At 37.2% G+C, this 71729-nt stretch overlaps 4 protein-coding genes across 9 annotated transcripts; 3 read left to right on the forward strand and 1 right to left on the reverse strand.

Moving 5' to 3' along the window:
• The first annotated feature begins 11657 nt into the window (after positions 1-11657).
• Positions 11658-22936, forward strand: LOC140870726 (telomerase reverse transcriptase). 4 transcript variants are annotated; one of them, XM_073273116.1, is made up of 14 exons: positions 11658-12026; positions 13330-13407; positions 13602-13667; positions 13753-13921; positions 14874-14987; positions 15072-15322; positions 16703-16829; positions 17137-17281; positions 17885-18023; positions 18584-19855; positions 20008-20109; positions 20203-20564; positions 21827-22099; positions 22375-22936. In XM_073273116.1, the coding sequence occupies exons 1-14, from the start codon at positions 11739-11741 to the stop codon at positions 22646-22648; spliced, it is 3660 nt and encodes a 1219-aa protein (XP_073129217.1). In that variant the 5' UTR covers positions 11658-11738; the 3' UTR covers positions 22649-22936. The 4 variants fall into 4 exon arrangements, with proteins under 4 accessions (XP_073129217.1, XP_073129216.1, XP_073129218.1 ...); XM_073273115.1 differs by having other exon boundaries at positions 20008-20564; XM_073273117.1 differs by lacking the exon at positions 14874-14987 and having other exon boundaries at positions 20008-20564.
• Positions 22937-25388: 2452 nt separating this feature from the next.
• Positions 25389-29148, forward strand: LOC140870729 (ATP synthase subunit O, mitochondrial). Its single transcript, XM_073273122.1, has 6 exons — positions 25389-25573; positions 25759-25809; positions 26504-26747; positions 27923-28035; positions 28652-28738; positions 28847-29148. Exons 1-6 carry the CDS (start codon positions 25475-25477, stop codon positions 28973-28975), a joined length of 723 nt encoding a protein of 240 aa, XP_073129223.1. The 5' UTR covers positions 25389-25474; the 3' UTR covers positions 28976-29148.
• A 696-nt stretch (positions 29149-29844) lies between these two features.
• On the reverse strand, positions 29845-42623 carry LOC140870728 (uncharacterized). Of its 3 annotated transcripts, none has more exons than XM_073273119.1 (13): positions 42556-42623; positions 41289-41534; positions 41071-41197; positions 39377-39504; positions 39224-39293; positions 39035-39137; positions 33378-33495; positions 33140-33221; positions 31886-31947; positions 30898-30970; positions 30741-30821; positions 30439-30519; positions 29845-30159 (listed from the first exon to the last, which is right to left on the reverse strand). In XM_073273119.1, exons 2-13 carry the CDS (start codon positions 41321-41323, stop codon positions 29998-30000), a joined length of 1122 nt encoding a protein of 373 aa, XP_073129220.1. In that variant the 5' UTR covers positions 41324-41534; positions 42556-42623; the 3' UTR covers positions 29845-29997. The 3 variants fall into 3 exon arrangements, with proteins under 3 accessions (XP_073129220.1, XP_073129221.1, XP_073129222.1); XM_073273120.1 differs by lacking the exon at positions 42556-42623 and adding an exon at positions 42288-42511; XM_073273121.1 differs by having other exon boundaries at positions 29918-30159; positions 30439-30535.
• Positions 42624-43703: 1080 nt separating this feature from the next.
• On the forward strand, positions 43704-45479 carry LOC140870751 (protein TAB2 homolog, chloroplastic). Its single transcript, XM_073273147.1, has 5 exons — positions 43704-44262; positions 44348-44417; positions 44584-44755; positions 44847-44990; positions 45072-45479. The coding sequence occupies exons 1-5, from the start codon at positions 43772-43774 to the stop codon at positions 45329-45331; spliced, it is 1137 nt and encodes a 378-aa protein (XP_073129248.1). The 5' UTR covers positions 43704-43771; the 3' UTR covers positions 45332-45479.
• Positions 45480-71729: the final 26250 nt, after the last annotated feature.

Raw genomic sequence — 71729 nt, forward strand, 5'->3', positions numbered from 1 at the left:
TAAAAGCCTTAACTAAGCTATTGCATACTCCTAAATATTTATAGGAAGCAAAAGCTATACCTTCGTCCGTCGTTAGCCCTTTGATGTCGATGCCTCCAGAACTTGGGCACAACTCCGCTACGACTATCGAACGCCTTGCCAACCCCCGAGTCAAGCCTAGGAAGACTAGAATTACTCCAATAGGACTAGAATGGAAAGGAAAACTCGGAATTGGCAAATTAAAGTGAAGCCTCGACCTTCTATTTATAGACATCAATCGGAACCTCCGATCCTCAATCGGAATTTCCGATCTTCGATCGGAATGTCTGATCCTGCCATCGGAGCTTTCGAACATCGTTATCTGCCACGTGTCAAACTATCACTGGTTGACTTCGGATAGGGGCAATCGGAGCTTCCGATCCTGCCACACTTCATGCCTGACGTAATACCATCGGAGCTTTCGATCCTGCATCGGAGCTTCCGATCTCGATCGGAACGTTCGATCCTGCATCGGAGCTTTCGATCCGTCCGGTACCCAATCTATTTAATTAGCGTTGATTAATCCTTAATCACTGATTTTGGGTACGGGCTACTACATATAGCTACAGGTATTATAAAAAGTTACAGCCATAGGCCAATCTTCTTCTTTAATGCATGAAAATTGAAAAGACCGGGTTGACATGTAACTCTATACTTCATTTTTTCAGAGTATAAAGGACAAATTGAACCAGGTGGTGCGCTCAAATGGATAATCCTTATCCAATGGTAGAAAGCAAGGGGCAGCGTCTCCGTGCGCCGCGTGCAAGCTTCTTCGGCGGAGATGTACGCAGGATTGCGTATTTTCACCGTATTTTCCTGCCGACGAGCCCCATAAATTTGTTAGCTTTCACAAAATGTTTGGTGCCAGCAATGTCAACAAGATGTTCCAGGTTGGTTTTTGTTTCATTCCCAAAATAAATCGAATTTTTTTCAAGTTTTATTGCAAAATATAATGTCGAGTGATACAGGTGGTTATTTTGGGATCATTTGGGTCCTTGTAACTTTTTGGTTTTTATTTATATTACTATTAACTTTTATTATTCATGATATATTAATTTTAAAAAGAAAAGACGTAGTATTATGAATAATATTAAAATCTTTGTGAAATAAAACTGAATTATCTAAATTTTCCGGATATATAATAAATATGGTGGAAGCAAAATTTACTTTCAACATTTAATTTCCACGCTGCCACATTGCTTTATTACAACTTTTTCACATTTTAATTTTCTCATAAAATCAACCTTGATAATGGATGGCAACTAATTAGAAAATGCACTTATAGGTTGTTTTAAAAAAAGAATAATGTGTAGATCATACCTAATAAAGTTTCTTGATTTCATGCAAAGATTGGTTCTATATTATGCATTTTGTTTCTCCGTCTCTTTATTAATTTTCTTGGAAATCATATTTCAGGGTTATCTGGTACCTAAGAAATCCACATTTCCTTCTGGGATGAACGCTTTGGATGACCATGTTCATAGAAAGGGACTCTAAGTTGGGAATATACTCGGATGCTGGGTAACTTTGGCTGCTTACATGCACACATACATGCATTGTTTTGATGTGCTGAATTATAAATAATTTTGTTATTGTGTTGTGGTGTACACTGGTTTGCAGCTATTGCACTTGCATCTCCAGTTGTCTTTATAAATTCAGGGTCTTTTGAGCTCATCAAGGATTCCATCAAGTATCTAACCGAATCCATTGTCATTCGTTTCAGCATTTAGTATGATTATTAGTTACTGTTTCATGTTCACTTAGCATCTCATGGCTTCATGTGCAGGATATTGGAGGGTCACAAAGATACCTTCACTCATATTAAGCATAAGAAGGTACAAATAATAAAGTTGACCAGATTTTCAATCACTTAAAATCTTGTTTTGTATATATTCTCATGCTTTTGTATTGTTAGGAACCTGCACATTTAGATCATTTTTTTGAAGTTGTATTTGTTTGTGGCGGATATGATCTAAAATATGTTGATTCCATAGGTTGATCCCACTGTTTGGTATCATATTATCTTTGTTTGGGAAATTGTAGATTTGTGAGTTCACTAAGCAAAGAATGAGCTGTTTTTTAGTTCCTCTGTTTTCTGGTTGTGGTTCTTTCTTGTTTTTCTTTTAATTTTGGCTATTGATTTGGTTTCTAGATTAGTTTTGGGGAGTTCTGACCACTGGCCACGAAAATGCATGTTATGAGGAAATAAAAATTTTCCGTTTTCAACACGGGATTAAATTTCTAAAAATTGAAGCACTACTACTATTTATAACTGAAAGAGGTGAATATGTTATATTTATATGGATCTGCACACTGATATTTTAGTTGATTTTACTGTTGGCCTTTACTCCGCAGCCATTGGATTTGGAGGAATAAAAGCTGCATTGCCATCACATGGTGCTGACCAATTCGAAGATAAAGATCCGAAGGAGGAGGGATAGAGGTCGAGTTTCTTTAGCTGGTTGCTATTGGCGAGATGATTAGGAGGTGCTATTAGTCTCACTGTTTTTGTTTGGATCCAAGATAATAAAGGGTGGGATTGGGGTTTCTTCACGAGCATGATGTCTATGTTCTGTGGCTTACGAATATTCGCTTCTAGGATTCCACGGTATCATATCCATGTAACAAATGGGAGTAGTCCCTCTTTGAAATAGTACAGGTGAACATAGTAAAAGAAAAATTAATCTTTGTTTTATATTCTTACATGGACTAAAGTTGATTAATTTATTTTATGTTTGTCCGAAAAAGGTATGTGTCGCAGCCATCCGGAACAGAAGGCTTAAACTTCCTGATGACTTTAATGACTTGTATGAGATCAATAACGACAGGGAAGCAGCGAATCAATCAGAAGTTTTACCACACACCAATGCTTTCAGGTTCCCTCATTTTCAAATGAATTTAAATTTTTACTTTAAAAAGGTCTGTTCAACAATATAACCTTAAGAATTGTTTAATCCTGAATTCCCTAGGACATGTCTAGAACAAATAGGAGCTCCAAGCTATGGCCCGAGAACTCAGTGAAATAAATAAAGGTCAGCCCATTCTGTTAAATCTTTTGCTAACTGGAACTAGATAAACTTGCTAGAGGAGAACTACAAGCTCATAAAATATCCTGCGTATGTGTTCATTTGTTAACATGGTAATCTGTTCAAGAGAAACATGGCTTATTTATTCCTTCTCACAGTGAATAGACGTGACTCTTTCCTTCAGATTATTTTCTTCATTTAATGTTTTTACAAAACTTACGAACTTCTGCTTGGTTTTTGTGATTTCATTGGGTTTCTCTTTTTTCTCTTCTCGTTGTGCAGGTATTTTTCTTTTGCTTCCGAAATGTTTTTGTTGCGTTACACTGCTATTAAATGTGAAATTTACAAATTTTTTGTTGCCAACTGTTACAGATCTATCGTTGTTCATTGTTGTTTCAACTTAGGTTGTGTTTGGGTTTCTGTAAAACCTGATTTGTGCTTTGTTTTGTATACTGCCACATGATGTGGGTTCTTCAACAACCCCCCCCCCCCCTCCCTCCCTCTTAATTTGTTCATTAGATTTAGCTGCAGCACAGGTGATTCCATAGGGATGAACATGGTTTTGAAAGGTGTTCAGAATGTATTAGACTGACTTGAAAATGATTTTCCTGAGATGGATGAACATTAATGTCTGGATGGTGGTGTAATAGCTATACTTCAGTCCTAAATCGATGACGATGTAAGAGATTTTCTTTCCAATGGAATTACGAGTCAGCAAATTTAGTTTTTTTATAAGATGTATGTGCTGAATTTATTTTGAAAAATACATATTCTGAAAAAGAATTTGGTGTCCCGTGTATTGTGAAAGATGAATTTTTTTATACGGCAAGCTGGGCATGTAATATTGATGGAACTCCATTTTTGGTGGCTGGAGGACTTAATGGAATTATCTGTGTTATTGATACTGGCAGTGAGAAGATATACAAGGTACTATTTTTTTATGTAGTTAATTGTTTGTCATCCATACTTGTTGATTGCTTCCTATAGAGCATAGACTATATTGTTGGAAACAGGATAATAATAGGTAAAATAAAGAAAAGTTAGATCCATTTCTGGTTTTCAGGTGGATACATTAAGCTTAGATTTAGTAAAAAGGTAGTTGAGAAACATTAAGAAATATTGGTTATGTTAATGTGATGCCACAGTTTCGATTTTACATGTTCATGTACTAGTGTCATGCGAATGAATGCAAACCAGTTAACATGAGGTGTATTTTTTGAAATAAAGTAATTAATAACCTTTGCTGATCTCAAAACATCTTTTACGGTGACACTATTTGGAATCTAAATTTACTTGAAAACAAAGGTTGTTTATACCTCCCCATCCAAGTAGTATAAGAATATTACATTTCTTTTCCTTTTTCTCTGTCCACTGACTGATGTTTGGTATAGGTCACGATTGTTGTTGTTGCGGTTCTTGGAGGGCTTCCATTGGCAGTAACCTTGACGTAAGTGTGTCATTAAGTTGTCTGTTATCAGCCACCTACCATTTTCCCATCTCCAATCTTGTTATTCATAAGCTTGATTTCTCTTTAATTTCCTACAGTCTAGCGTACTCAATGAAGAAAATGATGGTTGACAAGGCCTTGGTATGTCATTAATTATGGTTCTCTGTCAGGCTTTGTTCAGTGTTAATATTGTATTCTTCAAGAAATTGCTGATACAAATTGATCTACAAGTGCGTAGGATTTCAGCTTGTGAAACTATGGGATCAGTAACTACCAATTGCAGTGATAAGACAGGAACTTTGACATGGCCGAGATGAACATGAAGAATTCGATTATTTGTTATATTTGAATGATTTTTGTTATATTTGAATGATTTATAATATTTAAATATTGTATATTAGATTTAATTTTCAAAAATTTTGAATATTGAAAGATAATATTGAAAATTTGTGAATTAATATTTTTTTTTTTAGAAAAAACAACGCTTTTTAAACGTTGTCGTAGGTAGAAAAAGCGTTGTCGTTACTAAAAAAGACAACGCTTAAAAAGCGTTGTCTTTTTAAAATATCACAACGCTTTTTATGCGTTGTCTTTGCTCAAAACGACAACGCTTTTTTAAGCGTTGTCTTTGATCGCGGTCTTTCACAACAATGCTACGACAACGCTTTTTTGTGACAAAGACAACGCGGAAAAAGTGTTGTCGTTTTTAGATACGACAACGCTTAAAAAAGCTTTGTCTTTTCCAGAAACGACAACGCTTTTTCCGCGTTGTCTTTGAGCATGGTCTTTTACAACACTGACTACGACAACGCTTTTTCGGGGACAATAACAACGCGGAAAAAGCGTTGTCTTTGGCCGTTTTTCTTGTAGTGTTATTAGAATTATCCTCCATGTTTAAAATATTTTCAGATACTCGAACAAGTCTACCACTTTGTTTACGACTCCAAATAATCATACAATTAAAAACAACATACTATTTACATAAGTAACATAAATAACAAAAATTAAACTTAATTTATACCTCCCCGGCAACGGCGCCAAAAACTTGCTACAACTTAAATTGTAATTCACCCAAGTGTAGGTTGTCTGCAAGTAATATACTCGTGAGTACGAGATCGATCCACGGAGAGGATGTTGTAAGTTTAATTTTAGCAATGATATATTATAGATGAAAATATTATTATAAAACTTCAAATACACAAATTATAAATTTGTCAAGGCTTCAAAGGTTCATTTTTGGTTTATTTAAGATTGCTTAACAAAAAAATAAATAAAATAAACTAAAATAAGAATAAACATAAAAGAACAATGAAATATGTAAACAAATATATCATATAATATAGTTCCCACTATATTAATATCAGATTAACTGATATTTAATACATGGTACCCATAATATATATATAGATGCATAAATATAAACATAAAAGAACAATTAAATATTTAAACAAATATATCATATAATATAGTTTTCACTATATTAATATCAGATTAACCGATAATTAATATATGGTACCCATAATATATATATATATAAGTGCATAAATATAAATTGACATAAAATTAAGTGCTAGATCAAATCACCATATTTTATTTAGAACAACCGGCAGAGCCACGCTATCGTCTAAATAAAATATATGACTTTTGTTTTATGTTAGATGCGAGAAAGTAAATGTTAGTTGCGATAAAGTAAATGTTAGATGCGGTAAAATAAATGTTAGTTGCGGAAAAGTAAATGTTAGATGCGAGAAAGTAAATGTTAGATCAAATCACAATATATTATTTAGAACAACCAGCAGAGCCACGCTATTGTCTAAATAATATATATGACTTTATTATAAATTGATACATATATTTATAGTATATAATTATTTTAGTATTTATTGTATCATATTAGACAACAAATCAAGGTTGCCACATTTAAGGTACCAAGTATTTGATGTAAATAGATAACAATAAATCATCCAAATTATACCTACAAATAAAGATCAATTAGTAAAACAAAATAAAAATAGAAAAGGAAAGAATATACAAAATATAAACAATCTTACTTGACCAACAATGAAACATTTTTACCTTGACATAAAAGGATTTAGCTTGCCATGAACATAAGACTCAAGAGTAAGGATAAAAGAAATTTCATACTTAAACTTGGAGAAATATGCACACTCAAACTTTTATTCTTACACACATAATATTTATTTTATAAGTGAGGAATTTCTCTACACTTTTGCACATTCAAACTCTTATACAACACATCTATTTATAGGCCAAATGAGAGCAAGAGTACAAGACTTATTAAATGTGGAATAGTAAAGTTGGTGGGTACTTGTCTCCTTGAATGTTAATATCATGACCCAACTTTAATTAGCATGTTTGATGCCTTAGACTTCCGATTTGGCTTTTGCACAAAACATATAACACGTAGCTCTTTGTCTGTACATGTGTTTTGACATATAATTCACCCCTTTTGGATAAAAGGGGAAATACTTATGTTATTTTTACTCCAAGCTGGTCATAGTAAAAGTAAATTTGTCTCCATTTTGATGTTTTATTATTTTGATCATCTTAATGAGGTTTTTGGAATTTTTTGTCTTCTAAAAAGTTGAAGATGGCTCTTTTGTGATTCTATAGGATTTGAGATTACTCCAATATAACCTTTGTAGCTTGAGTAATTTTATTTTTACCAAACCTGCGCAAAACATAAAATACAATATTTTTAGTAAAATATTTAAATATAAACACATAACACTAAAATAATACAACTTCATAATTTTAATGAAATTTTAATTTTAAAACACACTTTTTAACATATAAATAATTACAAATTTTATGTTTCATCAGTACGCAAGGTTTTAATCAAATCATTTGAAGTTGTTTGTTTTTGGGCAAATCCTTTTCGAGTTTTGAAGTTTTTTCATGTCCAAGATTAGCATTTATCAATGGTTAAATGTTGTCATGTGAAAGAGAGTCGAAAAATCCAAAAACGTCCGATGAAGTCGCGAGGAGCACTTGCGCATCGATGCTTGGTTTTCCAGGCAGCGTACCGCACGCTCGAGCGCCCCTTTTGTGCGCTCGAGCGCACGGGAGCGCACTAGGGTGCGCATAAATGCACGCCCGAGCGCACCCAATTCTGCCCAAGTTTGTGGATTTTGAACATTTTAAGTCCTAAATTCATTTTTATGATCCTTTAAGGTGTTTTAAATGTTTTAAGTGTTTCTATGCGAAAGGTTTCAAGTTTTGATGTCAAGAACGGAAAGAACGACTCACTTGGATCGGTTTAATTATGTAATACATTATATGCTAGTATGTTCTCAAGAAAGTTATGTTCATTATGAAAGCATGAAATGTTATGAAAGTTTATGAAGAAAATGCTTATGACAATGATATTTATGAAAAGAAAGTATGATGATGAATGTTATGATGATGCATGAAAATATTTTTGATGTTGTATGTGTTCTTGTTGTAGAAGTATGGGATTGGTCCGGGATGAGCTCCGGAGGGACCTTTCCAAAGAATGAAGGTGCGCATATTGGTCAAAGTCGGTATGGAAGGTATTCTGTGCGCATATTGGCCAAGACCGGTATGGACGACAAAGAGATGGTGCGCATATTAGCCAAGGCCGGTATGGACGGTATTCGGTGCGCATATTCACCAAGGCTAGTATGGACGGTATAGAGATGGTGTGCCTTTTAGCTAAGGCTATTATGGACGATATTCGATGCGCATATCGGCCAAGGCTAGTAGGGATGGTACATTTATATGTTTGTTGTACAAAGACCGTGATCACGGGAACCCATGTGCTCATATGATATATTATGTTTACCATAATTACATGTATCTCATCACCCTTAAATGACAAGTTTTTACGATATGTTTATATTATGTCTTTGCATTAAGTTTTATGTTTCATATACGATACATGTATGAATATTCTTGTTGAGTCTTCAGACTCACTATGTTGATTGGTGCAATTAGATTTGAGATATAAATGAATTAAAGCTTTGGTGGAAAGGCTGAAGAGTCCAAGAGATGAAGACATTGCATGGCACGATTGTTTTGAAGCTCTAACATTTTAAAGCGAGGACAATTTGCATATATTTATTGTTCTTTTGTTATTACACTAGTTTGATGCACGACCTTTAAAAGTCAATGTTAAAAGAAAAGTTTAGATTTAAGTATTTTCAATGACGGTCTCACAACGATGAGTTTTAATTATTTAAAGGTTTTATCCTTTATGTTGTTTATTTCATTAAGATAGTTTTTGTTAGGTTTCACGAATGTTTTAAAAAGTATATTTCCGTACTTAGTATATTTTATTGAAACTCATGTTTCGTTTACGTTTTAATATTTTAAATTGTCGTTTCAAGTTTGCTTTGTTAGTAGTAGATTTTGGCGTGCCCGTATAAGAGCCGGTCATTGTCTGCAGGGTTGAATCCTTTTTTCAAATATTTTATGCACGTTAGAGTCATGGGAATTTTTAAGTTTTATTCATAGATTTTAATTTCAATCGATTTCTTGAACTTGCAAACGCGATGCATGCCCTGAAATTTTATATTTGAAACACGCTTTTCCACATATACATTTTGTAAATGTTTAAAAATACAAGACGTCATAGTGGATGATTGGGTATCGAGAGCTACAGTATAGGAAGAGACCTACGAGCTTTGATGATCTTGGACATTGTAGGTCTATGCCTTGTTGATGATTGTGGGAGCCAACAAATTCATAGGACAGATCAGAGACTACACACTCAGGCGTCTCTGGACTGAGCATCAGATTCTAGACTTGATCCTTTATATCTGAGCATATTGCATTCGCATGCATATCGGTTTGTAAACTCGTACATTCTCGTATTGGGAGATTTTTGCTCACATCCTTATTTTCATCTTGGACAACCCATTCCACGGGACAGGTCTTAGGTTGGATGGATCGGAGGGCCACGATAGTGGCTAGAGCAGTTGAGTTCTCGGTGGTAATCCAGTTGAAGTTGTTTGGATTCTCGTATTCTCGTGAAGGGTTGTGATTAATGCTGTGATTTTATTAATGTTTAAGACTAAAATTATCATTTGTGTTTTATTTTGGGTTTGTAAAATCACTTGAGATGTTTTCGTTATTTATTTGTTGTTGTTAACTTTAATTATGCATGATTATTAGTCTGTTTAGTAATGGCTCGGGTAAGGGCGCTACATTCAAGGGCAAAGTCGTGAAGGATTTGTTTATAGTATTAAAGGATGTCAATTCCATGTTTATCAGTCTAGAAAAGATAAAGTAAAATACCGCTTTTCAATCTCAATTGGCTAGCTCCCATGACACATTTTTAAGAAAATAAACTCGATTCATGAAAAATCTTGCCATCAAAGTCAATTCAATTCATGAATCACTTTCCAACAAGATCAATACCATGTCAACCCAACTATCTACTCTTCTCCACATGTTCAAACGATATGTAGATACCCCTGGTGTTGACAAAAAAGGGGAAGATCAGAAGAAGCCTGAAGAACAGAAGGGAAACTGAGAAACCAGATGAGAAGATTTAGTGTTTTATATTCTACCTATATCAGTTTCACAATGAACTTTAGATTATCAGTCTGTTTTATCGATATTGTTCTATGAATATTGGTTTCTCAGTTTATCAATTTTTTGGTTTACAAGAATTTCAATTTATCAGTTCTACATACGAAGTACAAAACTGGGTATATACATAATTTTAGTCTATATATTATTAGTTTATCAAAAGCTTCATATTGTTGAGTTCAAATCAATTTGATAGTTATTTGCCTAAGATAATGAGTTAATATGCTTAATTTTATCAACACCAAAAAACAAAAAATTATTGGAGCAATTAAGGTTTTGGTGTTAACAAGTTTATAAGGCAAAACTGATTCAAGATTGAACTAGCTAAACCGAATTGGGTAACTAATGTCCACATTCTTACCAAGTTAACTAAACTAGAAAGATTATCTAAACTGGACAAGCCAGTCAAACTAAATTGAGACTCAAATACTAAAAGCGTGGATTTTAACAAGTCATCAATCAGAGTCCTAACCAACATTCTCTTAAGAAAAATCAGTTTACCTCAGAGTGTCAACTGAATACTGGATAAATTTTTCCGTACTCAATTTTTTGTGTAGAATATCCAAGAGCACTACTAATTGTATGAATGTCAAAGAATAACGACGTGGGTAATGGACAAAAGTAAAAACTTCCATTTTTAGCAACAGATCCTTTTTGAAGTTTGTGACCTTTGTAGTTTGGAGTCTATAAATACATATGAAGATCAGTTTGGAAGCACTTTTTGCTAATTCACGAACTCTACATTCTAAACTTTAAGTCTTCAAGCCTACCGACTAAACTGATCAAGCACTCAAAGCACACTCTACAAAGATTTATATATGATCATTTTGGATCACATCGTGTTAGGAATTTACTTTGTAAATCATTGTATTCGAAGCAGTTTGTATATTGTTCTTCACAGTTGAGTGTACTAGGAGTTTTAATTTTGGCAATGTTAAGCCCAAACTGAATCTGAATTTTTCAAATCACTTGTAAAGTTCAAATTCTTCTAGTGAATATTCTCTTGTGTGGAAGAAGGGGTGTAATAAGAGTTCTTAGATTCTCCGAACGTCCAAAAACAAACTTGTGTCTATTTTCATCTCATTTTACCTTTATGTTCTACATTTTTCAAGCCATTTTTGAATTGTTCTAATCTGTCAGCCAGGTTTTATTCCGAACTTTTGTTAGTTGAACTGATATTGACACTCGAGAATTTTAAGTTCAGTTGTTAATGCGACTAAATTTATTTTAAAGTAAGAAATTGTTGTTTGGATTTATATCCAAGCCACACTTATAAACACTTCAACTGATCTTATCAGAGAGGACTCTTTGCTCAACAAAGAGATATCACTTTTTCCAACAATATGTAGTGATCCGTGCACATATAAAAATTTAATACATCAATATAATTTGATCCCAAAAAAAATGCGTCATTATAATAAAATCTATACTATATAATTACCAAATTATTTATATAAAATTTCACACAGCATCCATACAAAATTACAATAATTACATCATTATTCTTTTTTAAAACAATCACACATTATTGTATTTATTTATAAATCTTTCCATATTATATTTAGCTCGATCACTGCATAGTTTCAGTACTCTCTAATGGCGATTACTGCACAGCACTGATACTCACACACCCCAAAACGACTGTTCAGTTCTCCATTGCTCCGCCGCCAATGGCCAGAAAAAGGAGAGTCCCGGAGGTCTTGTGGAGGCTGTTCCACAACCGTGCTCGCCCTCTAGCCGAAACTATCTTAGCTTTGATCCCTCCTCCGCCGGTGGGATGCAGGTGCCGTGGGCGGCGCTGCCTCTGTTGCAGCGGCGACCAAGCAATGTCCTTCATTCTTCGACCGGAAGATCCACCCGACTACCGGAAACTCTTGACTGGATGCTATGCTGTTGTTTCAGAAAACGCTCCTCCAATTCCCGTGCTTGACCCTCACTGCCGTTGGTCGCAACAAGAGGTATTGTTTTCTATGCCTTTCTTTGATTTTTTTTAGTGCATCCAAGTGATCCAACTGTAGAGCTGAGGAGACTGGAGAGCCAAGTGTCTGCTGTTTTGGCGGGAAAACGCAATGGGTTTCGTTTCGTTGATTTTTAGAGGGAGACTTCTGCTATGCCATGGCGTGATTCATATTTTTTTGCATTCTCTTGTGATATTTGACGTGCCCCCTGTCCGAATTTAGACATTCAGTGGATCACAATGAAGTTTCTTTGGCGTACATTTTTTTGTGTTCTCTTGTTATATTTGCCGTGCCTCCAGTTTACAAACACGACATACACATCTAGATCCTTGTGTACTTCGGAATTTCTTGGATGATCGAAAATTACTGATACACGCACCATGGTGGATGGCCTGGACGAACTTCTATGGGAGATTGATTAAGAAAACTAGAGGTGAACAAGATGAATGACCCTTGAAGTCGCCCTCTTCCCCCTCTTCCCTCTTCTAAGAAAATATTAAAACTGAGAAGGAAAGAGTGGAATCATGACTCCCTGTCCTTTTGAAATGTTTCCTTCACACCGTTCAGTGCTTGAGTTTACATGGTTTTAGCCGGAGTTTTATCTAACACCGAGGAGACATCAGAATGTACAAGTCACCAATTTGAACGCACGAGTGCACCTGATCGGCGATGTACTAATAATACATAAAAGAGGTTGAGCATGCCTGCAACAGAGAGAGACTGCATCGTGTAATTTGGATTTCCTCCATTGTATTCACATGATGATTAAAATATGTATGATGCTTAAACTTATCTGATTCTGAAGAACCCTTAAACTTGATTTTTCGGGCACCTTTGTTCATGAACAGTACAAGTTAGGTTTAGTGACAAAAGGTTCTTTCAGACTGGCTTCTTCATTTAATACATTATTTGCTTACAAGCTTTTGGTTCTTGATGCTTGCATCAATGGTTTAATATTACATTCATAAAGATTACTATCCACTTTCAATTTGTGGAACGTTCATGATTTGATCCAGACACATTTTTTTGTTTAGATTAGACATAACTGAATATTCTTTGTTTTCAAACACTTGGCTCTTATGTTACTGTTGTGAATATGGTTCTACTGTGGTGTTACTTTCAAGAGGGAAATGCACCAATGCTGCTTCTAAGAGTATAGACCCTACTTAAGCAACTGTTTTAATTTGCTTCTATGTGCAACTCTTGGCCTGACTAAAGCAATTATCTTAGTTCAAGATACCAATTGGAATGAAGTTTAAGATTTTGTTTGTATTATATTTTGCTATTGTACTTCATGAGTCAGATTGTGAGAAGATCCATTGAAATGATATTGTATGAACAACCATCTTCTTCAAATCTGCTCTGCTGCGGGTACAACAAAGTGAGTTTTTATAACTTTTACCAATTAGTCTATTCAAGTATACTATAACCGGTTGAAGTTTCATATGCCAAAATTCGTCAAAAGATCTTGGAGACCAACGTACTTAGCAAGTATACATATAAATCCCAACTTTATCATGCATAAGATAATTTGATGGTAGGTGAATTCCTATTGAGGAATTTCATGTCTAGCAGGCCAATCGCTCTAGTGCAATCATTGATACATTAATGTCCTCAGCATGGATTCTGCTCCTTACAAGAGTAAGTAATTATATGGTTTCTATTAGTATTTTGTTTAGCTGTGTATATTGGAATCATGGTGGTTTACCCATGACAATTTACATAGGTTGGAGATGCTCTGATGATGTATTTGCTGAAGTACACTTCACTATTTTTGCCCCTGCCTCGACATAAACATCATCAAATAATCGGTTTTCCTATCAGCGAGCTGAACTTAAAGTTGTCTAGATCCATGCCCGAGTCTAAATCTCATAATCATCCCCTCACCTATCGCGGTAATGCTTTAGAATTCAGCAGTGTCGTAAATGGCAGTGGCGGGGAGGTTAGTGACTGCCTACCGCCTTGGCCACCTAGGCGGTTGAATTTCTTTTACTATTTTTTATATAATCATGCAATATAATGCATAAATTAAATGTGCATGATTGAGTTGACTATTATGTTTTGAATAGAAAGCGTATAATGTATTGATAATTAGAGTTTTTTAAAATTTTGTTTACTTTTGACCGCCTCACCTGCCCGCCCCACCCACCTTGGCTTACCTTTGACCGCCTACAAAACCTCCTAAGGCAAAGGAGGTGCGGTCGATGGCCGCCTCGACCACCATTTAGAACGCTGGAATTCAGTTGTTTCAAATGTTTTCTTGTATGCATTTTGTTTTCTTAGATTGACAACGAACATGAGTTTAACGACACTGCATATAAACATAGTTATATTCCATTCCTTCAAACTTCGCGGAAGATGTTTATGCTGATTTTTAGATTCGACCTAGAAGATATGCTATCTAATCTGGCATAACCTTGTTGTACACTTCCTTGGAGACCTAAAAATATTGAAGCTCTAATTGTAAACTACACATTTTATTTAAACTTTAGTCAAATTGAAATAAACCTGACAACCGCATTTACAGCCAGGTTGGCAGCATATATATAAATCGTGAGTAATTGTGACTATGAAATTTTTTTTTATTGCAATTGCTTAATCATTCGTTGACATCAAATGACCCTAGTGTTTAGTGCTGTATCAAAGCATTTTAGCCGCTTCGATTTGACAGTAACTCTTTCAGAAAAGGTTTGTCAATGGCTTGAGCCCACTGTCCTTTCATTGCTACTCTTGTAGTCCGTTGCATTCAAATTGGCTTTGGAACTTTTATCACTTAACTTCATGAGAATTGCTAGTTCATTAAGGTTTCTGTAAAGTGTATCTGCTTCAAACAATTTTTATGATTAGGGAAGAAGAGGAAAAAGGCTGAAGAAGATGAGTCAATGGTAGGGAAACAGCTCTGCTTACATTCTTTGGGTGTTGAGCCTTCTTCAAACTTTATTAGGTTTATTGATAGTCATGGTAGGGTTGACTCAACATTCTTGTAGTCATTGAAGGAATAATACTTTGTCAAAAGAATTACTGAACAAGATGTATTATTTGCAGGATCTTCATGTGTTTGTAAGGAAGAACTTTCACTGAAAAAATCTGAGGTAACCTCAAAACCAAATTTTGGACCTTGTCGGAAGCGTAAAAGACTGTTTCGCTGGCAGCGCCAAAGAAAACGTAAGCAGTTGGCCATTGCAGAAACCTGTTCTTTGATGATGCCCGGTGAAGAAGATTTTAGCAACAGCAATGGTGTATCCAGAGGCCTTCAAAATGCCATCTTCTCAAGTTCAGTTCAAAGTGATGAAACTGTACGTGTGTTGGTTTCTGTCGAAAATAAACAGTTTATCCCTTTCAATTGTATGCAAGTTTTCTGGTAATGAGGAACGGAAACAATTAGGTCTTCATGAATAGCAGAATCTATTTACTTACACTACTATGCTAAAGCTATGACAAATGCCTGTGGGACATTAATATCTATGGAAATAAGGTGTTCATCTCTTTACAAGCTTAATGATTTGATGTTCTTGTTGAGTTGCCTGACCTTATTGATCCTCTAGGCTAATGTCGGGCTAACTCTTTTATGAATAGATTCACAAGTTTTCTCCAACCTGAACATCAACCACTCTGTAATATTATTGATCAAATTAATATGAAGAAAATTTGAGTTAAAATCACGTTTTTGGTTTATTCATGCATTTGATTGTTGTTCATCAAGTATTCAACATTACTAAATGCTTTCCTCTTATTATATACTATTCCATTTAATTTAAGTGACTTTGCAGGCTTTAAAATTTCTTCTTCTTTAATTAAACTGTTAATTGTTTTATTTCGATAGTACCCTCGTCTGTGATGGCGGTCTCTCTCATTCTAATTATTAGGAATGATTCCCTAAATTGAGTAGAATTGATAAACTATAACTTAATATTATCAGTCGAGGCTTTCTATATATGTGTTTTTCTTGAAATCTTCACTTTGAACAATCAGAGAGAGCATGTAACAATCAACAAAAGTTTCTAAGGGTCGAATAATATTATATTGTTGGTACAGGAAATGAGGTTTAGTCAGAAAGTTGATGTTGACCTTTATATTGTTGGTACAGGAGATGAGACCTATTCAAAAAGTTGATGTTCATCTAAAATGACAACAAACAATTACCTGGTTGTGTTTTTGTGTAGGAAAACAGAGATGCACTAGATATCATTAGGTTCACTGTGTTGCTTTTCATGTCAATTCTATTTAAAGTAAAACTCCCACCTTAAATTGGAAAATAAATGCAGAGGAGAGATATTGAGAGCTTTGGGTTGATAGTGGAAACTGGAAAGTAGGACAAAATTACATAACTCTTCTCCTAAGTTCTCTCTTGGAAACTTTAAATAAGTAAACAATCATATGAAAAGAGGAATCTTTGCCTCTACTCGAGAATGCTCATGTTTTTAATACGAAAGGTAGTTGCAACAAATAAACTTCTAGAGTTTCAACGTGGTGACTTTTTGCTTAAGGAAGAGTTGTTAACTTGTTTAAACCTTTTTTAACGAGACAATCGTGCTTGTTAAGCTACATGATGGACTGTTTAAAGCTGGATTTTTTGTATTTTTTTTTACATTTGGATCTATACACACTTTTTTGTTTCATTGCATTTAATTTTTTTTTCTCTCGAATGATGGGGCTTTTGGTTTTGACTTTTGCAGAACATGTCACCATGCTTTTGTTGTTTGGTATTTCGAAATTTACCGAAGTTGGCAAAAAGTGCTGAGATTCGTAGGCGAAATATATTCTATAGATTGGAGAATTCATCATCCATGTTCCCCAAAATGCGTATCCTTATCATATATTTCAGTATATTCAGCCAGTCCAGGAGTTTTTTACTTGAAGATTCGTGTATCTATCATCCTAATACACGCGAATCATAGTGAAGCATTCAGCATTGTGTTCGTTTTCCATGAAAATGTAGCTGTTAAATCTCCACTGTTACTTTCTGTAGCTTCCGGTTTTCATAAGATTATCCCTTTGCTTTGCCCCAAAGACCTCAAACTTCTAGAACGCTGGCATTACTCTCCTATGCAATGTTATTCCTTTCAGTTTGTGTTGAAAATGATAATACTTCATCCTCAACAGTGGACAGACATTTTGAATAGGTTGAAGCCCAATGAATTTGGAGCAACTGTTCTTTTCAATAATATCTTTGGAATTCCTGGCATAGACAAGAATTCTCAATCAGTGCAGTGTTTTCACAGCGAAAGCAGTTTCCCAATCAAATCTGACTGTTTGTAAGCACCAACTGGTTTATTATGTTTTCATGGATCGATGTGATCTCATGTATTTTTTTCCTGCTTTTCTTTTTGTCTGTTATACTCATTGTTGATTGTGTGCTTGATTGGATAAAATTCCATAAAATTTTGCACTTTGTTGTTGGCCTCTATATACGACATGATTTTCAAAGTTTAGAGCTTAATAGTTCACTTTTGAAATGAAGTTCATATTTCCCATAACGCAAAATCGGCCCTACAAATTAAAGAAATATCCCATGTATAAAATATAGGAAAATTTTCGCGCTATAGTTTGAGTGTGGGCCAGGCACATGATAAATGATTTTAAAGTGCCCCTTTGGTTTGTATACAAAATAAAAATGGTAAAATTTACCCATAGCAAATTATTTTCTTCTTTTGATTCCGGCTTTAGTTTTATTGATTGGGAAGGCAACAGTCGATATTTTATTTCTATTTGGAGGACCTTATCGATAAAGTTGCTGCACTTGGTCATCTATTAACACAATATCCTTTAACATTGTGGTCACAAATGCAACTTGGAATTCCTTGAAACTCTCTCGCTTATCAGATGTTCCATCTAATGTCTTGTACCCTATCGTGTAGGTATCATCATCTTATTAAGCTTCTCAAAAGTCTAATTCGTAAGACTCATAATTGCCGACATATGAGGCTGTTGGACAAACACTGCTCCGTCACAGCCTCTTCTGAAAGTGAAAGTAAGGGTCCTGGCCTTATGACTCAGGTCAGTGTTTATGATCAAGGATGTTTGCTTGTCTATCTTGTACAACTTAAAGGTCGACCACTTTTCCATTTGATGTCTTTCATACAATGCGTACTTCATAAAGAATGCTTTATTGAACTTCGAATTATTCTGATCTCAGGCTGAAGTGTTATGTATTAGGTGGCTACTATTGCCGATCAATTTATTTCCACTTCTTTTTCTTGTCACCTTTTCGATGGTGCTTCAGTTTGATTGGCAGAGGAAGTTTTAACAAGTTCAGATTTTTAGTAGATCACTCTTACTCTCGTAGATGGATTCTTTTTTGTAAATACTTTTCCTTTTTAAGTCTATTGAACAGGACTTGAACATCATTATGTTGCGCATGCTCAATTTAGCAAATTTAATGTGGTCATACTAGTTGCAGAATCTAGTTTTTTGTTTTTTTAAAAGGAGGATAAAGATTAAGTCCTCCAACTTCTTCCCATGTGAATCGCACGATATCATTGATGTCCAGTTAAAACTTCATCATGTTGTTTTTATTATGATTTGTCAATTGTGATGCTTTTGACTTGTGGGTTTAGGAAATTGATCATGGGAAGAGCATAGCTGCGAGTGGATGTTATGGTGCTCAAATTGAAGGCCAAACATCTCATGATGATATTGAGGCAAGTTGCAAGATGTTTTCAGAAGCCACTAATGATCTGGTTGACTCAAGTAAGAATTATTGTCTGAAGAAACAGGTTATATCATTTATTTGGGCAATTTGTCGGAGAATCGTTCCTGTGCAATTGCTTGGAACCCATTCTAATTGGAGAGTTTTGAGGAAGAACATATCAAAATTCATTCAGCTGCGAAAATTTGAGAAGTTTTCGCTGAAGCAATGTATGCACAAACTGAAAATATCAAAGTTTCCTTTATTGTCAAGTAATAATTTTTCTTGCATCTTAAGCTTTGATGGGATGGGACATTCTAAATGGTCATCTAGGCCTATGGATAAGGGATGCAGTGAATTTGCAGTCGCTGATATTGTTAGGCATAAGATTTTGGAATGCTGGATGTTTTGGTTCTTTACTCATCTAGTATCACCAGTGGTTCAAGCTAACTTCTATGTCACAGAAAGTGAGAATGAAAAGCAAGAGCTAATATATTATAGAAAGTCTTCTTGGAAGAAAATGCTGAGAGAAGCAGGGAAATGCCTGAAGAATCAGAGTTATTGTCAACTAAATCACGCTTCCACCAGAAAAATTTTAAGAAAACGATCATTTGGTTTCTCAAGGATCAGACTTTGTCCTAAGAGAAAAGGTTTTAGGGTTCTGGCAAACCTTCAGGCATCCTCCAAAATGCCACATCGGCCACTGCTTCCTGGAATTCACTCCGATCAACATTTGAGGAGATCAGCGTGTCACAATCTCAGAAGTGTCACATTCGAGTCATTTAAGTCGGTAAATAGTGTCCTTCGTGATTTTCACGTGGTTCTAAAAGGTATACAGACAATGGAACCGGAGAAGCTGGGTTCGTCGGTATTTGATTATAATGATGTCCACAGAAAGCTAGTTCCTTTCTTGTTTTCTCTGAAAAATGGACCTGCCCGCATGCCTTGCGTATTCCTTGTGGTTTCGGATGTGTCAAAAGCTTTTGACTCTCTTAACCAGGATAAATTGCTCGATATCATGAATGATGTCATGTTGTACGATGAATTTACTTTGGAGAAGTATATTCAAGTTATTTGCACAAAAAATTCTTTGAAGGTCCATCAGCATCCTGTACTAGCACAACAAGGTGTAGTTGCTGAATCTAAAAAAATCACACCACGGCTTCCTGCCCATTCATTGGATAGTATTCTTGTTAAGAAGGTATCGATATTTGCTCAGAAGGATGGCTTTTGTACCATTATCTTAGAATTAGGATCAAACTGTTTAAGTAGTTGGTCACTTTCTTTCCCTAATTTTTCGATTAGGATCAGACTCTGTAAGTAGTAATCACTTTCTTTCCTCTACGTTTTCAGGCATTCAGCAGAAAAATAAGGAAGGAAGAGTTTAACATACTTTTGAAAGAGCACATAAAGCATAATGTGGTGCAATTAGATAAAAACTTTTACTTACAACAAGTTGGTATACCTCAAGGAAGTGTTTTGTCTACTTTGCTTTGCTCATTTTACTATGGACACATGGAAAGTAATGTAATCTTTCCGTTCCTTCAGAAAGCTTTTGCGAACATTTCTGGAGAAAGTGATACCCGTTGTGCTTCAATTTTAGGGGGTAATCATACTGAAGAAATATTTGCGCGTACTTCTGAGTCTCTTCTGCTTAGGTTTATTGATGACTTCCTTTTCATATCAACTTCAAAGAAGCAGGCTTCTATGTTCTTCTCCCGGTTGGAAAGAGGAGTTCGTGAGTACAATTGCTACATGAACAAGGAGAAATATGGTTTAAATTTTAACATGAACAACAGCCAAGGATTGCAGTCAAACAGGCATGTTGGCAAAGATGGTGTCTCGTTTCTTCGTTGGAGTGGGCTTCTGGTCAACTGCAGCACGTTGGAAATTCAGGCTGACTATACGAGGTTTGTGTTCTTTATTCTGTCGTTATTTACTGGGATAGATGCATGAAGTGAAATGTTTTTGCCCCTTATAATCTTATATTCTACTTGCATGCTGCCTTGCCTGTTTCTTTGAGATCGGCAACATACTTCTGTTGGGAGATAAAATGCCACTCTTAGAGTGAGCCATCTCAACTCCAAGAAATTAATTTAGCTTCCCTGATGCTTTGATACTCTCCTTATCATCATCATTGGTCACTATAATATCATCGTGTGCCAAAAATGCTGCAACTCTTCCGGAAAGTGAGTCTTTGAAGAACTATTTGTGATTCCCTTGGTTTTGTCAATATCCCATGGTAATCACAACTCTTGCAATTCTGCCAAACCATGCCCATGGTGATTGCTCAAGTCAATACAAGGCTTTTTTAGTCTACACATGATATGAGTAGCCAACTTATTTGCATGACCAGGTGAAACCTCGATATACATTTTTCTTTTTAATTCTTAGTGCAACAAAGCGTTCTTGACATCAAATTGCTACAATCCCAACCATAATTAGCTGATAATGCCAACAGTATGCCAACGGTATTCATCTTTGCAACTGGAACAATGGTTCCTAAGTGATCAATACTACAGGTTTGAGTATGGCCTTAGCTACTAACCTTGCCTTCTATCTATCTATGTATCGATCTGCTCTAGGCTTACTATATAGATTCATTTTCACCCCACAGGTTTCTTTCCTACCGAGGACTTCACCAATTCAAGTTTAGTCTTAGTTTCTTTTCGTCTATTCATGTAACCATAACAGAAGAAACACATTTACAGCATACTGGGCAAGAAATACACCATGACTACTATCATCCTTTAAGAACATCAACCGGTGCAGATATCAAATGATATTCAGAATTTCCCCTAATTTATTAGATATTGGTAGCAATGTTTACACCATAATCTTCTGGTACAGGTATATGTTTTATGATTTTATCTTTTGTTCTTGGAGCACCACGGGGTTTGTGTGTCCCTTCAATTAATTTAATAAGGCTTTCCGCGAATGAGTGTAATGTGAATCAGTTTTCTATGAAGACTCAGTTTAGCATTGGTTGAGTTAAAATGGAAGGTCTTGAATATTATTTTCCTGTCTTGTATTGCTTCAGTAGTCACACTTGCAATATGAGACTGCTATTGGTAGACAACAAAGAACTGACTTTTATTGATGAAGTTTTTTTGAGGTGCGTTTATTCTCCTTTGTTTCTTTGTTACTGAATGTAAATGTATATGCTGAACAGGTACCTCAATTCTCATTTGAATTCGACTCTGACAGTCAGCTGTCAGGGTAAAGTAGGTCGTAAGCTGAAGGCAAAATTGTGTGATTATCTGCGACCTAAATGTCATCCATTATTCTATGATTCAAACATCAATTCTGGCGCTGTGGTTAGGCTTAACATCTATCAAGGATTTCTTCTCTGTGCCATGAAGTTCCTTTGCTACATATCGGACCTCTCGTCATTGCCTAAATTCCACCCAAAATTCCTCATCAATTCTATTGATGCGTCTTTGAGGTATGGATTTATATATTATTGCAGTTAATTTACTTTTGTTGAAGGATTCAGCAACTACTTTTCACTGCATTGTTCTTGGACTCAATTCATGTTTTATGTTTTCTTCACTTCTCACCAAGTGAAGCATTTCCAACCTGGGGTGGATCCAGAGGTTGGGCGACTAACGCCAAAAAATGAAAACTAAAAACATTAAGCCTCCTTTATTTCTAAATTATTGGATTTCTCCCTGTTCCCAATCATCATTTACTGAAGGCATCATGTTCACCAATTTCCAGGTACATGCACAGGCTCATAAAGAGAAAGATGTATACATTTGAATCTGAGATTGCTTTTCGTCCAAAATACAAAATCAAAAAGCATGAAATATTATGGCTGGGATTTCATGCGTATCGTCGGGTTGTCAAGAAGAAGCAATCCCGCTGCAAGAAGCTGTTTCATTTTTTGACGCATAAGTTGAAGACACTTGAGAAAGTAGAGAACATTTCCTCTGATCTGAGGTATGCCATTGATGATACACATTCGTCTACACTTTGGAGCATCAAGTATTGACCTGTTCAGTGCAGTGATTGTGACTGTAGACTTGCAATTTTTTGCCACATATTGCCAAACCTATCGAGTTTTTGGATCGAGTTTTTGGAGTTAGGTTGTCGAACGAGCTTCGTTGGTGTATATATTATATATGGCAAATATGAAGTGTGCTTTGGTCATGGTCTTGGTTTAGTGAAATTGGATGGTCATCTAGTAACTTGAGTCACTTTCATTCTGAGTTAATTTTGATCTTTCTATGTTCTATGCCTGGTACTATTATATGCATTCAATCTGAATTATTATACTAATGCTTTTCCCCAAAATTGGGTCACTCCATCCTGCCTCTTGGGGAGTGTTTTGGAGAGCTTTTACTTATTTAAAAGTGATTCTAGTAGAGATTATTTTGAAGTTGGTGAGACGCAAGTAGGGAGTGTTTGGAAATACAAGCTAAAGTTTAGTGTTTAGAAAATAATTGCTTCCAAGCTTAATTTTTTAACTAAATGACAACCATACCTTTATTTGATTATTTACTTTTTGATACTCACTATAAAAAATGAGTTTATATATTATTTTACATTATGAATTTTGTTACTTGAAAAAATATAAGATTAATAAAAATAAAAATATTAAAAATGAAAAATTTGTATAAATATACAAAATATGTACAAAAATGTATGAAAATGCAATATATATATATATATATAAATATATATATATATATATTTATTTAAATAAATGATTGTAATAATAATGTAAAATTTTTAAAAATATTTTTTTTAACAAATGCTTGTAATAATAATGTAAAATTTTAAAAAAAATTAAAAATACTTGTAATAATAATAATGTAAAATTAAAAAAATATTTTAAATAAATAATAAAAACATATGTAATATGATAAGTTTATTAAGGGTATATATGTCAACTTGTAATTTTATACCTTAAACAAAAAGCAAAAGCTAAAAAGACAAAAACTCCTATGAGACGGTCTCAAGGGTCATTTTTTGAGATGAGTCTCTTATATGAGTTATCCATTAAAAAATATTATATTTTATGCCAAAAGTATTACTTATTATTATAAATATGAGTAGAGTTGACACGGCTCACGGATGAGACCGTCTCACAAGAGTGTTACTCAGCTAAAAAAATCATCAAATTTTAGGTTCTTGCTTTTGGGTAAAAGTTGTAGAAGTTAAAACAGAATTTAACATTCACAAACACTTAAAAACACTTCTATGCAGCTAGAAGCTAAGAAGCACTTTGTAAAAGCTCTATCAAATACTCCTTTGGTGATATGAATCTAGGAGGTGCTCGAAGATTCATATTGTTCCAAGAATTGTTCCGTAAGTTGTCATCGAGATTGGACGAATTTGGGATCTATGGTAATCAAGTTGAATTTCTTGAAGATCAATTTGGAGGTTGTTTCAATGTTCTAGAGTTGGTGAAAGTCCAAGAGAATGAAGATATTGAAGAAACAGAAGAAAGGAATATGAGAAGAGCTGCTGAGAAGCGCTGTTGGGAGGCGCAATAGTACTTGATTAGCGCTGCTGGGGAGATTTCTAGCGCTATCGCGCTAGAATGAGGCGTTATGTCTTGGCGTTGCTGCGTTTTGTGATGTGCTTCTGCGCATGCGGGAATAGGTTGTTACGTACTTGTGCGCGTCTGCGGGAAAGTACTTCGCATTCTTACGCCTCTGCGGGAAAGTTTATCACATTGTTGCGCTGCTACGGGGATTTCTTGCGCTTCTGCGTTTTCTTCCGAGAAAAAACACACAATGCGGCATTTTGTGTGTGTTTTGGATTTTATTAATTACTAATTATTTAATTAGTATTTTCCTATTTTGAGTGTTATAAGTCTACTAGAAAACTTTTAGATGATATATTTTGATATCTTTTGCGTTATCTTTTATTATTTTGTAGTTGTATTATAAATACAACATATACATTCATTATTGAATAGATTATTGAAGTTATTAAATTATTGATTTTTATCATTTCTTAAAATTCTTTCTAAAATTTTATTGAAGTTTTTGCTTTGTCAAAAATCAAACTTATCAAAGTTTAATTACTTTGTAGTGTTTGTCAAGTGATTATCTTCGTGGATTGTCAGAAACAAATTTTCTGAAGGTTCCGTTGTGATTAATTATTTTCTTCTCATGATTATCTGTTGCTAATTTCAAGTAAATTAGAGGTGGATATCCGAAAACTTAATTGTTCAAAAGATTGGGACAACATTAAAGAATCGTTTTGCTATTGAATTGAGGATACGATTCGTTTATAATCGTGTTTGTTTTTATGCATCCAAAATTCGCATCACTTGGGTCCTCCTAAACAACATCATATGCCAAGAGGCCAGCTCATGCACTTGGATCAACTCGAACCCCTGCTCCCGAGGTCGGGCGAATCGTCATAGTGCCTTATCACGCAACATCACACTTCCTCCAGCTCGAGACCTTGAGACGTAGGCCAAGTCCAATGCTCGGTTTATCCAACCTGGCTGTCCTTGCCCCATATCAAGACTTATGGAGGTCGACCTAGCCAAAACACAAATCTTTCCAATGTCATTTTTAAAAAAAAAAAAAAAAAAAAAGTTGGGTTTATTTTAATGACATGTTTAAAAGGGATAACTCAATATAATTAAAGTTAATATTAAGATTATAGTAAAAATGAATGATTTTAACATAATAATTAAAATAATAATAGGACACGTGTCACCTAATAAATAGGTTTCACTTTTCCCCCAAAATCATGCCTCCCCACTAAATACCAACATTTTCCGATTCCCTTTCTTCAAACAAACAGCTGCCGCTGTGAGTTACTCAAAACAAGAAACAGGAAATCAAAGCTGGCAATGGCGGGGCGATTGCGATCGGCGCTTCCTCTCCTCCGTAGAACCCTAACCACCGACGCCCAGAAAGCGTTCGTCTGCCCTACCTTCGCTAACGCTGAGGTATTGCCGATAATTGGTCTTATTACATGAAGAAATGGTGCGATTTGTTTTATTTTCTTATTTCCCGATCTCGATCTGCTCGGAAGGATTAAGTAGACCTTAGATTTAGTGTTTCACGTCAAATTTTTACGACCCTAGATAAGTGGGTTTGCTTCTGTTCAGTTGTTGGTTGTTATTTATTGCAGTTTTCGAGGAACTATGCAACGACCTCTCCTGTGAAGGAGCAGAAAGTCAAGGTAATGATAATTTTTTTGGATGCTTATTTCGAATACATGTAATTAGAAATTACACTTATTTTCACAGGAAATAATGATGAAACTTTCACGAGCTTAGATTATTTAATTTAATTGAGTTATCTAAGCTCAAGGTTGCCCTGAATACATTTTTATTCTTAAAGTTTTTTTTAGCCTTGAGTCGTTGTAGTTTGCGACCAGTATTATGATATGACGGTTCTTCTTTATTTCATCTAAAGTAGGCTCTGCATCCATCTAACTTTCGTGCTTGTTTTTTATGAACAGTGTTACACATTTTTTTAATCATGTAGTTCTTCCACAGAACTAATATTTAACTCAAAACTTTACTGAGGAATAAAGTTAGTTTCTGAACTCAAACTCCTTAAGATAATAAGATCCATACCATACCGTACAATTTTGCTTACCTGATTGCCTAATATCGGAAATTTAGTCCTTGAAAAATTTATTCTTATATTGACTTGTTTTTATTCATGTATGTGTGATTTATGATGTGTATGTGTCAGTCGTGATTGATGATTTGGTAGGGCGTTGAGTTATTGATTTTCCCTTGCCCCATTTCAACACCTTTTTTTCTAACGTAAAAGTTTTGAAGAAGTTCATAAAAAATGCTGCTGAGAAGTTTCTTGCTTTCCTGATAATTCCCCCCTCCCTCCCTTCCTTTTTGTATTGTGTTTAGGTACCCTTTGCAATGTATGGTGTCTCAGGAAACTATGCTTCGGCATTGTACCTTGCTGCTGTTAAAGCTAATGTTCTGGACAAGGTTGAATCTGAGCTTCTTGTTCTTATCGAGGCTTCAAAGAAAAGCCCCAAATTTTCTCAATTCATGAAAGATCTATCTGTGACTGCGGATATCAGAGTGAAGGCCGTAAAGGATATTGGTACTCAGGCTAAGTTTGAGGACATAACAAAGAACTTTTTGGGTATGTGCTTTTGCAAATGAGTACATTGTATTTCGGAATGATTTGTTGTCGTTATGATAGCATGCACCTGAAAATGTTGATCATTATGAGAGATTTCTTTTGCCTTGCCCTTGATCTGGAAGTGGTTTGTTGGCTCTCTTATACGTAATACAAGCGCTGAAGTCAAATGTCTATGATTTTGTTGTTGCAATACAGTACATATCATCAAATGCATCTAGAGATGAGGGTTATATCACTTTTGTATGGCATGCTAATGTTGAGGACCTTTTGAAATCGCCACACAGTAAGAGTGTGTAACGATGTTGTTCATTAGCTTTGAGATATGAGAGTCATTCCTCTTACTTTCGACTGTACAGAGCTTCAGTATTTATGTTCTCTTAACCAGTTTTTTAGCTCCGTCCTTGTTTCTTTGCTGTAAAAGGCTATTTTCTCCTTTATGACTTCATTTGTCTAAGTGGAAACCAGATACTTGAGGTGGGTCTTGTAATTAGTACTATGCAGTAATCAATATCATGAATTAGCAATTCTTTTAAAAATAATTAAACTATTTAGCACTAAATTTCCTTGTGGTTCTCTAACTCAGAGATTTGATGCATTTGAAACTTGCTGGAACTATATGCAATTGCTACTCTCTTTTGTACCAATTAGGTTTCTTTTCATCACGTATTAGTTACGAAGCAACTTTGTGTTTTATGGGTTTGCTTATCTGCGGTCTCATACCATGTTGGATTTGCTTATCTGCGGTCTCATACCATGTAAGACAAAGTTATACTTAAAATTTCATTATAAGCTGAAAATTGCAGAGGCTAAGATATTTGAATTTTTAAGAAATTCTTAGCATACAAGTTGTTTATCTTTTTTTTCATTAGTTTTTTTTCACGTGTAAACATTTCACTCAACTACTAGGACCAGCAATAGAAATAAGCACATGTACACCATCATTATCTACTCAGAAGAAACTAAGACTCAATCTGCAAGTATCTCCTTTGTCATTCATCTAATTCCTACTGCTTTGACATGAACAAAATCTTGACAAGTTAATGCCACCTTGGGGCTTGAGACCTCTTATTTTATTTTCCAGTCGACCATCCGTCCGATCGTCTTTCTTATCACATTATCTACTTGTATCATCTATGTGCATATACAACATGTCTTATGCCATTTGGTTGTACCAGCTGTTGTTGCCGAATCAGGGAGGTTGGGACACATAGAACGGATAGCCCAGCGATTCTCAGAGCTGACCATGGCACATAGAGGGGAAGTTAAAGCTACTGTAACCTCTGTTATTGTAAGTTCATCGTTTGGAATGTTACTTTAGGTATACCAATATTTTCTACTTTTGCAAATAATGCCCCTCACTGTCCTGGTACTGGATTTGTGCTTGTGCAGCATCTATAAACATCCTAATCATGAGACATGTCTTCATAATTACCGTGCAGGGGGTAGAAAAAATATTCATGCTTATATGGTGTGTTGCGTATTATCATATGCTATTTATTTCTATATAAAATATATGGGATTAGAAGAACATCTTTCACTCACCAAAAATGTCCTGCCAATTACCACAAGAAAATTATCTATTATTATCATATACTAAGCATCAAGAATCGGGAGATATTATATATAATCTTCATTTAAAAAATATGTTATATGAATTATATTTTGTTGTTTTATAAGTCGAGTTATCGATGTTTTTATGACAATTCATTCTGTACATGCAGTGCATCTGTTTTGTCTTCTAATATATTTGTATTTGACATTAAGAGTCCAAATATTTAGCAATGTTTATGCAAATTTTAGCTTGGCAACTATGAATCCTGAGTGTGTGTGCCATAAGAAAAGTTATGGTTGTTGGTCTTTTATTCATCATCTTTTTTACTCACGACCTGTTCTTGTATGGCCAGGCTCTACCTCCAGAGGAGGAGAAAGAATTGAAGGAAACATTGCAGGATATACTTGGACAAGGAAAGAAAGTTAAGCTTGAACAGAAGGTATGTGCTTTTAGTCATTTCTTATTCCCAAAACACACACACTCAACTGTTGGAGATTTTGTCTCCATAGAAGATGATGTATCCACAATTTTATTGGTCGATCTGCAGATTGACACCAGCATTCTTGGTGGACTCGTGGTTGAATTCCAGCAAAAAGTTTTCGACATGTCCATAAAGACCAGGGCACTTCAGATGGAGCGCTTCCTACGCCAGCCTATCAACTTGGATGCCCAATAAATGGTTAGAATATGTAAAAGCACATTTTGATGGATGTTCCCAATCAATTAACCTAAATATTCGGAGATGTGGCACCAATTGTCGTTTTGGTGGTGTGGTGATTGATCATGAACTTATTTGACGCTCACAATGTGTTGTCCGGTGCTTGCAAATAAAAGCTACTCGTTTTTTTATTTGTTTGATTCATGCACAACTTTTTGAATTCCGTCCTCGTGTTAGAGGAATTTTTAAGGAATTTTTTTTAACAAAAATTTCCCACTCGTCATATGATAATCGTTTCCAGGGATTCTCAACACACTTGATAGACTTAGGCACCACAAAGAGGGCATAAATATGTAATGACAATTCTGCGATGCACTTGCATTTAAGAGCATTCTGTCATCCTTCAATTGTCCGGTGAAGGGTGTTCGACTACACCAGAATGTTTTTTTTTGCTATTACAATAATGTGAAATTTATAATTTATTATCGGTGGGTAATTTGCTTTCACTTCTCTTGTATTTTTTAGATTCGGTATTTACCTCCTTTTCATGTTATGATTTTTACACTTGACAAAAAAAAAACAAATTTGACAAGAGAGACAAGTGTCAAATGCATAAAATGACCCTTGATAAGAAAAATGTCAAGTAGATATTTTCCCAATCCTAATAGTTAGCGTTAAAGAATTCAATACAAATACATCTTTAATATTTTCGTATATAGCTTTTCATGAAACTTTGACCTTAAAAATTAGCAACTTAACGATATGGAAAAAATTATACAATAGAGAAATGAAAACTGATTTAATCAACATCTAAATGTATGAATATTCTGCTAAATATACAAAAGCAAATAAAAATGACTTGCAATCAGGGCATGCGCTTCATTGCATTTTGCTGGGCCTACAGTGTGTCGGGAGTACATAATTTAATCACCTCAACATCTAAATATATGAATATTATGCTAAATAGAATCGACTCTGAAACTTTGAAGGAGATTACTGGAAGCTCAACAGAGGGAAGTAATATACTAAACATGTTAAAACTATGGATATATCATCTCTTCTCTGACGGAATATGGAGGAGGTAACCGTGACTTGGAATTAGCAAAAGTATCCGAATAGCACAGCGGCGTCTCTGTAAGAGGTGAATCTAATACATAATCAGGAATAGCAACCAGCGTCTCCTCGAAAAATGATTTCATCGTCTGCAAGATGACAAAGATTGATTCAATGGACACCACGAACCATGTAATCGAGGCAGCAGATGCAGGAATCAAAGAATAAATAACAAGTAATACAGTGTCTCGGTTAAAGAGGTTCATAAACCGTGCAAGGAAATTGAGACATAGAATGCAGTTGAACTTAAATAACCAAGAGAGTTCTGCTGCTGTCCTCGTAGTGCAAATAAAAGCCATGTTATAAAACTTTAAAATAGAAGTAATGAAAATTATAAGCATCATATTTTTGAAAATGTGATGACTTACAGTGAATTTCAGAAAAGCGGCATCAGCTTTGCGCTTCCATACAGCGTTTCCAGGCGCTGAGTGGAAAAAACCAAGGAAAGGCTGCATGTATTTTAAGCTATTGTCAAATGAGCAATGAACATGCCAAACTAACATGTATACATTACTCTTTATAGAATATTTACTTATTCATATAATCAAGAAGGCAATCGGACTAAAGATGGTGGATGAGATAGCAAATAAATTTTTATTTTTTTCCTTTTCAAATCTCCAGGAAGGAAGGAGGGAAGCAATAAGAATGAAGGGACGACAAGTTAACGTACTTTCATAACTTCCCGAGGATTTGGTTTAGGATCATAAGTTCGCAAGACTGAATCACCATAACTCAGGTATTTTTCCAGAACCTACAGAAAAATGAGCAGACACGGATAAGGACTATGTGTTTACGCAAACTATAGCAAATGAAATAAACAGGTCAACCTGTCGCTGAGTTATATTGCTTGGAGGTGCGCCATAAATTGCACTGTCAACATGTGCCAAAACATTCCATGGACTGGAAAAAAGTTCATCTTTCAGTCGATATGTCGTAGGAAGTGGAAGGGGAAAACAAAAGCTAATAATTTATGGGAACCATTTGGGATAACGCAAAATTCTATCAAGAGGGTGGTATTGATAAAAACTAGTTCGGTACACGAAATGAATGACACTACGGTACCAAAACTACCCTCAATCTCTATAACTTAAATAATATCATATAAACAAACAGGTTAAACAGTTAAATAAGTTATGTTTACTGCCCCAATTGCAACACTTCATGTGTAATCATTTCACATCTAAAATTTTTACCTAAAATATCGTTAATTATGGAAATTTTAATTATTTTCATAATGCAAAATGTGTATTCCGAAAATGTCGGTAACCAAAATTTTATTTTATTGGGATGTAATTCCTTTCACCTTTTTTTTAAATAAGTTACAATTTTTTATTGATATCTTAACACTAGCATCAATGCCTGTGTTTGATTACCAGTATAATCTAAGACCAGCAGCAAAAACATTCTTGTTTTCCAAATATCTCGTTTGTCTCATCGACTAAAATGAAAAGAAAAAGAACTCTGAATTGCCTGTAACCAGATTTTGCTGCATAGATGCACAAACATATTTACTGATGTAAACTTTGCATCTATGATCCAACGGATACACTTGAATCTAGTCTGTCAACCAAATGTTTTCTATTTAAACTTCACGGCTCAACAAACAAATGTCGCAACTTTGACTGACTGGAGACGCACGCTATCTAATCAAACTTCTCCAGTGCTATCATTCATAAGGATTAAAAGCTGAAGAATGAGCTGGCACCCCACCCCAAACATGAATGACAAAAACTTGAACTGGCAGATCAATGAGATGTACATAATAAAAACAGTGCAAAAACAAAGGAACTCATATAAATCACATATAATGCATACTTATTGTAGGCTGCACGTCCAAGCATGACTCCATGGGCTCCTTCCTTTCGTGCTGCAATCACCTAAAATTTTAACTATCAATAAAAATGGAAGACGGGGGTGCAGGTTTACATCCTCTAATAATAAGCTTCACATATATAACCTTAACGAGTTCCATCTTTCCAACTTAACTGATGGATAACACCATCAATTATTTTAAGCCGTTTGATACTTCTTTAAAGTTGCATGATATGGGCTATCTCAACAACATTTCTGATGCATGTAATAACTCTAGTTTGTCTGATTCTTTATCTCTAAAATTATTATATACAATTAATTATTATTGTTGTATTTTCAAACAACTATCTTCTTCAATTTATCATCTAGTTCTGGGTAGGGTCTAGTAGTTAGCCTCAGATATATAATTCAAAACAAACTTGTCTAAGATATATAATTCAAAACAAACTTGTCTAAAAACTCATTCCTCAGCCCACTGAAACCACAAATGTCATTCAATGGAGAATTTTAGGAATTCTTTCAGGAAAAGAAGTAAAGATGTTGTCAAGGCCTTCAAGGTATATGTAATCTAGCCTGGGGAGCACTCACTGAGTCAGCTTCAAATTGCGACACAATTGTTGTTAATATCTTAAAATGAATGATTTCAAAACAAGTAAGCTCCAAGTTGTTTTGCTGCTAAATCACACAACCTACTCCATTTCGAAGTCCTGCGCTGTATAATAATTTCACTACAAATTACTGTGAATAATTAAATTAGTTAGTTCTAATGTCAATCTTTAAAACATAACATTATTATGATTGATTATCTTCATAAGCATACTCCACTAATAACAATGTTCTATTGGAAATCATCCAAAATTAAAGCTAAGAAAGAACCGAATTGCTTCAGTTCTAGAGAATCATGGAATGCCTTCCAGCACAAAACTTATAAAAGATACAGTTACTTTTGTCAAGGTTGGCACAATTTCGATTTCATTTTAATGCTCATAATATAATACCATGGATATATGCAGCAAAAATTCTTTTAATTCTTGGATTGAAAATTGATCCACTAAACAAGGATTTCGAGAAAAGAAAAGAGAAATAAACAAAAGATGTGGTGGAAAGAATAAAAACCATTCCACATGAACCAGGCACAAATAAAGATCATTCTTCAGGGATAAAACTTGCTTACATACCACAAAACTATTAAGGTATCAAAATTTCATTTTGTAACACCGTTTATTATGTTAGGTGATTAAGTGAAAGAAATTTTACCTCACTTATGGTATTTATGCCTCCATTAAGAGTAAACTGCAAGTCTGGAAAGTCCCGGACAAGAGCATAGTAGTACTCATATCTGCATATTTTGAGCCAAACAAATGTAAATGACAAAATAAATCAATAAACTCATTTAGAAAGGGGGGGAAAAACTAATCGATCGCAGATGAAAATGTCATTTGAATAAGGCAAATCAAAGAGATGACAACAGATATGTGATATCCTAAATACATACTTCAAGGGAGGGATAGATCTATTTTCTTTGGGGGTGATTCCATTAAGCAATGCCTTTCTGGAGTGTATTATGAAATGCTTTGTTGGTGATTGAGATGAGACCTTATATATGAAATCACCTGCGGAAGAAAGAAAATGGTCAATCGCGTGGAATAAACCCGACCAAGTTTTGAACATGGGATCCTAGATAAGATGCGGAATGAGTAATCATAAGAATCAAGTCAATCTAGGGCATAAAAATTAATAAAAATGTGGCGTTCTTTGAAACCTAAAAGCAAAATAGCCATTTTTCAGATAAATCGAAAGTGAAGACCTGGATTATTGATTTAACAACACAAGAACATGGTTAGATTATCCAATCCTTGCTGCAAGATTATGTCAAATATGACGAGGGGGCATTTATTGTAGGCATCACAAGTCTACGTGCTTAAAACTAGTATGATTGACTAAATGAAAGGGGAAGACTAAAAGACAACAAAAAGAATTGCCGTAAAGAGTAATTAGCAGGCACATCCAGGAACTCGTAAATCTGTACATATTGCCACAACCCATACAAGAAGGGGTATTCAGAAGTCACGGGTAAACAATAAGCTCACTGGTTGGTATTTCGACCACATTCAACTTGGGTTTATGTCCGAACGGGTGGCAACAGAGATTGGTAACTTCATCGGAAGGTTCACAGAAGCAGATACTAACAATTTTATTGGGATATGGAGGGAATACATGCGGATTCGAGTCTCAATAGACATTAGATGCCCGATAAAGAGGAGGATGAAGTTACAGAAAATAGGAGAAGAATGGAGCTGGGTAAATTTCAAGTATGAAAAATTACCTACATTCTGTTTTTTCTGTGGAATCATTGGCCATTCCGAAAAGTTCTGTGAAAAATTCTTCAATTTTCCAGACAAATCAGTTGAAAAATTCTATGGGACTTGGCTTCGTGCACCTACTCGTCGTGCTACTCCTGGTATTGGTGCAAGATGGTTACGCCCGGATAATGTTTCAGAGAATTCAGGAGGCTCATCCGGCGATGGTGAAGATCGGAGTATGGTCTTGGCGGGCCCATACCAATCAAATCTTTCAAACCTCCATGATCAAATCATGAAGTATGGTGAAGATACAGAAGCTACAGAAAGTATGGGGGACACAGTTAGCACTTACGTGGTTGCTTCTAATCCACATGATCTGGAAAGTATCATCATAACTGATCAAAAACGTCGCCGAGTCGAGGACCCACACGGAAAGGGCCAAACCACTATTGGGCCAGTTGAAACGCAAGTGGATAAATCCCTTTCCATTCCAAAAAACTTTTTGAAGGCGGGCTCTAGATCCCAGGCCCGCCCAAACCAATGAGCACCATCAGTTGGAACTGTCGTGGGCTTGGCAACCCACGTACAGTTCAAGAGATCTTGGGCTTCACGTCCAAGTTTAAGCCTAATTTTATTTTTCTTATGGAGGTCAAGACCTCCCGTAGCTATGTTGAATCTATAAAATAGAAGTTGAATTTTGAAGGCCTTTTCTTCGTTCCTGGCCACAACAACGGCGGAGGCCTTGCCTTATTTTGGAAACATAAGCATATGGCAAAACTCCTTGCTTTCTCTTCTAATTTCATTGATGTTGAAGTCTCTATTCCGGGTATGATGGTTTGGCGTTTGACGGGTTTTTATGGTTTTCCAGAGCGCAATAGACGTAACCAATCTTGGAATATGCTGCGAATGCTTTCTCAAAGGTCAGCTCTTCCTTGGTGTTGTATAGGTGATTTTAATGATCTTATCTCTCAGTCTGAGAAAAGAGGACGACTTTTGCATCCAACAAACCTTATCAATGGTTTTCGAGAAGCTGTAGTTGATAGTGGATTTGTTGACTTGGGTATGAAGGGCCACTGGTTTACATGGGAAAGAAGCCGAGGTACAAATTCGTTTGTTGAAGAAAGGTTAGATCGGGCCATGGCTACTAATCAGTGGTTGGATGTTTTTAGGATGGCTGAGGTTTGTAACTTGGAGGTAGTCTCTTCTGATCACAGTGCAATCTTTTTAAATATCTATTCCAATGTTATTGGTAAGAGAAGACGATTTCTCTTTGAGAACGCCTGGCTCATTGAATCAGAATGCAAATCAGTGGTACATCATAGTTGGATGATTGGTGATGAAGGAAATATCCAACATCGCATTGCAACTTGTGGTACGCATCTTAAAAAATGGGGAGACAAAGTGAATTTCCGCTTTAGAAAGGTCATATCTCACTGTAGAGAACAACTTCGTATTCTGAAGCGTCATCGATGTACCTCGGTTGACGATGATCGTATTGAGCACATTAAACAGAATCTATCTTCCCTACTGGCCCAAGAAGAAGTTTTCTGGAAGCAACGAGCCAAGATATTTTGGCTACAAGCTGGTGATAACAACTTAAAGCTCTTCCATAATTATGCATCACGCAAAAGGAAGAACCTGATCATGGAACTAAAAGACAATCTCGGGATCCCTCGCTTCTGGGGACAAGGTATGGAGGATCTTATTATGAATTATTTTCAGAATCTTTATTCCACAAATGGCTATATTGATAATCACATTATATCACAAGTTCCAAGACGGATTAGTGATCATCAAAATCACATACTTACCCGCCCCTATGAAGATCAGGAAGTATGGGCCGCGCTTCGCTCTATGAACAAAGACAAATCACCTGGTCCCGACGGTATGAACCCTGGGTTCTACCAACACTTTTGGGAAATCACAGGGCCTCATGTCACAACAGCTTGCCTGGACCTGCCGGATGGTATCAATGACACCTTGATTGCTCTAATCCCAAAGAAGAAACGCCCTGAATATCTATCTGATATCCGCCCTATTTCCTTATGCAATGTCATATACAAGATAGTGGCCAAGATGATTGCTAATCGTCTCAAAGGAGTGCTCAATTCTATCATTTCTCCCTCTCAAGGTGCTTTTATCCCAGGCAGACACATCACTGATAATGTTCTCATTGCCTTCGAACTTGGTCATTACTTAAAGCGGAAATCCCAAGGCAAGAATGGAGTTGCAGCTCTTAAACTAGACATGTCGAAAGCATTTGATCGTGTTGAATGGCCTTTTCTAAAACATATGCTCCTTCGTCTGGGCTTTAATTCACAGTGGGTTGAACTAGTTATGAAGTGTGTATCTTCGGTGCGTTATACGGTTGTGCATAATGGCCACGAGATAGGGCCAATTATACCACAACGTGGACTTCGTCAAGGGGATCCTCTATCCCCCCATCTCTTTCTGATTTGTATGGAAGGGCTTTCAGCTCTTTTGCATGCAGAAACGAGGCGAGGAAATATTCATGGTATTCAAGTAGCCCGCAACGCCCCAAAAATCTCACATCTCTTTTTCGCGGATGATAGCTTCTTATTCTTCCGGGCAACAACGGATGAATGTGCTACTGTCAAACAATGTCTCGGGACTTTTGAGATCGCATCTGGGCAGACTGTAAACTTCTCCAAATCTTCCATTACTTTCAGCCCTAATCTTTCAAATGAACAAAAATACTTGATGCGAGAAATCCTTGAAGTGAACTACACTACAAACCATGGGGATTACCTAGGTCTCCCATCAATGGTAGGCAGAAAGAAATCGGAAGTTTTTGCTTTCTTAAAGGAAAAAGCCTGGAAAAGAATGAAAGGGTGGAGGAATAAATGGCTTTCTAGAGCTGGCAAGGAAATTCTCCTCAAGGCAGTAGTTCAAGCCCTCCCCACTTATGTGATGAGTGTGTTTCTTCTCCCGCTTACGCTTTGTTCCGAGTTAGAACGTATGATGAACTCCTATTGGTGGGGAAAATCAGGAACGGCCAGAGGCGGGATAAAATGGCTTAGCTGGGATAAGCTTTCGAAGAGCAAGGCAGAGGGTGGCTTGGGATTTCGTAAGATTCACGAATATAATATGGCCCTTCTATCGAAACAAAGTTGGAAGCTTGTCACAGATCAAAACTCTTTACTTGCCCAAATCTTCAGAGCTCGTTACTACCCTTCTTCTAACTTCATGGAAGCTAAAATTGGGTCTAACCCAAGCTATGTTTGGCGAAGCTTTTTGGCAACTCAAAATCTTATTCGCCGAGGTGCTCGACGTCGTATCGGTTCCGGAAACCAAACTCTCATCTAGGGAACACCATGGCTTCCTGATCCAATTAATCCATTTATATCATCAGTATGTCCCCCAGAGTTACACCATGCCTCAGTTAGTGCTTTGAGGATGTCACATACAGGAGACTGGGATTTGGATATATTGAATGATCTATTCGAGAAGAGAGACAAGAGATTAATTCTATCAACTCCTCTGAGCATTCACAACACTGAAGACAGATGGATATGGGGTCTCGACAACAAAGGTCTTTACTCAGTGAAAAGTGGGTATAAAATGTTGTCTTCCTCCCAAGGAACAACTTCTTCGAGAAATGAGATAAACTGGCTTCTGATTTGGCAACTAAAGATCCCTCCAAAAGTTCGCAACTTCCTTTGGAGAACATTATCTCGATGCCTATCAACTAGAATGACTTTAAGGGGCAGACGAATCGAGACTCAGATATGGTGCCCTTTTTGCAATCATGACCCTGAAACAGATATCCATGTGCTTGTTCAGTGCCCCTTTGCCCGCAATGTTTGGTGCCTCACCCCTATTGGCAGCAATGTGGGAACTACAACATCCTTCAGTGATTGGTGGAATCTCTTGATCAAATATCACTCACCTTCTGATATTGCTAGCGCTGCTATGATTCTTTGGAATATCTGGAACGCTAGAAATGATGTGGTTTGGAACATGAAGCAAAAACCACCTAATCTTGTCTTTCATTCAGCAACAGATTCACATAACCAATGGTTGCTGAATGATAGTTCCTCAAATTCTCCTGCTCAAAAGCCACAACCAGTTTGGTCCAGTCCTCCGATAAACTTCTTAAAATGCAATGTGGATGCAGCTATTTTCAAAGATCCTCCTCGTATGGGCTATGGATGCATAATTCGTGATTCATCTGGAGTAGTTATAAATGCTATAAAAGGTTGTCTTCTAGGTAACTTTCCTTCATCTACGGCAGAAGCTATTGGTGTTCGAGAGGCTCTCAGCTGGCTTAAAGAGCTTAATTTCTCTAATGTAATGATCGAATCCGACGCGCTTTTAGTAACTCTTCTGAAGCGGACGTCTCTAGTTTGGGCCTTTTACTTGAAGATTGTAGATCCTTAGCATCGGAACTGTCATCTTGTTCTTTATCTTTTGTTTATAGATCAGCGAACCAAGCGGCTCATAGTTTAGCTAGATCGGCTGGTTCCTTGTCTGATCGGGTTAGACAGGTTCTTAACCCGTCTCCCAACGTAATTTATTTCCTTTGATTATATGATATTTCCTTTCGAAAAAAAAAAAGTGAATAAATGTGATTTTGACAATTTAAAACAAAGCTAAAATTGTTGAAAACCAATCAGTCCAAACAAACATATTCCAAGTATTCCTAGATGGACAAAACAGAGTCTAGTTATGTGTACATCAGTAACTGGAATGTATGAACAGCAATCCCATAACCCTATCTTGGAAGCCAGGGAAAATTAAAAGACAAGAACAATTATTATCATTATTATTTTGAGTCAAGAACAAGTCTAAATTTGAATGTCTGTAAGAAGGCAGCGTAAGAACTTACACAGTTCATTATACGAATCATGGTCATCAACACCAATTCGGCATTTCACACTTACAGGAACATTTGTGTTAGCAGCAATGACTGACATAGCATTGGCAACAAACTTCCCTTGTAAAGGACAAGATGAGTAAATCAAAACTCATTCTGAAACTGTACCATCTTATATAAATCAAGCAACACTATACACACCTTTGGATCAAGCATAAGACGCACCCCAAAGCACCCTTTTCCAGCAACCCTTGAGCTAGGGCATCCGCAGCTGTGAAGCAAGTGTCTCACCAGATTAAAAGAATAAAATAAAATAGTAGACATAGAAAGGAAGCTAAGATCTAAGGAACTTACTTGAGATTAATCTCATCATATCCATAAGAATTTGCAAGTTGAGTTGCCTTAGCAAGGTTATCCAAATCATTTCCGCCAATTTGGAGCGTTATAGGATGTTGCTCAGGACCAAATGCCAAGAACCTGTCCTGGAATTTATACAAAAATCAAGGACATCAGATAACACAATAACGTGAACATATAAGACACATGGCAAACTGATTGCACAAGATACACCACTTCAAGTTAAAAAGCATCCAGCCGCATTCATAAGAAATATTACGCATGCACATAGTTAAGAGTATGGATGTAATGTGAACAACTAATGCTAAAGTTTCAATCAATTCCTGCCAATTTCAACGCCAGGAGATTAAGAAAACATCAAGTATAAAATGAAAAAATAAGTCATTCAATAATTCAAAAAGAGACAACATACATCGTCTGAAAACATATACGAGTTTCTCATCTGGCTTCTTTATCAGAAGTGAGAATAGTTTTTGGCCTTCAACTTACAGTTTAGACATGATTTTTATCTTAAATTAATTTTCTAGCACATTGAACATGATAAATATCACCCCATTACATAATGGCATTATACTATGTCATACAATAAGAAGCAAGTTACCAATTTGAGAAATCACTAATTCCTTCTGAGAAGTTTCTGTGTAAACCACACAAATTAGCGTCCCATTTCTTTTTCCCACAATTATTTCAGAAGATAATAACAAACCATATTTCTTTTCTCTTTCTCCTAAGACAGGGCCTAGAACCCAGTCTGATCCTCAATTGCCAGCAAGTACAGATCTCAAGAAATGTACTAGATATCTTTAAATTTAATTAGAAATAGATATTTTATATGCCATCAGATTTTGAAGAATAAGAATTTTAACATCAAGTGTGGTGTCATAATATTTGATATCAGGAATGCATTTAACCTTTTATCCACATCTTGAATTCAAACCTAAACAAACTAGAAGAAAAACAGTTGGTGCTCATTTCAAATTTTGTCAACTACAGAGACACATCGAGAAGCGAGGTACATGCATGCATACTTAGCATTTATGGAACTATGGGAAGTTCAAAACAGTAGATTGTGAAAACAAAAGGAACAAAACCAGTTTAACAAGCTTTCTGCGCATTTCTGCATTCAAAACTTCTTGCAAACATCGGAATCAATCTTGTTTCACAATGTATGCCTAACCCAAACTGCTACATTTCCAAATTTGTCCACAATAATCCCAGTACATTAAAAGAAATAGTGACCCCTGAGCATCATAACGATTATGTAAAACAGCATCTCATATATTCCTAGTTCCTGAAACTTTTCTTAGGCTGCGAAAGTAATGGATCTGTATGCTTGGCTTTGCTAGTGGACGTTTGTTTACTCGAAAGTGTAGCAGCTAGTTGTTTTAGTCCACTTTTATAATCAACTTTCAACATTTTCAAATTCAATTTTCTCTAACAATCTCAGGGTTTCTTCCTTGAAACCATGCATCATCAAAAAAATTCGAAAAATCGCTCACGACAAGAAAGAATCAAATAACAAGCCTCGTACCAACATCCTATAATTTCTTGCCTAACACACTTTCAAAAATGTTTTGAAATTTTTGAGTTGATACAAAACCTATCCAACTACCTCTGTAGTTGATATACAATACATTTTCCTTATAATGGACACAAAAAATGAAAGAGAAACAATTTCCTGAAATAATTACCAAATCCCCCTTCTGAAATACTATGGTTTCCGCAGCAATCATTTCGGTGTACAGCCATGCATGTTTCGATAAGAGGCGGGCCAAAGTTCGGTAGTAGTTGTTTGTGCATTCCATCATCGGAGCAACACTGGATATCAAATAGAACAGTCGATACATTACAAAAATCCAACCACACCTACTAAAAAATAAACATAATTGAAAACTCAAAAGAAAACCACCTGAACCATGGGGGAGGGTACCGAGCAGCAACCATTATAGACTCTCTATGACTCGGGTGCTTATGATGATAGAATTGAAATGTACTTCTTTGATTTCAACGAGATTCAGTAAATTAAGTTTGATGACAATATGGCATTGCATTCCAGCCTCCAGGAAAGCAGAACGAACAGGAGTTAAAGAACCAAACAATTGTGTCTGGCAGACAATGCCACCCTTTACTTGATGCTGCCTGCTGTTTAGTATACCTACATATTTTAATCAAAACTAAAATGACACAAGAGGATGCGAATCTTGACCATGTAAGATATTATCAGAAAAAACATGGTATATACGACTGCTGATCTAATTGATACCAACAAACTATTGAGATAGACAAATCAGTAGAGAACCAAGACGCGAGTCTTGCCTAATTGAATCCATCAAATAAAAGGTTGCCTTACGATAGGATGATAAGTGGTGCAAATGAAAAAAGAGGACATTTTGGACTGGCTAACGATTTTATGACCCCACTAAATAGAAACACTCTAGCTATATCACTGCCACATAGATGCTTCAACCCATCAAACCCACTCTACTTTAGCTACATATCAACTCTGCACCAAATATGTGTCTACGAGTGGTGGAGCAAGGCCATTCTCTCTTAAACTATCCTTAACCTATGCACCATTTTCATATACAACACATGCATGTATTTAAAAATAAAAAAAAAAAAATAGTTAGTTGCTAAATAAGAGATTAGCACTAACTGTTAGTTGGAATTAGAATCGAAAAAGACATCATAAAAAATCTATTTTTGTATCAATTAGAAAGCATTGTATGAAATCAAAAGATTCTTTCCCCCAATCTCTTCTCTAGTTCTCCCTCTCCAGTCTCCACAACTTCTCAAATCTATAGGTTGAGCCAAACTGGAATTCGTTCTGTAAGAATTTGAGTTCCTATCATGGATCTCACTTCAATAAATTTTCCTATTTATGACTCCAGTACTGTATCTACCTCACCTCCATAGCATTCTTTATCTCAAGCAATCTCACCCCACTTTCAACATCTTCAAATTCATCAACAACAATGCATACCACCCAGATCCCAAAACAGGGTAAGAAGTGAAAGAAAGAATCTTGAACTTAAACCCAGCTACAGACTACGGACAGAAGCCCAAAAACTGGAGGCTGTATGAATCTCATTCGACAAGAATCGAAACGTGGATAAAGGATCCTTTTTCTTGGTTGGTTGGCGAAAATTCAAAGTAAACGTAAAAGAGAGACTTACGTCGGAAATTTAGCGGGATTCGTTGGGGTCGGAGACAGCGGAGCGGCCGCCAAGTTTCAATCTTTGCGCTTCCACGGACCAATTTATGTATGCATGGGGGAATTTCAATTGTACCCTTCAATTTAGGTTAATACCCCTTAACCCCCTAAATTTATTGATATATCAAATTACTCCTTCACTTATTCCACACATTGTTCCACAGTCACTTAATCCCAATTTGTAGTAATATCGATTCATGATTTTAACTTTTATTTATAATAAAACGTATAATTATAATAAAAATATATTATTTATTCAATTTTAATAAAAATTAACACGATTTATTAGAAATATTCAACAATATACTACTTTTAAATTATATAAATGGTACTATTAAAATTATAAAATCTTTCATTTTTCATGAGAAACTATTAATTGTGTAATCACGTTTAAATTGTTTAAACTTATAGATGTGTCTTATTAAATAAATAACATAAAAAATTTATTATATTATAACTACTTATAGTTATAATTTTGTCAATATTTTAAACAAATTGACTAAGTAATATAATCAATATTTTTCTGGGGTAAAATGATATTACAGGGCATAAGTGTGAATTTAGTACCATTTGAGTGGATTCTTGTCAACAAAACAACCTCAAATATATTTTAATAGGAATAACTCTCCTTAAAAAAATAAATAATTTATAATTTCAAAATTAAGATTTAATGATTTTTAACTTTTAAATCGTAATTTTTAAAAATAGAGCGTTTTTGAAATATCATTAATTAATTCTATATACATAAATGTCATATCTATCGCTATTTATTAAGTTTAAAGGTAATAAACACAATACTTATTATATCATTGTCTGGTTTTTGTTTTTTCCTTTTTGTTTTTATTTTTTTTAAATTCATCATTTCAAATTACAATTTAATTCATTTTACTTTTATTTTTAAAATTTATTATCTCAAATTACAGTTTAATCTCTTATTAATTTTTACAATACCATATGACTTTATTTAAATATAATTATTCAAATTATAGTATGACCTATTGACCGTCACTTTCTTTCATCATGATATTATTAATACTTATTTTAATATCGAATTAATAAAAAAAAAAAAAAGAATTTGCATAAACAGGCAGACAAACGGGATAACAAAAGAAAAGATTCCACCATCCATTTTTCTTTATCCCCTCTCGCTCGCTCTGCCTCTCCCCACACAACCAACGATGGTTACTTTAAGCTTCCATCCCGCAAGAATCAAACACCCAATTCACGCACTCAATTCCTTCACTAAGGCCTCATTTTATCATCTCTGCACAAAGAAGCTGCCCCACCAAAGAATCTTGAAGAATCGCCGTATCCCACCCTGTTTTTCAGTCTCTGAAAGTTCGGTTTCTTCCACCCCTTTGCAGACCGAAAGCGGGGAAACTCTTGTTGAAGATGATTCAGAAGACCCAACGGCAGAAGTGTGTTATTTCGACCCCGGAACTGATCCGGGGAGCATCAAGGAGTGGCAGGTGGATTTCTGCTCCAGGCCGATTCTTGATATAAGGGGGAAAAAGGTTTGGGAGCTTGTAGTTTGCGATGAATCGCTTTCCCTTCAGTACACCAAGTACTTTCCTAACAATGCCATTAACAGTGTCACTCTTAAGAATGCTATAGTTGCTATATGTGATGATTTGGGTGTGCCTTTACCAGAGAAAATTCGGTTTTTCAGGTAATTGTTTGGTTGGTTTTTCATACCTTCTTGATTCCATACCTTGTTTTTCAATTGGTTGTTCTTGTTCTTGAATCAATAATAGGTCGCAGATGCAGACCATTATAACAAGAGCTTGCACCGAGCTTGGTATAAAGCCAATTCCAAGCAAACGGGTGGGTGCATTATATATAATGTTTGAAATTAAGAAAGTTGGTATTTTCAGTTTTTATGATAAGTATGAAGGAAAAGTATGGTATTTGTTAACGTATTTTCAAGTGTTGAAAGTTCTAAAATTTTGCATTTCATTAATTCTTGTGCAAATTAATGTGTTTGTTTCAGTGTTTGTCTCTGGTCCTGTGGCTAGAAGAACGCTATGAAACCGTATATACGCGCCATCCCGGTTTTCAGAAAGGGTTAAAGCCAATTCTTTCACTTGATAATCCTTTCCCAGTACAACTTCCAGAGAATCTGTATGGAGAAAAATGGGCTTTTGTCCAGTTACCTTTTTCAGGTATCAAAAACTTTTCTCCTTGAGCTAATAATTCTATGTTTTAGCATCTTTTGGTTACCATTACAACACTAATCCAGTCTTGTATTCTCAGCTGTTGCAGAAGAGGTGGCATCTCTGCAAAAAAGATTTGCCTTTGGTGCAGGTTTAGATTTGGATCTTCTTGGGATTGAAATAGGCGAAAAGACATTAGTTCCGGGAATCGCTGTGGGATCATCACGAGCTAAACCGTTGGCAGGTTTCAATGCTATGTACAGATTATTCTCAGCATCATGTTGTTTTCCAAGCATTGTATTGATGTTTGCTTTCACTGTTGCAGCATGGATGAATGGTTTAGAAGTATGTTCGGTGGAAGCAGACGCAGCTCGGGCTAGTATAATTCTCTCTGTTGGGATTTCAACCAGGTATGTTTATGCAACATACAAGAAAACACCAGTCACCACACGTGAAGCTGAAGCTTGGGAAGCAGCAAAAAAGACCTGTGAAGGCTTACATTTTCTTGCTATACAAGAGGACTTAGATTCAGACAGCTGCGTTGGGTTTTGGCTATTATTAGACTTGCCACCTTCACCTGTATGATTTTAAAGCTCTACCAAAACCACAAGTAGTTGCTTTGTATTTTGAGAATTTTCTTTTGAGTTGAGCCGAAGAAATATATCTCCCAACTCAAATACAAGTATCTTGTAACTATTTTCTAAAAAAAATTTCAGGCCTTTCATTTGATATACACCAAATTGTCCACCATCGGAGGTCGGAAATAGTGCAAATTATGAATATGATGAGTTTGAACAAATACTTATAAAACATTTTTATAAAAGTATTTTTTAAAAATAAATATATAATTGGACAATTATCCTATAAAAATGTTTTTAGAATTGAAAAGATGTTTGATAAATTTTTTAATAAAAAAAACAAATCTATAATATTTTTAAAAGAAATTGAACGGTCATTCTATTAAATTTTCTTTTATCAACATAAATGTTATAAATCATGAGTGAATTCACGAGAAAAAGAAAATTCATTTGAATCAATTCTCATGTGCAATTTTTATTGAACTCAATCACCCCTATATAATATAATACAATTCTTTACCGATATTATCTTGACATATTTATCTTGATCACAAATTTTTCAAATATACATAGATAAAAATAATCATATATAATAACAATATATTTATAACACTCTCTCTTAGATGAATATTTGCACAAACAACCGATTCATCAAAATCTTCATTTGGCAAGGTGGTGCTTGAGAAATTCATCGGGACTCAAGCGCTACCTCATTAAAATCTTGACAGTAAAACCTAGTGGAAAAAATCTGAACAAAGAAAAAATAGTTCAACAATTTATACTTTCTTTGGATGTCTTTCCGACGATGGATGTGTCTCATTAAAACTCTATCAAGGAAAAACCAGTGGGACAAAATTTTAATGAAGGAAAAAAGAGTATGACATCGATATGCTTGCTAAGTGGCTCATTAAAAACTTTGTTATGAAAAACCACGTGAAAAAAATCATAAACAAGGAAACATGAGTATAACTTTAATTGCTCTCCCTCTTGCAAACATCACTTGAAATTATTAACTCTTAATATTTCAATCTTATGCACTGATTTGTCAAAAATTGATGCATGTGATGACTTCGCCCTTAGTTGTGATATTTCATGACCAAATATATTATTGTAGTGACCCTTACCTGGATCGCCTACTAAGCAGAACTTAGGCATGCAATTAACTTAATTAAACGGATATCAGAATAAAATTGCGAAAACCATAAACAATATACAATCCCAAGGCAAAGAATCTGTAAATACCCAAAAATAATACAACCCAATCGAACAGTTGTATCAATCCAATAACAACAGAATAAAACCTAGGCGAAGCTCCAGCTGGCCAACCACTGCCTAGCCCTTCTTGGATCCACCCGCCTCGTCCAATCGCAAACCTGCCCCATGGAATAGGGTGTCCAGAAACACAGAGTACGAAACGTGAGCATAAAACGCTCAGTATGAGAGTATGAGTATACATGCATGCAAAGTGAACTCCCTATAACTCGAGGTTAAGGATCAGATACAAAGACAGACCGGGCCCTGGTATGTAGCACGTTGTGCCGTCGCTTCAGGAGGTGGATCCCATACCATAATACCAGTGGATTTACCAGACCCAAAGCCATGGAAGTCCATCCACTAACAGGATAGGGTACAACCCTACTAATAGACATCTCGAAGGAGATAGCTCAGTATGCAAATGAATGCAGCATAAATCAATGACATATAAACCATGCAGTCACATAATACATGCATACTCAGTCAGGATATCTCGAACAGTACTTTCGTACCTCAAATCAGTGCAAGCTCTACCAACTCTAGGTCCACGCCTATAGTATGCTCTACACTGCCAAATGATACTACTATCATTAAAGTGCTCTAAAAGCTTTAACTAAGCTATTGCATACTCCTAAATATTTTTAGGAAGCAAAAGCTATACTGTGGGGACCTCGGGTTGCTAATCTCGTTTTAGGGCAACGAATGATTAATTAAACAATTAATCAAACAATTAAAGAATAATAAATCAAGAGTAGAAAAAAAAAATTTTAAAAATCCCGAGCCTCGCTCGATCGGGCAAAATCAGCCGATCGAGCGAGCAAGAAAAATTATGCTCTCGGGTCTGCATCACTTTTGGCCTCGCTCGATCGGCCAAAAACTACCGATCGAGCGGGCAATAAAATTCAAATTCTCTGCCCAAGAAAACAGGCCTCGCTCGATCGGTAACTTTCACCCGATCGAGCGAGCTAAGTTTTGCTCGATTTCTGCTGCTGATCTTTGCTGTCAAATCTTGTAACCATCTCAAATATCCTTAATAAAATCGATCAAAAGCATGCTACAATATCTAGAAACATGCATATAATCATATATAACGATTTAAGCATCTAATCATACGATTGTTACATCAAACAGATAACGTAGAAGGCATTAAATCATAAGCTACACTAAGGTCATAAGTGAGCTTCAAGTCTCAAGTCTTCTACTAGGTCTAATGTACTCTAATACATATTTGTTCAGCTATACCCCCGATTCCTCACGTGCTAAGTCTCGCTCCCAAGCTGTCAATGTCATCTCAGACCAGCTCCTGCCCCATCTGTTGTGATGCACACATACAAAACAAAACAACAGCCGGATAAACTCCGGTGAGAAATCATTCTCAGTATAATCGACATATAAATGCGTTAAATAAATTCATATCAACTCTAAACATATCAACTCAAGAATAGAGTAAAAATAACGCATTTATCGATTCAACTTCAAATCAAGACTTCAATTTATATAGCGCGCTTATCTCAAGAATTGATTCTTCTCACTTCATTGCCATCAAGATTCGTAAACGATCTTGACATGAATATCCATCTAACGAGTTCGTAAACGACTCGCAAATAAGGTTAACCGCAACCTTGGCATAGAATCAACTCAATATACAATCATATCAAAAGCAATAAAGATCCACTACCTGTGATGGATCGACAATAACATAAGTTCTACCTCAAGAACAAGTACTTAAACAAGTATGTGATTTGTTCGGGATAACTCAAGAATAGTCGTTCTTGAGTTTCACAGTCCCTGACTCGCGATGTCGTCATTATACCTTTCATTCTCGAGTTGACGATGTTCCACATCTGAATAGGAAGTACAACAACAACTCCTACAAGAATCTGATCATTCAAACATCAATCATCTTCACTCACATTCGCTTCCATCTTGATCACTTCTTCTTCGGTTCAAGTTGAGGTTCTGGAGTCAATAGTCTCCTATTAAACTCTGAAACATATCATCAAAACATACATATCAGACTTCATTCTATTCAATCATTTCAGAATTGAATCAAAATCATCAATATAGATTCAATCAACATCATTTCAAACTTCAACTTCTTCTTATTCGGTATAACTCGGAGTCTTGCATCGTTCGTCTTTCAAACGTGACTGAAACTGAGAAATAAAAATGCTATATCATCGCTAACATTTCACTAACATCTCAATTCAATCTTTGGTTATCAAAACTGATCCTAAAACATCAACCGGCGGCGTAGCGAATGAAAATCGGGAACCGACTCGGTATCGAATTCCTTTCTAATCAATTCAGTCATTCGTATCACTTATATCAGCTGAATTCATCATTCAATTCATCATATCAGCAGCTAAATATATCAAATGTAAGCTGGACATCATAACAAGTTCATTCCTTAGTTCATTTTCATTCCAGCTTCGATATCTAACGGCATACGAACTCAAGAACACAAACATCAAGTCATAATATGATCTCTGCAAAATTTTGTTCTTCAAAACATGCTGAGATAACAAAATACTTACATCAAATCAAAGGCCTCGTCGCAAGGATTCCAGAACATCTTTCGGAATCAAAATCGGACGAGCGGAACAAAAGTTACGGCGATTTGAACAAATCGAATTCAAAGGAAAAGAAAGAGCTCTTGGCTCTCTGTTCAGAAATCTTCAATTTTGCTGAAGGAAATCTGATTTCTCCACGTGCACATGCTGATAATCTTAATCTAAATCGGATATGTATTGCATAATTGCAATTTAGTCCCTCAAGTTTTTATTAATTTCAATTCAGTCCTCGGCCTTCGTTTTAATTCAATTTCAATCCAAAATAATTTAAGAATATTAGAATTAATATCGAAACTCTAAATATTCCCAAATTAAATATACTCAGATTAAAATAAATTAAATTCGAATTAATTAAACAATCCCGGCCGTTTGCACTTTAGCTCTTGCAACTTCGATATTTGCAAATCAGTCTCTGATCGGGTTGTATCTTCAAAATTAATCGTCTTTGATTCCCGAAACATGGAATTTAATCTTAAATCCCATAAATATTCAAATCGAATATTTATTCTTTTAATTTAAAAATTCTCGGAATTTACTTCTTAAAATCCGTAAATTCTCAAATTAAATATTTTTGTCTCGAAAATTAAATCTATCATTTTCATAACTTCTTAAATCAATATTAGCCCATAATATGGAATTTAATTCTCAAATTACATAATTAATAATTTAATATTTTCGGGCCTTACATATACCTTCGTCCGTCGTTAGCCCTTTGCTGTCGATTGCCTCAAAACTAGGCCACAGCTCCGCTACGATGCCTGGATCGCTATGCCACTTCCGGATTCCCGATGGGACGCCTAGAATTTCCTAGATCTGAGTTAGAAGGCTAAGGAATCGAGAGAAAAGAGGTGATTGATGCGTCTAAATCTGAATCTCGGCCCTCCTATTTATAGACAATGATCGGAACCTCCAATCCTCGATCGGAACTTCCGATCTCCGATCGGAACATCCGATCCTGCCATCGGAGCTTTCGAACATCGTTATCTGCCACGTGTCAAAATATCAATGGTTGACTTCGGATAGGGGAGATCGGAGCTTCCGATCCTGCCACACGTCATGCCTGACGTAATACCATCGGAGCTTCCAATCTCGATCGGAACGTTCGATCCTGCATCGGAGCTTCCGATCCGTCCGGTACCCAATCTATTTAATTAGCGTTGATTAATCTCTTAATCACTGATTTTGGTTACGGGCTACTACATTCTCCCCCACTTAAGATATTTCGTCCTCGAAATCAGATCTTAAGTACCGAATGTAATACATAAATCAGAAACATTCTTTATTCATGTAGCAACCAGTATTTTTAGTACGTAAATTCGCATGCATAATTAGGGATTTTATTTATTTAGAATTTTAGATTATGGGTTAAATAATTATGTGAAATTATTCGTGCATGTTTTAAGTTATTTTTAAGCATTTAACCCATAATTAGAGATTTTTCATGATTTATGGGAATTTAGTTATTTTATCGCGTAGACGGTACCGTGGACGGACGAGATGACAACTTTGTACCCAAATTATTTTTATGAGTCTTTTTAGAGACCAAAAATATTATTTTGAGTTTTATTTCCTCAAAATTTTCAGTATTTGATTTTATATAATTGTAGGAGTCCTTTTTATCCAAATTTAGCCCAAAATATTGACTTTTAATTACCTTTAAAATTCCCTAAAATTTATATTTCGGGATTTTAAATTAGTTATCAGATTTTTACTTATTATTTAGAGTTTTAAGTTATATATTTTATATTTAAAACCCTTATTAATATTTTAATTATCCAAAACCTTGTTTTAATTAAATTACACCCTAAATCTACCCAAACCCACGTCTTCAAGCCTTCAGCCGCCACCCCCTCCCTTGTTCTTCACCTCCTTCATCGTGCCAGCCCAGAAAACTCTATAGGAGATCGAGTTTAAGCTTCCAAGGTGGTTGATCATCGTCCAGTCGTCCCAGAATCGTCATCTACACCTACTTCTCTTTAATCTTCGGTTCTAGGCATGTTTCTTTTCGTTTTTATTGTGCCATATCAGTGTTTATGCATGTGTGTGTGTAAGCATCAGTTTTATTCAAGAATTTTCAGAAAAATCGAGTTTTGGTTGGATGTATGCGCCTTGTTCAGGTATTTGTTGAATCATGCTCACGTTAAATTGCCATGGGTGAGTCCAGCTGCTGGCCAAGGGTTCCTAGACTGTGTGAGGGTGGTCTGGACTTGAGTGGCTCGAGTGGTTTGAGCCAAACGAGCCCAGGTAAGGGCTGGTGCAAAATCGGGTCCCTTTTGTGCGCAGTTTAGGGTTCAGAGGAAGGGGCGATCGGCATGATGGATGGGGCTGCATGGGGCTGGGGTTGTGGTCAGGTTAGGACCGCCCAGACGTGGGCTACGTCTGGGCGATGGAGCTCCGGCCAGGGGCGGCCGGAGCAGGCTGGCAGCAGCCATGGAGTGGCTGCTGCTCGCGGCCGAGGGCTATACAAGAGAGGGGGATCGGGTTTTAGGGTTTAGAGTGGATCTGGGTCGGGTTGTTGGGTCCGGGTCGGGTCTGGAAAGTCATGGGTTATGTTAGTTGGGTCTGGGTCCGGGTTAAGTGAGTCGGACTCGGGTATTTTTATTTTAAGTTTTAAGTTTAATTAAGTGTTAAATGGGCCTAATTAAATCCAAAAATTTAATTGGGTTTTATTTAATTATTTGGGTTGAATTTAATTGTTATTGGGCTTAATTAAATTAAATTAAGTTAGCCCGATAATTTTTATGGGCTTGGGAGCCCATGGAAGTTATTGGGCCAGTCTTTGGGCTTTTGTGCCCATTGGGCCAGATTAAGTTGTTATTGGGTCAAGTATGTGCTAATGGGTTTTAATTGATTTATTGGGCTTAGAAATGTGTTAATGGGCTTAAGTATGTTAATGGGCCAGTCTCATTGTTAATGGGCCAGAATTTAAGAAAATGAGCTTGAGTGTGAGGGCCAGCAGTTCAGTACAAACCACGAGAAATTGCATGTGTCCTAATTATATATTTAATTATTTTATGCATGAAAGTTATTTTAGTATTTATATGTTAGTATAAAAATTAAATTAAATATATATGAAGGACACACATTTTTATTTAAGTACATGCATTCATGAAATAATTTTATGGCATGATTTAATGTTTAAGGTTGAGCAAGAAAATAATTTTATGTTGAAAGTTGAAGTAGTGTGACAATTTAAGGGGGACAAGCCCCCACATGTTAAGGGCAGTTTACTGTCAATTTACGGGTAGTTTACTACCAGCAAGAGGTGATTCGTCACCGCCGCGTACGTTGGTTTTAAGAGACTGATCAGTCGAACCATTTAAGTTTAAGGTTACACTATGGATATGACCATGCGATGTTAGAAAAAATGTTATGCTCAAAAATGTTTATGTATGTATTATATGATTATATTTAAGATCAAGTTTAAGCAAGATTTTAAGTTATGATTCATGATTTTTAAGCATGTCCATTCATGTATATGTTATGTATTAGTACTTCAGTGATTTAAATTATTTTAAATCCTTGTTATGTTAGCATGTTGGGCCTCTAGGCTCACTACACTTATATGGTGCAGGTGAGTACGTAGAGGAAGATGTAGTACCTACCGGCGGCGAGGACGTATGAGCAGACAGGAAGTGATCCCCCGCAGCCGTCGTTTGAGTCATTATGAATATTTTTAAGAATTTTAAACTCTGTTATTTATTTATTTCTTTTAAGTCCTTTCAGTGGCGAATTTTAATATTATTTTTATTAAGTAATTTTATTACATGCAAACTATTAAGTTAATTGTTTTGACAGTATTTTATTTAAGTTTGACTCAGATATTTAAGTATGAAATGTTGCATTTTATTTAAGTTATTTTTAAATCTGTTTATTGTTGTGCATATATGTATGGGCATGTATGTACATTTATTTTACTTAGGATAATTTTTTTTTTTTTTTTTGCATATGTTATTTTAGAAAATTTGGTCGTTTCAATTGGTATCAGAGACGCGTTCTTGGTGGGGTCATCACTGCTATGCGAGCTCAGAAATCCATGCTACCGATCTGTAAGTTTTAATTTCTTTTAGTATGATTTAGTAGTAGCATGTTTAAGACTTAAGCATTTATGTTAGCAGAAATTTTTTTTTAAGTACTTAGTTATGCATGGCGATTTACGTAACGAAATATGTGGTGATGCAGAATGCCTCCGAGACCAGTTAACAGGCGTGGGGGATCCCCACCTCCGCAGAACCCTCTTTCAGCATTGGAGCAAGCCAATGCAAACATGATGGCTGGGATTACTGCTCTGTTGGAGCAGCAGGCGGCGCGTACGAGAATTTCCCATGATGAGGACGTGGCTGAGAGGTTCCAGAAGAAGGGACCGAAGGAGTTCACAGGTGCCACAGATCCACTCGTTGCTGAGGGGTGGATCCGTTCTTTGGAGAGCATCTTTGCTTATATGGGGTTGACTGATGCGGACAAGGTGAGGTGCGTAGTATACATGCTGAAGGGTGATGCAGACTTATGGTGGGAGAGTGCATCACAAGGAGTGAATCTGACTACTATGCTATGGGCAGACTTCCGGAGGATGTTTTACTCCAAGTATTTCACTGAGGACGTGCACAGCCGCATGATCCGAGAGTTCATGAGTCTCCGACAGGGGGACAAGACCGTTGTGGAGTACATCCGACAGTTCGAGAGGGGCTGTCACCTTGTGCCGTTGATTGCTGGGAATGCACCTGAGAAGATGCGACATTTTATTGAGGGGCTCAGGGCAGACATCAAGCATGACGTTCGCATGTCGGACGTCCCTACTTATGAGGCTGCAGTCAGTAGAGCTTTGCGTTCTGAGGAGGGTAGGAGAGAGATACAGAGGGAACAACAGAGTAAGAGGCAGTTTCAGTCTGGGTTTCAGCGACCATCTTCGCAGCCTCCTGCGAAGAAGCAGTTTACTGGGCCGTCTAAGAGCCCGAACCAACAGAAGCCACAGCAGCAGAGACAGCAGACTAGGGGCGGGGCCCCTAATATTGGAGGACATCCTACTTGCCCGAAGTGCCAGAAGATGCATCCAGGACCATGTCTTCTAGGAGCAGGCGTCTGTTTTCATTGTAAAGAGCCAGGGCACCAGATGGCCAATTGCCAGAGGAAGAAGAACACTACAGGGAGAGTGTTCGTGATGCATGCTGAGGAGGCAGACCCAGATACCTCCTTGATCACCGGTATATCTTACCCCTAGTATTTTATGATTTTTTCTTTTGGTTAACAATTTCGATTTTTGTGGAATAATTTGTTATTTGGGTTACCCATCTGCATGTTAGAATAAGAAGCATGTTTTACTTGTGATTAGAATTATTTTTTTTTTAGTGACTCATCTTTGAGGGAAAGTTTAGTAATGGTATGAAGTTGTTGGGATTCTTCGGCGTGCAGGGAGAATTCTAGTTGGAGGCAACTCCACGTTTGCGTTGCTAGATTCAGGGGCTACACACTCGTTTATCTCCCTGGAGTTTATCAGACGGATAGGCATCACACCTGAGATTGCCGACAGTGGTTATGATGTCACTATGTCATCAGAACATATTATTACTACCTCTAGTGTCATCCGAGAGCTGGAGTTGGAGCTACAGGGGCACTCCATTCGCGCAGATGTAGTGGTTTTGCCGTTGAGCGGATTTGATTTGATATTGGGTATGGACTGGTTGACAGTCAATGGAGCTTCGATTGATTTTTGTCGGAGAACAGTGTTAGTGAAACCGTCGGAAGGCGACCCATTTACTTTCCATGCATCTCAGAGCAGTGATATTCCTCAGGTGATATCTTATATTCAGACGAGGAAGCTGTTGAGACGGGGTTGCCGAGGTTTTCTAGCGAGTATTGTCACGGCCTCAGAACCATCTAGCAAATCATTATCAGAGATAGAAGTGGTTCGTGATTTTCCGAACGTCTTTCCGAAGGATGTTGCAGGAATTCCACCAGTGAGAGATGTGGAGTTCAGTATCGACTTAGTGCCAGACACCGTGCCTATCTCAAAGGCACCATACCGACTTGCTCCTACCGAGATGAAAGAGTTGAAGGAACAGATTCAGGAGTTATTAGAGAAAGACTTTGTTCGTCCTAGCTTTTCTCCATGGGGAGCTCCAGTGTTATTTGTGAAGAAGAAAGATGGCAGTATGAGACTGTACATCGATTATCGAGAGCTCAACAGGGTCACAGTGAAGAATAAGTACCCACTGCCGAGGATAGAGGACTTATTTGATCAGTTGCAGGGAGCTTCGGTGTTCTCCAAGATCGACCTGCGATCTGGATATCATCAGCTGCAAGTTAGAGATGCAGATGTGTCCAAGACTGCTTTCCGGACACGTTATGGGCATTACGAGTTCTTAGTAATGCCATTTGGGTTGACCAATGCTCCAGCGGTTTTCATGGATCTCATGAACCGGGTATTTCAGCCGTATCTTGATCAGTTCATCATAGTCTTCATTGATGATATCTTGATCTACTCTAGGAGCATTGAGGAGCATAGGCAGCATCTACAGACAGCCTTGCAGACTTTGAGGGAGCAGCGTTTGTATGCCAAGTTCAGCAAGTGCGAGTTTTGGCTTGAGCAGGTGGCATTTCTTGGCCACATTATTTCGAGAGATGGGATTGCAGTGGATCAATCGAAGGTTGAGGCAGTGCAGAAATGGGGTATTCCGAGGAATGCTTCAGAGATTCGCAGTTTCTTGGGTTTGGCAGGATATTATAGGAAGTTCATCAAGGGTTTTTCCTCTATTGCAGTACCCTTGACTTTCTTAACCAAGAAGAATGCAAAGTTTATTTGGAGTTCAGACTGTCAGAGGAGCTTCGATCAGCTGAAGGAAGCACTCACTACCGCACTGGTTTTGGCGATGACAATACCACACGAGGAGTTAGTGGTGTACACCGACGCATCTAAGCTGGGTTTAGGTGCAGTACTTATGCAGGGTGGTAAGGTTATTGCTTATGCGTCGAGGCAGTTGAAGATTCATGAGCAGAACTACCCGACACATGACTTGGAGTTAGCAGCAGTGGTCTTCGCTTTGAAAATCTGGAGGCACTATCTGTATGGCGAGAAGTGCAAGATTTTCACTGATCATAAGAGCCTCAAGTACTTCTTCACTCAGAAGGAGTTGAACATGAGGCAACGAAAGTCGTCAATGGTATCGTGTTTGACAGTTCAGTTACCACTGCAGAGCGAGATTCAGAGGTTTGATTTGGAGTTTTACTCAAGTGGTCATGCACCGAGCTTGTCAGTGTTGACAGTGCAGCCGATTCTACGAGATCGGATCAGAGATGGACAGCCTACTGATGAGGAGTTACAGCGTTGGAGGCAGAGAGATGAGGCCAAGGGTGGTCTTCTTTATACAGTTGTGGATGGCATTGTTCAGTACCGTGGTAGGATGTGGGTACCAAATGTCGATCAGTTGAGAGCTGAGATTTTAGCAGAGACTCACACATCTCCGTACTCCATTCACCCTGGAAGTACGAAGATGTACCGAGATTTACAGCTATTGTATTGGTGGCCCGGGATGAAGAGAGACATCGGGAGAGTTGTGTCAGAGTGCTTGACTTGTCAGCAGGTCAAGGCAGAGCATCAGCGTCCAGCAGAACTTCTTAGACCTCTTTTTATTCCGGAATGGAAATGGGAGAACATTACGATGGACTTTGTAGTTGGTTTACCGAGGAGTGCCAGAGGTTGCATGGCTATTTGGGTGATCGTGGATAGACTCACCAAGTCAGCTCATTTCTTGCCAGTGAGGACTACTTACTCATTGACACAGTATGCGGAGCTTTACATCAAGGAGATTGTTAGACTGCATGGCATACCAGTGTCGATTGGCCTACCATTTGGCTTTGCCACCAGGGCTTGCGGCAGTGCACAACGTTTTCCATGTATCCATGCTACGGAGATACGTCTCGAATCCGACGCATGTACTAGATTTCGAACCTTTGCAGTTAGCACCGGATCTAGTATTTGAGGAGAGGCCTGTTCGGATCTTAGCCAGAGAGGAGCGGAGATTGAGGACGCGGGTCATACCGATGGTCAAAGTCCAGTGGCAGAATCATTCCGAGGAGGAAGCCACTTGGGAGACCGAGGCAGACATGAGGACTCGCTACCCGAAGTTATTCGAGTAAGTACTCTAATTTCGAGGACGAAATTCAAATTAAGGGGGGGGGGGGGGGGTGGAGAATTGTAGCACCCAGTATTTTTAGTTCGTAAATTCGCATGCATAATTAGGGATTTTATTTATTTAAAATTTTAGATTATGGGTTAAATAATTATGTGAAATTATTCGTGCATGTTTTAAGTTATTTTTAAGCATTTAACCCATAATTAGAGATTTTTCATGATTTATGGGAATTTAGTTATTTTATCGTGTAGACGGGACCGTGGACGGACGAGATGATAACTTTCTACCCAAATTATTTTTATGAGTCTTTTTAGAGGCCAAAAATATTATTTTGAGTTTTATTTCCTCAAAATTTTCAGTATTTGATTTTATATAATTGTAGGAGTCCTTTTTATCCAAATTTAGCCCAAAATATTGACTTTTAATTACCTTTAAAATTACCTAAAATTTATATTTCGGGATTTTAAATTAGTTATCAGATTTTTACTTATTATTTAGAGTTTTTAAGTTATATATTTTATATTTAAAACCCTTATTAATATTTTAATTATCCAAAACCTTGTTTTAATTAAATTACACCCTAAATCTACCCAAACCCACGTCTTCAAGCCTTCAGCCGCCACCCCCTCCCTTGTTCTTCACCTCCTTCATCGTGCCAGCCCAGAAAACTCCATAGGAGATCGAGTTTAAGCTTCCAAGGTGGTTGATCATCGTCCCGTCGTCCCGGAATCGTCATCTACGCCTACTTCTCTTCAATCTTCGGTGCTAGGCATGTTTCTTTTCATTTTTATTGTGCCATATCAGTGTTTATGCATGTGTGTGTGTAAGCATCAATTTTATTCAAGAATTTTCAGAAAAATCGAGTTTTGGTTGGATGTATGCGCCTTGTTCATGTATTTGTTGAATCATGCTCACATTAAATTGCCATGGGTGCGTCCAGCTGCTGGCCAAGGGTTCCTATACTGTGTGAGGGTGGTTTGGACTCGAGTGGCTCGAGTGGTTCGAGCCAAACGAGCCCAGGTAAGTGCTGGTGCAAGATCGGGTCCCTTTTGTGCGCAGTTTAGGGTTCAGAGGAAGGGACGATCGGCATGATGGCTGGGACTGCATGGGGCTGGGGTTGTGGTCAGGTTAGGACCGCCCAGACATGGGCTACATCTGGGCGGCAGAGCTCCGGCCAGGGGCGGCCGGAGCAGGCTCCATGGCTGCTGCTCGCGGTCGAGGGCTATACAAGAGGGGGGGATCGGGTTTTAGGGTTTAGAGTGGATCTGGGTCGGGTTGTTGGGTCCGGGTCGGGTCTGGAAAGTCATGGGTTATGTTATTTGGGTCCGGGTCTGGGTTAAGTGAGTCGGGCTCGGGTATTTTTATTTTTAAGTTTTAAGTTTAATTAAGTGTTAAATGGGCCTAATTAAATCCAAAAATTTAATTGGGTTTCATTTAATTATTTGGGTTGAATTTAATTGTTATTGGGCTTAATTAAATTAAATTAATTTAGCCCGATAATTTTTATGGGCTTGGGAGCCCATGGAAGTTATTGGGCCAGTCTTTGGGCTTTTGGGCCCATTGGGCCAGATTAAGTTGTTATTGGGCCAAGTATGTGCTAATGGGTTTTAATTGATTTATTGGGCTTAGAAATGTGTTAATGGGCTTAAGTATGTTAATGGGCCAGTCTCAGTGTTAATGGGCCAGAATTTAAGAAAATGGGCTTGAGTGTGAGGGCCAGCAGTTCAGTACAAACCATGAGAAATTGCATGTGTCCTAATTATATATTTAATTATTTTATGCATGAAAGTTATTTTAGTATTTATATGTTAGTATAAAAATTAAATTAAATATATATGAAGGACACACATTTTTATTTAAGTACATGCATTCATGAAATAATTTTATGGCATGATTTAATGTTTAAGGTTTAGCAAGAAAATAATTTTATGTTGAAATTTGAAGTAGTGTGACAATTTAAGAGGGACAAGCCCCCACATGTTAAGGGCAGTTTACTGTCAATTTAAGGGTAGTTTACTACCAGCAAGAGGTGATTCGTCACCGCCGCGTACGTTGGTTTTAAGAGACTGATCAGTCAAACCATTTAAGTTTAAGGTTACACTATGGATATGACCATGAGATGTTAGAAAAAATGTTATGCTCAACAATGTTTATGTATGTATTATATGATTATATTTAAGATCAAGTTTAAGCAAGATTTTAAGTTATGATTCATGATTTTTAAGCATGCCCATTCATATATATGTTATGTATTAGTACTTCAGTGATTTAAATTATTTTAAATCCTTGTTATGTTAGCATGTTGGGCCTCTAGGCTCACTATACTTATATGGTGCAGGTGAGTACATAGAGGAAGATGTAGTACCTACCGGCTGCGAGGACGTATGAGTAGACAGGCAGTGATCCCCCGCAGCCGTCGTTTGAGTCATTATGAATATTTTTAAGAATTTTAAACTCTGTTATTTATTTATTTCTTTTAAGTCCTTTCAGTGGCGAATTTTAATACTATTTTTATTAAGTAATTTTATTACATGCAAACTTTTAAGTTAATTGTTTTGACAGTATTTTATTTAAGTTTGACTCAGATATTTAAGTATGAAATGTTGCATTTTATTTAAGTTATTTTTAAATCTGTTTATTGTTGTGCATATATGTATGGCATGTATGTACATTTATTTTACTTAGGATAAAAAAAAAAAAAATTTCCGCATATGTTATTTTAGAAAATTTGGTCGTTTCAATTCAAATCAAACGTTTACAGAGTTTGCAACTGAATACAACTATAAGAATGAAATCAAAACAACTTAGGATGGTCTTCACGCATCCTGTCCTCAAGCTCCCAAGCAGCTTCCTCAGTGCCTCGGCGCTGCCACTGAATTAAAACCAGAGGAATGACTTTGTTCCGCAAAACCTTATCCTTATGATCAGGGATACGAATAGGTTTCTCAACATAGGTCAAATCCCTGCTCACCTGAACCTCAGACCGCTGCAGAATATGAGACTCATCCGCCACATACCGTCGCAACAGAGATACGTGGAACACGTCGTGAATACTGGAAAAATGCGGTGGCAAAGCTAGTAGATAAGCCAAATCGCCAATGCTCTCCAAGATCTCAAACGGACCGATAAACCTGGGAGACAACTTGCCCTTAAGGCCAAATTTGAGAATTTTGCGAAAAGGTGACACTCTCAGAAACACTTTCTCCCCGATATCGAACTGCAAAGGCCTACGCTTGGTCTTAGCATAGCTGGCCTGACGATCCTGTGCAGTCTTAATCCGTTTCTTGATCTGATCAACAATGCCTACCGCCTGCTGGATAAACTCCGGTCCCTCAGCCTATCTCTCCCCCACTTCTTCCCAGAAGAGTGGAGTATGACAACGTCGCCCGTACAACGCCTCAAAAGGTGCCATCCCAATACTAGTGTGAGACCCCATTTCTAATCCTCTAATATCGAATAATTAAACATAATCGAACACAATAAGCCGCGAAAAACAAATCAAATATTTTTTTTTTTGAAAATCACTGCGCGCCCGTGCCATAATCAGGCGCGCCCGCACCAACAACAGCGCGCCCGCGCCGCCCTCTCGAACTGCTGAACTCCAGGGCACAAAAGAAAAGTCTAACAAACTAAACTTAAAAACTCAAGCAACCAAGGTTCAAACATCATAAATACATGAGATCTAAGGAGTTGAAACACCAACAAAACGATGTTTAACAGTACAAGTTTGACGGTAGGGATTCGTTCGACTAAACAAAACAGTACAAATCCAAAAGGTACGACCCTAAGATACACGGTGTCTCTGAAACACCCGAAAATTTTAATACGTAAATTTGCATGCATAATTAAGGAAAATAATTATTTAAAATTTATATTTGGGGTTAAATGTATTTATGTGATATTATGTGAAATATATGCATGATTTAAATATATTTTAGCATTTAACCCGCAATTATGATATTTGTAGATTTTTAAGGAATTAATTGTTTTGATTGCGTAGACGGGACCGTTGACGGACGATATACCAAAATTCTTAGCCAAAAATATTTTATGAGTTTTATGAGCCTTAAAATAATATTTTAAGATATTTTGTCAAGAAAATTTTAGTATTTAATTATATATTTATTTAATAATTTATTTTTAGCCAAAATAAGTCATTTTAATGACTTTTATTAATATTTAAAAATTTACTAATTTTATATTTCGGGATTTTTGGTTGTGTTATCAGAATTATTAAGTTAATATGGAGTTTTAAATATTTAATTAGGTATGATTTTATTCCTAAATTAATTAATATCCTATTTTTATTCTATTTAATTTATTTAAAACCTAAACCTACCCTACCATTATCCCACTTAGCCGACAACCCTTCTTCCCCCACCCCCAATCTTCAATTTTTACATCGGCTTCCAATAGAAAAACCCCATATCCGATCATTCAAGCTCCATTCCTTGAAGAATTTTGGTCCGTTCGTCGTCCCGGAGACCCGTAAACGCATCAACTCTCGTCAAATAAATTCAAGGCATGTCTAAATTCTTTTTCTTGGACACCATATGAGCTATTACAAGTTTTTTTTACTGTTTTTTTTACGATTGATTCGGATTACAAGTGAATGGATGCAAAAGTTGATGATACACCATGCATGTCCCTCGTTTCCTTCAAATTTCTTGATGCATATTCACGTTTTTTTTATACATGGATCGGTCCAAGACTGTGGCTGATGGTTTGTGGGTCTGATAGTATTCCTAGAGTCGAACCATGGCAGGGCTTGGGTCTGAGAATGACTAGGCCGATCGGGTTTTGTGGGTAGGTGTGCAGATCGGCGTAGGTTAGGGTTTGCTTGGAAGGGGCTCGGTCTCTCCTTCCTGGGTTTCATGGCTTGGGTTCAGGGGCTAGGTTAGGACCGCCCAGACGTGGGCTACGTCTGGGCGGCGGTGCTCTGGCCAGGGGCGGCCGGAGCTGGCCGACAGCAGTTCATGAAGGCCTGCTGCTCACGGCCGAGGGGAAGACGGGTAAGGGGGGATCGGGTTAGTGTTTAGGGGTTGCTGGGTCGGGTCTGGGTGGTCCGGGTCGGGTCTGTAGGGTAGTGGGTTGGGTCAGGTCGGTCCGGGTCCGGGTTAGGTGGGCCGGGCTAGAGTATTTTAATTTTTAAATATATTATGTTTTAATTAGTTTTTGGGCCAATTAATTAGAAATAAAATTATTTGGGCTTCCAAATAATTTTATTTGGGCTTTCAAAATTATTTTTAAGTTAGCCCAATGATTTTTATGGGCTCGTGGGCCCATAGGAAGTTTTGAGTCAGTCAGTGGATTTTTGGGCCAGTCTAAAATTTTATTGGGTTTAATTAAATTAATAGGCTTAAATATTTTTATTTAGGCCCAGTTAAGTTAATCAAGTTATTTGGGCTAAGATATGATTATTGAATTTTATTTAAGTTTAATGGGCCTAGATGAGTGACCAGCAGTCTGGACCAACCCATGAAAAATAAATGAGTCCCGAATATATATTTAATTATTTTATGCATAAAGTTTATATTTTAAGTATAAGTATATTTATTATGAAAATATATTAAATATATATTACGGACATATTTTCAGTGCATGCATTCATGAAATTTCTTATGTATATAATTATGTAAATGATGAGCAATAAAATATTTTGGTGGAAATTGAAGTATGTGTGACATATGGGTGGTTTTCCACCATATGATTGGTAGTTTTACTACCATAGGGGTGGTTATCCACCATATGATTCGGTAGTTTACTACCATAGGAGGTGATTTATCACCGCCATCGTACGTTGGTTTATGAGACTGATCAGTCGACACATGAGCGTCACACTTATGGATAGGACCATCTTCAGGTTTCAAAAGCATTGCTCAATTATGTTATATATGATGAAGAAATAATATGTTTATGATTATGGTTATAATTCAGTTTATGATTCAGCAGTTTTATTATGTGATGAAAATATTTCCATGCATGCTCATTTACATGTATATGTATTAGTAATTATGTGATGCATTATTTTTAACCTTGTTATAAAGGATTAGACATGTTGAACCCTAGGCTCACTACGCTTATATGGTGCAGGTGAGCATGATGCCGTTTATGTAGCTCCTACCGGTGGTGAGGACCTATGAGCTCATGGAGCAGTGGACCCTGTGACCGTCGCAGATTTTAGTTGATGTTAAAGAAACATTTATTTTATTATGTTGAGTTTTTAAACAAGTTCATCTTTTTATTATTTTAATTATGGGAATGTTGAATTATCAAACTTAGTATTTTTAATTCTTGCATAAGGATATTTTCAGCAATTAATTAAGTTATTTTTATGTAGTAAAATTATTTCTTTTATGTTTATACATATATGTATGGGCGTATATGTATAGTATTATTTATAGATTATTTTTAAAAAAAAAAAATTTTCCGCATTTATTAGCATTAGGCGTTTCATTTGGTATCAGAGCGCGGTCCTTGGAGGGTGTCCTACTGCCACGTGAAGCTCAGAAATCCTACTACCGGTCTGTAAGTTTTAAATTGTTTTCTTATGATTTATAAGGAGCATATGTAATGATTTAAGATTTTCATGTTAGAAAAGTTTTAGAACCCTTAAGTTATGCATTGCGATTTACGTAAAGAAATATGTGGTGGTGCAGAATGCCTCCGAGACAGATGAATAGGCGAGGGGGACCTCCACCTCCACCTCCACCTCCACCTCCACCTCCACCTCTGCAGAATCCGCTTGCAGCATTGGAGCAGGCCAATGCGAATATGATGGTTGAGATTACTGCTCTGTTGGAGCAGCAGGCGGCACGTCCTAGGCTCACCCATGATGAGGATGTTGCCGAGCGGTTCCAGAAGAAGGGACCTAAGGAGTTTGTCGGCACCACTGATCCACTCATTGCTGAGGGGTGGATTCGATCACTGGAGTCCATATTTGACTACATGGGGATCACTGATGCTGACAGTGTGAAGTGTGCAGTGTATATGATGAGAGGTGATGCAGCCTCTTGGTGGGAAGGTGCGGTTCGAGGTGTGAATCTACCTACATTGACTTGGATAGAGTTCAGACGCATGTTCTATGCCAAGTATTTCACTGAGGATGTGCGCAGTCGCATGATCCGGGAGTTTATGAGTCTCCGCCAGGGAGACAAGTCTGTGGTGGATTACATCACCCAATTCGAGAGAGGGTGTCATTTCGTGCCTCTTATTGCTGACAGTGCGCCGGATAAGTTGAGGCAATTTGTGGATGGTTTGCGGGCTGACATCAAACATGACGTTCGCATGTTGGATGTCACTACTTATGAGGCGGCAGTTAGCAGAGCATTACGTTCTGTGGAAGGGAGGCGAGAGATGCAGTGAGAGCAGCAGAGTAAGAGGCAGTTTCAGCCAGGGTATCAGATGGCGACTTCGCAGCCTCCTGCGAAGAAGCCGTATACTGGGCCGTCTAAGGGCCCGAATCAGCAGGGATAGCAGCAGAGGCTTCAGGGGCGTCAGCTACAGTAGCAGCAGAGGGGTGGGGCCCCTAATACTGGAGGAGTTCCGATCTGCCCACAGTGTCATAAGCCGCACACCGGGAAGTGTCTAGTGGGGTCCAATGTATGCTATGTTTGCAAGGAGCCAGGGCATGTTTCATATAACTGCCCGAAGAGGAAGAACACCACTGGGCGGGTGTTTGTCATGCAGGCTGAGGAGGCAGACCCAGATACCTCCTTAATCACCGGTATTTCCTAAACTTCTTCTTTTAAGAAATTTTTGGGAATTTACTTCATGATTTTAAATTGCATGAATTATCTGTTTGTTTGGTTAGACTAGGATGTTCATTTTATTCGTGTTTAATTAAGAGAAATATTTTGTAACTTGTATTGGGAGAAAAGTATGCGATTGTTGGGATTTTCTGCATGCAGGGAGAATTCTAGTGGGAAGAAATTCCACGTTTGCGTTGCTAGATTCAGGAGCCACGCATTCGTTCATCTCCCTAGAGTTTATCAGGCGGGTAGGCATCAAGCCTGAGGTTGCTGTTACAGGTTACGATGTCACTATGCCGTCTGGTTAGATTCTTACTACCACTAGCGTCTGCAAAGATTTGGAGATGGAGTTACAGGGACATACTATCAGAGCAGATTTTGTGGTTTTACCGTTGACTGGATTCGATCTGATTTTGGGCATGGATTGGTTGTCAGTCAACGGAGCAGTGATTGATTTTCGGCAGAGGACAGTGGCAGTGAAACCAGTGGTAGGCGACCAGTTTGTTTTCTATGCATCTCCGAGCAGTGAGATCTCGCCTGTTATCTCTTATACACGTGCGAGGAAGTTATTGAGACGTGGTTGCCAGGGGTTTTTCGCCAGTGTAGTCACTTCATCAGAACCACCTAGCAGATCATTGTCAGATATAGAAGTGGTTTGTGACTTTTCAGATGTCTTTCCGGAGGACGTTTCGGGAGTCCCACCAGCTAGAGAGGCGGAGTTCAGTATTTATCTGATACCAGGTACTGTGCCTATCTCTAAGGCACCGTATCGACTTGCTCCTACTGAGATGAAAGAGTTGAAGGAGCAGATTCAAGAGTTGTTGGAGAAGGGCTTTATTCGTCCTAGCTTTTCTCCTTGGGGAGCTCCAGTGTTGTTTGTGAAGAAAAAGGATGGTAGCATGAGACTTTGTATCGATTACCGAGAGCTCAACAGGATCACTGTGAAGAACAAGTATCCACTGCCAAGGATTGAGGATTTGTTTGATCAGTTGCAGGGAGCTTCGGTTTTCTCTAAGATCGATCTGCGATCTGGCTATCATCAGTTGAGGGTCAGAGATGCAGATGTGACCAAGACTGCTTTTCGGACACGCTATGGGCATTACGAGTTCTTAGTAATGCCGTTTGGGTTGACCAATGCTCCAGAGGTCTTCATGGATCTCATGAACCGCGTATTTCAGCCGTACTTAGATCAGTTTATCATAGTCTTTATTGATGATATCTTGATCTACTCGAGGAGCATTGAGGAGCATAGACAGCACTTGCAGACAGCATTGCAGACTTTGAGGGAGCATCGACTGTATGCGAAATTCAGTAAGTGCGAGTTTTGGCTAGAGCAGGTGGCATTTCTCGGCCATATAGTTTCAAAAGATGGGATAGCGGTGGATCAGACGAAAGTGCAGGCAGTGCAGGATTGGGAAATTCCGAAGAATGCTTCAGAGATTCGCAGTTTCTTGGGTTTAGCAGGCTACTACCGGAAGTTCATCAAGAGTTTTTCTTCTATTGCAGTACTCTTGACTTCCTTGACCAAGAAAAATGCGAAGTTTATATGGAGTTCAGACTGTCAGAGGAGCTTCGATCGGCTTAAGGAAGCACTCACATCTGCGCCAGTGTTGGCGATGCCTGTTCCACACGAGGAGTTAGTGGTTTACACGGACGGTCTAAGCTTGGGTTGGGCGCCGTATTGATGCAAAGTGACCGAGTCATTGCCTATGCGTCGAGACAGTTGAAGATTCATGAGCAGAACTATCCGACGCATGACTTGGAGCTAGCAGCAGTGGTTTTTTCTTTAAAAATCTGGAGGCACTATCTGTATGGTGAGAAGTGCAAGATTTTCACAGACCACAAGAGTCTCAAGTACTTCTTCACACAGTAGGAGTTGAACATGAGACAGCGCCGATGGTTGGAATTAGTTAAGGATTATGACTGTGATATTAGCTACCATCCGGGTAAGGCTAATGTAGTGGCTGATGCGTTGAGTCGGAAGACTTCAGTGGTATCTTGTGTGACAGTTCAGTTGCCACTTTAGGAGGAGATTCAGAGATTCGAGCTGGAGTTGTACTGGAGCGGTCAGGCACCGAGTTTGGCAGTGTTAGTGGTACAGTCGAATCTTCGGAATCGTATCAGAGTTGGACAGCCTGCAGATGAGGAGTTGCAGCGATTGAGGCAGAGAGATGAAGCCAAGGGCGGGCTTCTATATACAGTTGTTGATGGTATCGTTCAGTACCGTGGTCGTATGTGGTTACCGAACGTTGATCAGTAGAGGATTGAGATCTTGACGGAGGCTCATACATCTCCGTATTCCATTCACCCCGGAAGTACGAAGATGTATAGAGATTTGCAGTCATTGTATTGGTGGCCCGGCATGAAGAGAGATATTGGCCGATTTGTATCAGAGTGCTTGACTTGTCAGCAGGTCAAGACAGAGCATCAGCGTCCTGTAGGGTTACTTAAGCCTCTACCCATTCCGGAGTGGAAGTGGGAGAACATCACGATGGACTTTGTAGTCGGCCTTCCGAGGAGTACTAGAGGATGTACAGCTATTTGGGTGATCGTGGATAGACTCACCAAGTCAGCTCATTTCTTGCCGGTGAGGACTACTTACTCATTGACGCAGTATGCAGAGCTTTACATCAAGGAGATTGTTAGACTGCATGGCATACCAGTGTCGATTGTATCGGACAGAGATCCGAGATTTACGTCTGCATTCTGGAAGAGTTTGCACATAGCTTTGGGGACTCGGCTATTATTCAGTACAGCGTTCCATCCCCAGACAGATGGTCAGTCGGAGAGGGTGATCCAGATTCTTGAGGATCTACTGAGAGCTTGTGTCATTGATTTTCAGGGCTCTTGGGAGACTAGACTGCCATTAGTGGAGTTTACCTATAACAACAGTTTTCAGTCGTCTATAGGTATGGCTCCTTATGCAGCTCTCTACGGGAGGAGATGTAGATCGCCAGTGCATTGGGATGAGGTTGGCGAGAGGATTTTACTTGGTCCCGAGATTGTACAGCAGACTGCCGATATTGTGACACAGATACGGGATCGTATGAGGACAGCTCAGAGTCGTCAGAAGAGTTATGCTGATACTCGACGACGAGATCTTGGGTTTGTAGTAGTTGATCATGTGTTTTTGAAAGTATCACCTATGAAAGGGGTGATGAGATTTGGTCGCAGAGGCAAGTTGAATCCGAGATATATTGGGCCATTTGAGATCTTGGAGAGAGTTGGCACTTTGGCATACCGTTTAGCACTACCGCCAGGGCTTGCAGCAGTGCACAACGTATTCCATGTATCCATGCTTCGGAGATACATCTCTAATCCGATGCATGTGTTGGATTACGAGCCTTTGCAGTTAGCACCAGATCTAGCATTTGAGGGGAGGCCTGTTCGGATCTTAGCCAGGGAAGAGCGGAGATTGAGGACGCGGGTCATACTGATGGTCATAGTCCAGTGGCAGAATCATTCCGAGGAGGAAGTCACTTGGGAGACCGAGGCAGACATGAGGACTCGCTACCCGGAGTTATTCGAGTAAGCACTTTAATTTCGAGGACGAAATTCAATTTAAGGGGGGGAGAATTGTAACACCCGAAAATTTTAATACGTAAATTTGCATGCATAATTAAGGAAAATAATTATTTAAAATTTATATTTGGGGTTAAATGTATTTATGTGATATTATGTGAAATATATGCATGATTTAAATGTATTTTAGCATTTAACCCGCAATTATGGTATTTGTAGATTTTTAAGGAATTAATTGTTTTGATTGCGTAGACGGGACCGTGGACGGACGAGATACCAAAATTCTTAGCCAAAAATATTTTATGAGTTTTATGAGCCTTAAAATAATATTTTAAGATATTTTGTCAAGAAAATTTTAGTATTTAATTATATATTTATTTAAGGATTTATTTTTAGCCAAAATAAGTCATTTTAATGACTTTTGTTAATATTTAAAAATTTCCTAATTTTATATTTCGGGATTTTTGGTTGTGTTATCAGAATTATTAAGTTAATATGGAGTTTTAAATATTTAATTAGGTATGATTTTATTCCTAAATTAATTAATATCCTATTTTTATTCTATTTAATTTATTTAAAACCTAAACCTACCCTACCATTATCCCACTTAGCCGACAACCCTTCTTCCCCCACCCCAATCTTCAATTTTTACATCGGCTTCCAATAGAAAAACCCCATATTCGATCATTCAAGCTCCATTCCTTGAAGAATTTTGGTCCGTTCGTCGTCCCGGAGACCCGTAAACGCATCAACTCTCGTCAAATAAATTCAAGGCATGCATAAATTCTTTTTCTTGGAAACCATATGAGCTATTACAAGTTTTTTTTACTGTTTTTTTTACGATTGATTCGGATTACATGTGAATGGATGCAAAAGTTGATGATACACCATGCATGTCCCTCGTTTCCTTCAAATTTCTTGATGCATATTCACGTTTTTTTTATACATGGATCGGTCCAGGACTGTGGCTGATGGTTCGTGGGTCTGATAGGATTCCTAGAGTCGAACCATGGCAGGGCTTGGGTCTGAGAATGACTAGGCCGATCGGGTTTTGTGGGTAGGTGTGCAGATCGGCGCAGGTTAGGGTTTGCTTGGAAGGGGCTCGGTCTCTCCTTCCTGGGTTGCATGGCTTGGGTTTAGGGGCTAGGTTAGGACCGCCCAGACGTGGGCTACGTCTGGGCGGTGGTGCTTCGGCCAGGGGCGGCCGGAGCTGGCCGGCAGCAGGCCTTCACGGCCGAGGGGAAGACGGGTAGGGGGGATCTGGTTAGTGTTTAGGGGTTGCTGGGTCGGGTCTGGGTTGTCCGGGTCGGGTCTGTAGGGTAGTGGGTCGGGTCAGGTCGGTCCGGGTTCGGGTTAGGTGGGCCGGGCTCGAGTATTTTAATTTTTAAATATATTATGTTTTAATTGGTTTTTGGGCCAATTAATTAGAAATAAAATTATTTGGGCTTCCAAATAATTTTATTTGGGCTTTCAAAATTATTTTTAAGTTAGCCCAATGATTTTTATGGGCTCGTGGGCCCATAGGAATTTTTGGGCCAGTCAGTGGATTTTTGGGCCAGTCTAGAATTTTATTGGGTTTAATTAAATTAATGGGCTTAAATATTTTTATTTAGACCCATTTAAGTTAATCAAGTTATTTGGGCTAAGATATGATTATTGAATTTTATTTAAGTTTAATGGGCCTAGATGAGTGACCAGCAGTCTGGACCAACCCATGAAAAATAAATGAGTCCGGAATATATATTTAATTATTTTATGCATAAAGTTTATATTTTAAGTATAAGAATATTTATTATGAAAATATATTAAATATATATTACGGACATATTTTCAGTGCATGCATTCATGAAATTTCTTATGTATATAATTATGTAAATGATGAGCAATAAAATATTTTGGTGGAAATTGAAGTATGTGTGACATATGGGTGGTTTTCCACCATATGATTCGGTAGTTTTACTACCATAGGGGTGGTTATCCACCATATGATTCGGTATTTTACTACCATAGGAGGTGATTTATCACCGCCATCGTACGTTGGTTTATGAGACTGATCAGTCGACACATGAGCGTCACACTTATGGATAGGACCATCTTCAGGTTTCAAAAGCATTGCTCAATTATGTTATATATGATGAAGAAATAATATGTTTATGATTATGGTTATAATTCAGTTTATGATTCAGCAGTTTTATTATGTGATGAAAATATTTCCATGCATGCTCATGTACATGTATATGTATTAGTAATTATGTGATGCATTATTTTTATCCTTGTTATAAAGGATTAGACATGTTGAGCCCTAGGCTCACTACGCTTATATGGTGCAGGTGAGCATGATGACGTTTATGTAGCTCCTACCGGTGGTGAGGACCTATGAGCTCAAGGAGCAGTGGACCCCGTGACCGTCGCAGATTTTAGTTGATGTTAAAGAAACATTTATTTTATTATGCTGAGTTTTTAAACAAGTTCATCTTTTTATTATTTTAATTATGGAAATGTTGAATTATCAAACTTAGTATTTTTAATTCTTGCATAAGGATATTTTCAGCAATTAATTAAGTTATTTTTATGTAGTAAAATTATTTATTTTATGTTTATACATATATGTATGGGCGTATATGTATAGTATTATTTATAGATTATTTTAAAAAAAAAAAAAAAAAAATTTCCGCATTTATTAGCATTAGGCGTTTCAGTCTCACTTCTATCATCACTCCCCGAGCTAACCCAAACGACTTGGTCCAGCTCCTGATCCTCCTGTTGCCAAGTACACATACAAACAAAGACAACAGCCGGATAAACCGGTTAGAAATACAATTTCTAAGTAAAAGAGACAGACATGCAATATCAAATAAACACCTCAGATTGAAATGTAATAATCAATAACAAATCAAAATGAGAATGAATGAATGCATGACTTCAAAACTCAGGACTATCAAATCAGATAATCAAAATATTAATCGGTATTCGGTTGGGATCCCGGGGCCAAGTCTTCACAACAACTCCCCGACACACCCATTTGGGGTGGATGTAGTTCAACTCAACCCCTAGACTTTAGAGCAACTATAAGAAGTATTCTGGCACTTGGAAAAACTCGAAATCCAAAGCCACTTCAATATAGCTCCCTAAAACGTCTATCTTCAAAACGAATCGAATAATCGGCTCAATATGGA

Source organism: Henckelia pumila, unplaced genomic scaffold, assembly GCF_033568475.1.
Source record: "Henckelia pumila isolate YLH828 unplaced genomic scaffold, ASM3356847v2 CTG_19:::fragment_3, whole genome shotgun sequence".
Taxonomy (NCBI): Eukaryota; Viridiplantae; Streptophyta; class Magnoliopsida; order Lamiales; family Gesneriaceae; genus Henckelia; species Henckelia pumila.

Excerpts from the sequence above, each read along its gene's own strand:
- LOC140870726 (XM_073273115.1), top strand. The coding sequence starts at position 11,739 with ATGGCCAGAAAAAGGAGAGTCCCGGAGGTCTTGTGGAGGCTGTTCCAC. Across the intron at positions 13,408-13,601 it reads TCTGCTGCGGGTACAACAAA|GCCAATCGCTCTAGTGCAAT; the intron begins GTGAGTTTTTAT and ends CATGTCTAGCAG. Across the intron at positions 13,668-13,752 it reads GGATTCTGCTCCTTACAAGA|GTTGGAGATGCTCTGATGAT; the intron begins GTAAGTAATTAT and ends CAATTTACATAG.
- LOC140870729 (XM_073273122.1), top strand. The coding sequence starts at position 25,475 with ATGGCGGGGCGATTGCGATCGGCGCTTCCTCTCCTCCGTAGAACCCTA. Across the intron at positions 25,810-26,503 it reads TGAAGGAGCAGAAAGTCAAG|GTACCCTTTGCAATGTATGG; the intron begins GTAATGATAATT and ends TATTGTGTTTAG. Across the intron at positions 26,748-27,922 it reads CATAACAAAGAACTTTTTGG|CTGTTGTTGCCGAATCAGGG; the intron begins GTATGTGCTTTT and ends TGGTTGTACCAG.
- LOC140870728 (XM_073273119.1), bottom strand. The coding sequence starts at position 41,323 with ATGGTTGCTGCTCGGTACCCTCCCCCATGGTTCAG. Across the intron at positions 39,138-39,223 it reads GTCTTATGCTTGATCCAAAG|TTTGTTGCCAATGCTATGTC; the intron begins GTGTGTATAGTG and ends TTACAAGGGAAG. Across the intron at positions 30,520-30,740 it reads ATCCTCGGGAAGTTATGAAA|CCTTTCCTTGGTTTTTTCCA; the intron begins GTACGTTAACTT and ends AAATACATGCAG.
- LOC140870751 (XM_073273147.1), top strand. The coding sequence starts at position 43,772 with ATGGTTACTTTAAGCTTCCATCCCGCAAGAATCAAACACCCAATTCAC. Across the intron at positions 44,263-44,347 it reads GAGAAAATTCGGTTTTTCAG|GTCGCAGATGCAGACCATTA; the intron begins GTAATTGTTTGG and ends AATCAATAATAG. Across the intron at positions 44,418-44,583 it reads AGCCAATTCCAAGCAAACGG|TGTTTGTCTCTGGTCCTGTG; the intron begins GTGGGTGCATTA and ends TGTTTGTTTCAG.